The sequence below is a fragment of the Euleptes europaea genome, chromosome 7, assembly GCF_029931775.1.
Source record: "Euleptes europaea isolate rEulEur1 chromosome 7, rEulEur1.hap1, whole genome shotgun sequence".
Lineage (NCBI taxonomy): Eukaryota > Metazoa > Chordata > Lepidosauria > Squamata > Sphaerodactylidae > Euleptes > Euleptes europaea.
In genome coordinates this window covers 31,765,394-31,824,915 of record NC_079318.1, presented here as the reverse complement: position 1 = coordinate 31,824,915, position 59,522 = coordinate 31,765,394, and the positions used below count along the sequence as shown (strand labels likewise).

Sequence of the window (59,522 nt, the reverse complement as noted above, 5' to 3'; positions counted from 1 at the left end):
CATACCTTAGCAAGGAACTTGGGGGGAGAGGAAGTCAGTTGACAATATGAGGAAATAAAGGCTTAGAAAGATTAAAAACTTAGATATCAAGGCTGCAACTGAAACAGCCAAATGGAAGCAGCAGATATGCAGTTGGAGATGCAGCATGAGACTAGGACAAAGTCTGAAAGAGTTAGGTGTTAGCTAATTTTGATGAAGTCACTCATGAACAGCATTTTTTCTTAATGTTGATCTAGCAAATATTGATTTAGAGTTATATATTGTACAACACAATAGGTAGCCGCGTTAGTCTGTTTATAGCAGAAAAGAGCAAGAGTCCAGTAGCACCTTAAAGACTAACAACATTTCTGGCAGGGTATGAGCTTTCGGGAGTCACAGCTCACTTCTTCAGAACCTATCCCACAACATTTAGACTTAATTCTGTTCTCTTAACCAAGAGGAGAAAGTTTTCTAAGAAATCATGTGGCTATGTTTATTTAGAGGTCTGCATTCTATGGATTTCACATCTGGTAGAAGTATAAAAGTTTGAATTTAAAACAGATACATATCTTGTTAGATCTTGTTGTTTCCAGAACTAAGGTGTTAGTATTAAAGTAGCCACTCCAAGTATTGTTGTCATTGTTTTATTTATAATCTAACAAAACCAATAAAAAATTCAGCACATTTTATTTAATCAGAACTTACAGTAGAGTTAAGATTTTTCGTCTTGTCTGAGAAACCAAATGGAAATATTCTACACACTTTCTCCATATCACATTAGAAATATTAACAGCAAAGTTTAATAGGCAACAGGTTCAAAAGGCATGTTTGGACCAAGTAATGAAATAAAACTGACATGAAAACAAGTTGCAATATTTTATCAAGAAAAATCGATCTGAATGTTAATCATGCTTTTCATGTTTTATTTTGCCAATAAAATTTTATGTCGTGATACAAATAGCAATGTCTAACTTTAACAAGTTTATGAAATAACAGCTGACAGCTCTGAGTAAACAATTCAAAATGGCCTCTCCATAGCTAAGAATCTGGTCAGTATGAAGAAATTCTAATTTTGACAGCACCTTTGGTTTTAAATTCAGAAATCACTATTAGTACCTCAAGGACCTTCCTAATGATGCTTTCTATAAGAAATCTCCAAAGACAAAAAGATGAGACAGCTGCAAAGCAGTATTTTCAGGGAGTAGGCAGGAACATTATATAGGAATAAATATTTTCCTCAGCTGTAGATAAATAACACAATGAGTTTCTTAAAAGAAATGTTTTATTGAGCTCTTTTAATTACTTAAGACCCTAGCACTGTAATGAACAAAACTCCCAAATGGTCATGTACAGACAGCGCAATATGTATAGTTACTAAGCAATGACAAACAAATTCAGTCTCTACCTTGAACAGAAGTTATTGCCACATTCCCATTAATGGCTAAATGCCTACCGAGCCAGTAATAACATACTATACATTTTCAAGGAAGATGTCAGTAGAACCAAAATGCTATTTTACAACAGCCAGAACCAATCTGTACATATGCAGGACCTACTTTTACTAGAGACTTGAAACAAGAAATAGAAGTATAATCATATTACTGAATTATGGCTTGAAAGGGAACCTACATTAACAGTGCAATTCTAAGAGAGTTACTCCAGTCTAAGCCCATTCATTTCAATGAATTAGACTGGAGTAATTCTGCATAGGATTGCACTGTGACAGCCACAGTAACAGAACTATAAAAGCGTTATTTTTAGCCACTAAGTGATCCACACAGTTATGTTCCCCTCCTACTTTTTTACATTGGGAAGTGTTAAGCACTGCAGTAACTGAACCATGAATCACAAAAACTTGCAAAAGAAACTGAAGACATGAGGGTTAGCTCCTACAAGTCTTAGCTGAGAAAGACAGTGAATGTATGTGAACTAAATTCACTTGAACTTTGAGACAAATTGAAATACATAAAATAGTCAAAGTTGGTACTACTGATCATAAAGCATAAGAGTACAAAAGGGACACAGCATTTGTTCAAGTAATTATGATGAAGCCTTTCCAAAGAATATTGCAATGCCATTTCCATCCAGTTGGTCTAACCTTATCAAGTATTTCTACCTAAATTTTAGTACGGCTTGAACAGTAAAAAAATAGTTCCCCACATTTCCTGGATATTGCTGTGAGAGGACAATTTATTCAACCACAAGTAGTAAATTTTCATTCCTTTGTTTCTCCTATAGGAGACTTTTGTAAAGTTAGCCAGGCAGTTATCCTGACTGCAATCCTGCGCCCAGTCAGGATTGCTTATTTCCACTGAAATTAGAGCACATATAAAGCAAAGGACTACAGCCTTTGTTTACAGCTAATCTCAGTGACAGGGATTTCCATAGAGTTCAAAACTTGAACTCAGTTTGAGCTTCCGAAATAAGATTTCTACTAATTCGCTTACTTTTGTCTTTCCCTCAAGTTTCAGCTACGTCAAGAAGATGAGAATATAGATGTTCTCTTCAGTTGCTCATACCCTAAGCAAATTTTGTGATTCAGAGGGGATGATTTGGCAGATATGGTGAAGGTCTATCCAAACATGAAATCATGGTATTTACTAGCTTTTTATCCAATTTAATTTTAAATAAGATACATATTTATTGCCATTTCAAATGCAATCATGTCTGCCATGGCAACATGGGTGTTCTCCCATAGGAAGAGAGCAAACATATATCCCTAAACTCTTCCATCTCTAGACTAACCAATGACTCATAGTATTTATCTAAATTGATAATTCTTCTACTCAGGCAGGCAGTTCTCCCTTGACTGGGCATAAGTAACTTGAGGGGATAGTAGAGAGAAGGGACTCAACACAATATTTCAGCTTTCAGACACTGAAACAAGCCTTGATTTAATAGAAAAAGGGGTCATCTTAGTCTACTTATGCATCAAAAGACACATAACTAATATGCACAATTTTGACTCATAGGGAACTAATGCCAAATACATTACACTTTTGGTGCAAAGTAGGTAAAAAAATTATTTAGAGAGGGGCACTGAAGATATCCGGCATGAATCCATCTTCTTTTTCAAGCTCTCGGAAGAAATGATCTTCAGGCATTGATATGGAGCACCTGCCATGTATAATCAACCTCTTGAAGAGCCATTGTTTTAGATTTTAATTCCATTGTAGAGCCTTGGCAAATCTTGTTAGCTTTTAGCAAATTGCTATAGATTTTAGAACAATTTAGATTGTGCCTGTAGCATGATGTTGCACTTAGGGTGTCATTCTGGCCATCATTGCTAATATCTAGCTAAAAAGCTCACTAGTTTATAATCAGCAATTTTATATTGAAACTGCGGAGCATAAGAAAGGAATTTTGACTGTCCCATTTCATTCGATAAAGTAAAAATAAATCTTCCTTCTCACTGGAAGGCACAACTTAAAAAGTATTCAGAAGAGAAACACTAACGGAATTCCCAATTCTCTTATTTTTTACTGACCTCCCTGATACCCCACCCCCATCAAGTTAAGAAGCAATGAAAAATGGAACAGTCTTCTTGTTTTTACTGAGGTGGTATTTTAATCATAGCAATTGAATAAGAGAACAGACCAGCAGTTTTGTAAACACCAAACCATTATATCACAAAGGAGCAAATATGCCTCCCCTTTAATCTTAAAAAGCCATGGATTTACATGTCATTCATACCATAAAAATTAATGTATTTACAAGAAACAGTTTAGTTACTGCACTTTTTAAAAGTCAGTTGAGTCTTTTGCAGAATACAGTCTACAAACTGAAGTACAGGAAAGGTATAAAAGGCTTAACATAATTAAGCAAGTGATCCATAGCCATGATCACTTGCATAGATTAAAATTCCAGAGTGGCAACTTCTCTGGCTTTCAGTCACTGTAAGTCTGAAACTAATACCAAGAAGAAACACTGCAGTTGCTTTGACGGTGAATGCCATGACTAATATTCCTTGGGCTGCAAGTCTACTATCCTAGAGAAATATTGCAGGAATAGAATGACTTAAGAGTGGAAACTCTAAGCCACTTGGTCATTACTGTTCAGCGATCTCTTTCTAAGTTCTATAGGCTGTAAAGTTCCATTAGAACAAAAAGCAACAGACCAGCTCCATTACACTGCAGAATTTTTAAAAATGATGCTATGCCCAATACTGTTCTCCTAGATGTATCAAGTGTATTTTAATTTGGCACATTACAGATGTATTGATCAAGAAAACGGATAGACTTTACAATTGGCAGCTAACAAAAAGAAAATTAAAAATGTCATGATCAAATAAAAAGCATTTTCCCATAATGCCATTAGAATATTTCAGTCAGCGACAAAATACACCACTTACATTTCCTACCATCACTTAATTGCTAGAGTTTTTCCTCCAACATCTTTATTGTGCTCTCTTACGGTGCCCGCATATAAATCCAAATGTTAAAGGCTAAGAGATCTTGATCGACAATTTGTTTTCCCCTTAAAATCAGCCTCATTTCAGCACAGATACTTAGAAATCTGTAAGGTCCTGTAAACTCTGGCTGCATTCCAGCAGGAGTCTGAATCAACTGTCCTTTGCTGGCATCATTCTCCTTTCATTTTATAAAGCTGTGTATCAGACGGTAGTATCTCCAAAATCCTTGTTCCAGCGAATATAAGCGTCCAGGGTCTGAGGACTTAGACTACGTTTTATTTTCTTCAAGGACTCACTGAAATCTGACAATCTGATGTTCCTCATCTAAAAGCAAAGAAAGCCTTTTACATAAATGTATATATATCGGGCTTGCTCTTCAAGCTGTATTTCAAAGCAAGATGAAACTGAACTTTAAAATATGCTTATTAGGCTATGAAATTTTAAAACAAGAGGTAGAATAAAAGAAGAGAACAAAAGTCAAGCAGAGGGAACAATGACAAAATAGTTTATATTAGCTCGGTTTTCGTATTTCACTAGGTGGTGCTATATATATGAATTTCAAGGTTGTTCACCGTTACTTCTTCTAACTGCCAACATTTGTTGGCTTGAATTTTGAACATGTTTAAATTTCTTATGGTGACACCTGTGTTTGAAACTACATGTTCTGTAAAGACTACAGCTATCCAGTGATATCTAAGAAATCAATTTCTTACACATAGTAAGGCTGCATTCAGATGTCACAAAAAACATAGTTTCTGCAACTATCTCTGGTTAGTTTAGAATTTGTTTTCATACGCCGACTTTCTCTACCACTTAAGGAAGACTCAAACAGGCTTACAATCACCTTTCCTCCCCACAAAAGACACTCTGTAAGGTAGGTGAGGCTGAGAGAGTGTGACTAGCCCAAGGTCACCCAGCTGGCTTCACGTGTAGGAGTTGGGAAACAAATCCAGTTCACCAGATTAGCCTCCGCCACTCATGTGAAGGAGTGGGGAATCAAACCCGGTTCTCCTAGATCAGACTCCACCGCTCCAAACCACTGCTCTTAACCACTAACCACGCTGGCTCTCAGGTATAAGTAAAATATCCCAGTGGGTGCATAAAGCTGGTTTGTCTATTTCTTGCTCCTTCTGAATCCTGGCAGGGGTACATTCTCCCTACACGGTTATGTCTGTGAGAAGAGGCAGTGCTACTTAGTTTGTGAATTCAGATACCATAATAAATTGCAATTAGTACAAAAATTAGTAAATTGCTAAAAGTAGCTACAAACCCTTGTTTGGAACTAACAAATAAACTTGGACAATATGCAAAACACACCTTGATTAATTGCTAAGTCACCCTGGAAAGCCCTGCTGCCAGCTAAGCCTGGATTTCTGAGACAGTCTTTTTCCAATGAGCTATGATGGATCAAGGTGCAAGTACATGGTTAGTTTAGGTACTGAGCAGCTGATCTTTTCCACTGACATGGGGCCCTGCCTCCTCTCTGCTGGTTCTTTGTACTGGAAATTGCCTGGGTTTCTGGGCCCCATGTTCGCGGCAGATATGAGTTGGTCACTACCTAAATTAAGTGGGCTTTGAGCAAACACTCTAATGCTTTTTATTTTGGCAGAAGACTTCAGAGTCCTAAATCCCCTCCTGAATTTTAGGCCCCCATGAACATGTAGACTATGTGGTGACAAATCCTAAATGGTTTTCAGTATAAAGTTTTACACAACACATGAAGACTGACAACTTTAGAATGTGTTTGCTTTCTCATAATCTTGTACTGCATTATAAAAATATGATGTGGATCGCCTTCCCATTTCCACGGAATATTTTTAATAATGTGCTCCACATTAAAATACACAAACGAGACCGTTCACGTTGTGAAACACACTGTTAGAACAGCAGGTATTAAAAGCTGTAGGCAAGATTATTTTTTTATCTCGGGAGTATTTGAACTACAGGTGTGTCTGGGGACAACTCAAAGCGCTGGTTCCTACACTTACACATGGTTTAAGGACAGGGTACCTGAAAGACTGCCTCCTCCCGTACTGTCCAGGCCACCAGTTAAGATCCTCTTCACAAGCTCTGCTGTCTGTGCCCCCACCTGCAGAGGTGAGGTGGGTGACCTTCAGGAACAGGGCTTCTTTAGTGGTGCCACCTTTGGAATGCCCTCATACTTGAGGCTTGCCTGATGCATAACCTACTCTTTTAACCATCTGACCCGCACATATTTCTACCCAAGCTTTCAGCTAAGGGGTTTGATCTTAAAAATTTAAAATTATTTTGACTGTCTCCTTCTAGCCTGAGGACTGCTTTAAAAGGATAATTTTACAGTGCTGGTTTTGTACGGTGCTAATTTTACAGGTTTATATTCTGGCTGGGTTTTTAGTTGCTGTTTTACAGGTTGCTGATTTTTGTAATTGTATGCTTATCTTTATGATTTTAGTATGTTTGTGAGCTGCCATGAACAGTTCTCTGGAGAGTCAGCATATAAGTTTTCTAAACAAATAAGTATAAATACACAACCTATGCAACAGCTACAAAAACAAAACAAAACACTTTCTCCCTTGCCCATAATTAAACAAATAAGACAAAACAAGGGGGATTGGGTGGGAGGGGTATTGCAAAACAAATGTAAAAAATGCATACCTCACTGGCAGACATATTCTTCACTTGCTCAGGCTTAAGTTCTACAAATTAGAATAAATACAATCAGTGAGTTTCAAAACGGAAAAAAATCACATCACAAGCCTCAGTATTAGCATCCTCAGTTACTTAGGGAAGGCAACACCAATAGTGGTAAAGATCCACCAATTTTCAATTATCAAGGAAAGCATGTAAAATTAATGTTGCAGACTAATGAACAATGTCGGGAGAACTGGAGATATAAAAGCTGTTGAAGTATTTTATTAGTATTTCAGTACTAGATATTAATCTCAGCTTCGGGAAGTCCCATGCCAGACATTTATGAACTGATTTTTTACTGGGGGTGTGTACACATTAATTTATACTACTGACCAGGATCCGAAGAGGCATGTACGCACACCAAGTGTTTCTGTATGATTCTTCTTTCTATCTGCAGCCCTTCTAGCCACACTGCTTCAGTGGGCTAGAAGGCATTAAGTCAGATGCCCACAAACATCAACAGTCCCACCACTTCTGGATTCCAGCAACTTTATATAGCTATTTTAAGCCAAGTTTCCAAAATCCCTCATTTCTTTACTTCGAATCCCCAAACTTGTCAGGTAAACAGCAGCTAAACCATCGTTTACTTTTTCTGCTTGAAAATCTGACCTTAGAGTGTTTTTTGAATGCTCATTTACAGTATTTTAAGTGACAAATGTTCCTGAATCTTTCTTTGTGCCTGAGTGCCTTAGTGGTGTCCACAGAAATGCATGTGCTCTGCTGATTCAACACTGCATCCACTAGGAGAATGGCAAGCTGATTTCTGACACAGATGGTACAGTAAGGTTATGCTTCAATGATCACAATTCATTCTACATTTGGAAGTCTCCAACCAGCTTACTACCAGGGGTAAACTGCAAGGATCACATGATACCAGCTCTGAAATACTGCTTTAATACAGTTGTATTTTTTCCTCAATAGCTAATTATGCTTACCTCTAATAGGGCCAAGAGCTGCATCCTTTGCTAATGCTGTTAAGTCACTCCCTGAGTAACCTTCTGTCATTCTTTATAAAGAGGAAAAATGAACACTTAGTTTCAGAATGAAGAAGTGTTCTACTGAATGTTTTACAGTTCATCTTACCAATTAAGCTTCAGGCATAGCTTTGAAACATTAGTGACATTACAATTGTAAGACAGATAAAGATATAGCTATAGATATCTCCACTATTTATATAAAAAGCCAGGAAATAGCTAAAAATACTGCCAAATATACACCAGTAAGAGTTAGAGATAAAGGAAGTTACTTACCTAGCTAGCTGTGCCAGCTCTTTTTGGGTTAATGGATTTCCTTGCTTGCTCAAGAGATTTTTTAATAAAAGCAATCGTGTCTGTTAAGAAATATTCAATAGTTTTAAGTGTGTGTCAAGTCACAAAATATTGAAATGATAAATGATCCAGTGTTTTTGGTCTGGCCCTTCGTGGGTCCTGGCAGAAGGATCTAAGACTGGCGATCTGCCCCTTCCCACAAGCATGAATAGCCTCTACTCAAGGCGGATGTGAGTTTGTTTTGCTGAGAAAAGGAACCTTTTCCCTCCCTTGCAGAAGAGTCGTTAGCTATGGAGCTGCTAGGACTGCCCAAGAAATTGTATTAACCCTTTCCCACCCAGGCCATGGAGAAACGTATTCCCTCTGTACTACAAGAGGGCTGGGAGCAGAAGTGGCGACAATGGAGGGGTTAAAGGGGGCAAGGCTAGAATGCACGCAGGGAGGGGAGTTCTTAGATAGTGTGTCCTCATTTCAGCCCTGCAGGCGGAGGTAGCAGGAGCCGGCTGGCGTGTGGCTGGACGGCTACGCCCGGCTGGTGCAACAGACCATCCTGTGCCACCAGGTGGGTGAGTGTGCCACCAACTGAATGCCTGCCTGCTTGCTTGCGCCAAGGGGGTCATCTGGGGCAGCTGCCTGCTTGGGGCTTGGTTGGCTAATTTTAAAGTTGATAATTTTGTATGGCCCGCAAATGATGTTATAAATAACCAAATGGCCCTTGGCGGAAAAAAGGTTCCCCACCCCTGGTGTAAACATTAGTCTACATCTAAGTACAGGCAATAACATCTAACTAGGGACCTCTGGTTTCTCAAACATTCAGATGTCAGCATATGATCAAGCTCTTCCTTTTTCAAAGAAACATGAAATCTTTCTAAATGAAAACTGAAAGTCTTTAAATAGAAGGAAGCAAATTGTGGAACAGAAACATGCCTCCATGTGCATTATTTAAAGGCTGCACAGCAATACATGTTTGTGGAAACTATGTGAATTGTAAATTGCAGATTTAAACCAAGAAAATAATCTGGATCCCCATAAGAACTAACACAAAGGTGCCCTAGCAGGTGAAGATGCATTAATAAGCCCCGTACCTCTTCATTTGGTAAAGATACATACACCCGCTTGGTGAATCGCCTGAAAAACAGATATGATAGAAGCTGCAGTAAGAAGATCAAAACACCTTGGAAAAACCACATCTCAAATGTCAATATCTAAGAGAAGACATCACACTTTCCTAGGTAAGAACTGAAAGAATGGCTGTATTCAGAGATGGCACTAAGATAGCTAGATTTTCCTTCTGAAAGAAAGTTGCCCATAAATACAGTGTATCTCTTTGCTAAAATATAGGCGCTACAAAACCAGAGAACTAATGCCTGTAAAAATTCAAATTTCTATTCAATGAAGCCAGTCTGAGTTATGCTTTTCTCAATAAAATAATTTCCATAAGCAGGACATGTTTGCATGTATACCCACAAAGTGGCTTATTCAATACAACATATTATATACACAGAGCTGGTAACCAAGACACTCGCATGCACAAGAATTATGCTTAAATTAAACTGATGCAAGCATGAACTGAGTTATTATATAGCCAGAGAGACAAAAAATTCTGGAAAATCTGAAGCTGAGGAAAGCATTTTTGAAATGTTAGTATAACTTTTTACTAACTGGAACTTATTTTACTACTTTAACGTAAAATGAATGTGTGTGTGTGTGTGTGTGTGTGTATATATATATATATATAGAGAGAGAGAGAGAGAGAGAGAGGGGGGGGGAAATAAAATTGTACTATTTGGCATATTTATGAAATCTGAAAGAATATCTTAGTTTTCTACAAGCAAAACTGCAAATATACCCAGTTATTGAGAGTTACACAAACTGCTGCACCTTATACTACCTTAGCACTTGTCTTAAGTTTTTGCTACCCAAGAGATAGGTAACAGATGACAAAATTTAGTGTGGGGGGAAAGACAGTCCACCGTTTGGCCAGAAAGAGTTGCAGGCAGTCTCGAGTGGTCACATTTAAACAATAAACATTGAAAATGTTGTATGTGTGGCAGCTTACTGCATCTTTCACAGTACCTGAGAACAGCATCATCAAGCTCCTGTGGCCTATTAGTTGCTCCCATCACAAGTATTCGGTCTTCTCCAGAAGACTGTACCTATTTTTTTTCGTAAAACAGATGTATTACTTTCTTTAGGAGCCGAGTTGCAGAAGATTAGGAAATAACGCTGTGTCAAATACACTGAACATTTATAACTAATAAATTACAGTATAAATTGGGAGAGGGTACCCAACACTAAAGGTAAAGGTCCCCTGTGCAAACACCGGGTCATTCCTGACCCATGGGGTGACGTCACATCCCGACGTTTACTAGGCAGACTTTGTTTACGGGGTGGTTTGCCAGTGCCTTCCCCAGTCATCTTCCCTTTACCCCCAGCAAGCTGGGTACTCATTTTACCAACCTCAGAAGGATGGAAGGCTAAGTCAACCTTGAGCTAGCTACCTGAAACCGACTTCCGTCGGGATTGAACTCAGGTTGTGAGCAGAGTAAAACAGAGTTGCACTTACCTGTAACTGCTGTTCATCATCTTCTGTGCAGGCAAGCATGGGACTGCGCAGGCTGGCCACGGAGACGTTCTGAAAAGCTTCTAGAAGCTTCAAAATACTTGGAGCGCTCTCCCCCTCTTGTCCAGCCCCGAGCGCGGGCTTTTTCCCAGCTCACTGATCACATGACGAGGGGGGAGGGGCGCTCCTCCCTCAGTTCTCCCTTCGCCGCCGTGAAGGTGTACATTAAGATGCAGAAAAACCATAAAAACAGCCCACAGAGGGGAAAGGAGGGAGGGATGCGTGCCTGCACAGAAGACACTGGATGAACAGCAGTTACAGTTAAGTGCAACTGTTTTCATCTGCTTGTCTTCTGTGAGGTCCCACATAGGAGAGTAGCAAGCTCAATTACCTTGGAGGAGGGCGTGGGCTCCTCACCGGAACAATGACTGTAACACCGTTCTCCCCACAGCTGCATCGCTCCTGGAGTCGACATCGATCGAGTAGTGTCGCAAGGAACGTAGACGGGGTGGACCACGTTGCAGCTTCGCAGACATCCAGAAGATCCACCCTGCCGAGAAAAGCAGCCGAGGAAGCCTGTGCCCTGGTGGAATGAGCTTGGACAAGCAGAGGGCAGTCCACACATGCAGAGGCATAGGCCAACCTAATGGCAGTGACTACCCACCTAGAAATGGATTGGGATGAGGCCGCCCTCCCCTTACGAGGGCCCTTAAAGCAGAGGAACAGTGACCTGTCCTTATGGAAGGACTTAATCCGATCCATATAAAACAAAAGTGCTCTACGAACATCCAGTGTATGCAAGGTTTGTTCGGTGGGGGAAGCCAGTTCTGGGTAAAAAACGGGCAAAACTATGTCCTGTGACATGTGAAAAGGTGTGACAACCTTTGGTTGAAATTGCAGACTAGGCCGCAGAACGACCTTGTCGGGATGGAATCGTGTAAATGGGGCATCGCACTGAAGCACTGCCAGTTCCCCCACCCTCCTAGCAGAGGTGATGGCTACTAAAAATGCAGCCTTATAGGTAACAAAAGAAATATCACACTTGGCCATTGGTTCAAATGGTTTATGAGATAAAAAAAGATAAAACAAGGGACAAACTCCAGCAATCCAAAGGCTTCTTAATAGTAGGGTACAAATTGAACAGCCCTTTCAAGAATCGTTTAGAGCCAGGGGCAGAAAACAGGGTAAAAATACCAACAGGGTCATGATAGTAAGACAGGGCCGCCAAGTGGACCTTGATAGATGTAGTAGCTAGACCTGTATCTTTCAAAAGCAGGAGATAACTGAACACGTCCCATGGGGGACAAGAAAAGGGGCAAATATGCTGCTGTGTGGCCCAAACAACAAAGCGTTTCCATTTGAGGTGGTAGGAATGCCTGGTTGAGGGCTTCCTGGAGGCCAGAAGGACCTGAGAGACCCTATCAGGATCCTGTGCTATGGCTGGATCAGCCAAGACGCTAGGTGGAGAGAGGGAAGGTCGTGAAACAAGACCAGACTCATAGACAGAAGGTCTTCCACTTCCAGCAGGAGGCAATGGACTCCCCTGGGACATCTCCCAAAGGGAGGGGAACCAAACCCTCTTTGGCCAAAAGGGAGCAATTAAAATTAGATGTGAACCCTCTGCCCTTGCTTTTGCTAACATCCTCCCGAGGAGAGGGAAGGGAGGGAATGTGTAATAAAGGCTTGCGTTCCAATGGATCTGGAACGCATCCCCAAGGGATGACCTGTCCAACCCTGCCCGGGAACAGAATAGGGGGCATTTGGTATTGCATTGGGTAGCAAAAAGGTCCACCATGGGAAAACCCCATTGCTGGAAAATAGGGGTAAGGCAAGAGACCTTTATGGACCATTCGTGATTGCCGGACACCTGCCTGCTTAATAGGTCTGCAGTGATGTTGTCCTGGCCCGCTACATGGATCGCAGAAAGGGTGATATGGTGGTTGATGGCCCAAGACCAGAGCTGTAGGGCTTCCGCACAGAGGGTAGTGGAGCCTGTGCCACCCTGCTTGTTGATATAAAACATGGCCACCGTGTTGTCGGTGGCTAAAAGCACTTGTTTCCCTTCCAGGGTCGCTGCAAAAGAGACGAAAGCATACCTGATTGCCCGAATCTCAAGATGATTAATGTGTAACAAACATTCAGAGGGCGACTAATGCCCCCAAGCCTCGTGAGGACCACAGAAGGCACCCCAGCCTGACAGGGAGGCATCAGTGTAGATCACTAAATCGTGAGGGGAAACGCCAAAAGGGCAACCTTTAAAAAGATTAGTCTCTAGAGACCACCACCCAAGGGACCGGAGTACAGATAGAGGGATGGACAATCTACAGTTCTGGGAGTCAACGTTAATAACAAAATGGCATAAAAACCAATTCTGCAAACTCCTCATATGCATCCTAGCATAGGGCACGACATAGGTCGTGGAGGCCATATACAAGTAGCCTTTGTATCTGGACAGCTCTCTGAAAGCGGTTACAGTTAAAGGAAAAACCATTGACTGAATCATTCGGGCTCTATCCAGTGGGAGAAGCCAGCAGAGTGGGGGCATCCAAGACAGCCCCAATGAAAGAAATGTGACGGGCAGGGGATAGGTGTGATTTATCCCTATTAACGATAAGGCCCAGGCGTTTAAGTGTATCACAAGCCAGGGCAATGTCCCGCTCCAGCCCCTGAGGGGAGGAAGAGACAAAAAGCCAGTTGTCGAGATAGGGATAGACGGCACAGCCTCTAGAGGCAAGGAACCCCGTGACAGCTGAGAGGCACTTAGTGAAAACACGGGGTGCCGTAGCCAGGCCAAAAGCGAGGACATTATACTGAAAACAACGATCCCTGTATTGGAAGCGCAAGTAATGCCTATGTGCAGGGTGTATAGCCAAATGGAAATATGCATCACGTAAGTCCACAGTGGCAAACCATAAGTTCCCTGACAGGAGAGGTAGCACGTCCTTCAGGGATAACATCCTAAATTTAGGGACAATAAGAAATTTGTTTAATACCCTAAGGTCAAGAATTGGCCGCTGGCCTCCACCCTTCTTACGTACAAGAAAGTACCTGGAGTAAAACCCCAAGTCCTTCATGGGACAGGTGACCTCTGATATTGCACCCTTCGCTAATAGTTTAGCAATCTCTTCCTCCAGAAGGGGAGATGTAGATACAGGACCCGATGGAGGAGAGGAACAGGGAGGCAAAGAATGGAAATGCAACCGGTAACCAAACTTTATTATAGACCTTGTCCATCATCAGTGATATCAGCCCACTGATCATAGAAATAGGACAACCTGTCCAAAAAGGTAGGATTAGGCTCTAGTCAGGTCATATTTTTAGACCGTGCCTGAGAATCCCTAGGAGACTGGCACCCATGATGCCCTCTGAGTCTGAAACCCCCTCTTCTCCCCTGATTGTAGGGGGCATAAGGGGCCTTATAAGCCTGAGCAGCTAGGTAAGGCTGATACCTTTATGGCTTATTATAGTTAGAGGAATGACGGGGAAAATACCTCTGGCGGAAAGCTCCTGTAGGTTGGGCTGTCACGCCCAATGATTTGGCATTCTGCTTATTTGTCCTAATCCTATTGAGGATCGAATCAGTCTCCTCACTAAAAAGGAATTTGCCCTCAAAGGGCAAGGTCTTCTATTCTCACTTTCGTATCTGCCGGAAGCGTAGAACTACGGAGCCAGGCATGCCTCCTAAGCACCACTGCCGAGGCCATTGAGCGACAGCCACTGTCAGCGGCGTGTAGTGCCGCATCTAGTTGCTGGCGACCCAGCCGGGAACCTTCAGTGAAAGTGCTCCGAACGAGAGGCTTTTTATCCTCTGGAAAGTACTCTAGGTACTGAGAAACCCGATCCCAGAGAAAAATCTGGTAACGCCCCATTATAGCCATGAAATTACATATGCGCAGGGACAAAGCAGTGGATGAATACATTTTTCGTCCCAAAACATCAAGTTTCCTCCCCTCTTTATCTACAGGGGAGGAGTGTGCGCCGCCTTTAAAAGCAGAAGGCAGAGCATCCGTAACAATGGAATTAGGAATGGGATGCTGCAACAAAAATTCTGACCCCTATGGTATAACTTTATACAGAGCCTCCACCCTTTTGGTTGAAGCCCTCATAGTGGAGGGGCAAGACCAAGCTGATAAGGCAATGTCCCTGAGCCCTTGAATAAAAGGGAGTGCAACAGGTCCCGAGTCAGAGGCGTACAGAACTCCCAGGATCGGATCCGTCGATGGGGAATCAGGCTGGGAGTACGAGATATCAAGGGCCTTTGCCATTCTCACGAGCTGATCTGAGTACATTCTCCAGTCCGGAGGAGGGGAGAGAGGCTCAGAATCTCAGACAATGTCGTCAGGGGAAGAAATTGAAGACTCTGACGTCAATCACTGAATCAAAGAAGTGGATCCGTGAACGCAGATGCATCGGCGCCGAGGCAGCTTGCATCCTAGGCAGTGGGGCGGCTCTATCCGGGTCCTCTATCGATGCCGAAGAGCGACTGGAATGATGATGCCGACGGTAGGTTGTTGGATAGGAAGCTTCCCAATATGCAGGAGGAGGCATGTAGGGGTTTGGAAAATATGGCCATTGGGGCAACATTGGAGCTGGCACTAACCCTCGATGAGGAGCGTTTAGCTGAGCTTCCCTCTTTACCGACTCCGAAGGGTACAGCTGGAAAGGATCCGGCTCCGAAGATAAAGATCTCGCACGCCGAAATGGGGAGGGCGTTCTGGATGGGATGAGCGGCTCATACTGCAACCGGGAGACCAAAGCCGAGCCCTCCCCCAGGGAAGCAGACGTAAGGCGTCGAGCCAGTCCAGGACTCCGCCCTCGGCTCCGATGCTTAGAAAGCCTCAGGGGTGACGGCGACTGTCGCCGCCGAGAGGTTGAAGGCTTCGGAGAAGCAGCACACTTCAGGGACCTCTGCCAGTGCTTAGAAGCATTCGCAGACAGGGAGATATCTGCCGCCCCCTCCTCAATGGGCAAAGGCTGCTTGTCAGATTTTTGAGCCTTATTACCCTTCTGGTCCTTTTTATCGGTCTTATCCTTTTTCTTTTTGGTTTTAACAGAATCAGAAGCAGGCTTCTTGACCAAAACTGGAGGCTCGATAACTTTACCGGCCAGGAGAGAAGAGACAGAAGGGGCTTGTTGCCGCTCCTGCAACTTCGAGGACCTTTTAGGGTGGTCTGCCGCCAGGAGAGCTTCCTCCCACAGGGTAGCTTTAAGGAGGGACGCGCGGTATTGCCTGGCCTTCGGAGAGAGAGAGTCTGACAGGCCAAACAAGTCTCCAGTACATGCGTCTCGCCGAGGCAAAGCAGACAAAGATCGTGCTGATCATTTGTGGCCATTTTAAAACCACACTGTGAACATTTCTTGAATAAGGCCATTATAGACGAGTAGGCTCTTCTACAACGGCCCAGTAGCTCTGAGGTAATCTCGTCAGAGCTCATGAAGCTGTGTCCTAACTCCGCGGCGGCGAAGAAAGAACTGAGGAGGAGCGCCCCCTCGTCATGTGATCAGTGAGCGGGGGGAAAGCCCGTGCTCGGGGCTGGACGGGGGGGAGCGCTCCAAGTATTTTGAAGCTTCTAGAAGCTTTTCAGAACGTCTCCGCGGCCAGCCTGCGCAGGGACTGCACAGAAGACAAGCAGATGAAGTTATACACAATACACACAGAATATTGCATTTAATTAGATACTGTAAAATGTTGCAGTAAGTTATACACAATACACACAGAACATTGCATTTGATTAGATATTGTAAAATGTCAAATATTTCAAGGGCTAAACCTTTACTTATTTAACTTATAGGTTGCCATTTTTTAAAGAAGATTACAAAAGTTAAAGACAACAAGCTATAAAATAAAAACCATTTACTAACTCTAACACTGACAGCCCATTCCTGAGCTAAAAGGACAAAAGTCCTTAGGACGTGTTTTTCACGGGTTTTTCAGGTAAGGGCAAGGTTTCAGCTTCAGTGGGGGGGGGCAAAACCTCCTTTGGAGGCAGTGTGGCTGCGTTGCCCTCCCTGTCAGGAATGGGCTGTAAAAAAATTACTGCAGCTTTCTTTCCACAGAAATGTCCTCCTAAAAAGTTCTGTTCTGTAGATTCTATGGAACGATAATAGTACGGGGAGGCTTTCTGAACTGGTCGGGCAGCCTTCTGCACCAGGTAGTGACCACCACAGAAAATGCTTTGGTATGAGCAGGTGCTCATCTCACGCATGCGCAGGCCCTGCTCATATGAGCAAAGCTATTGCAGCAGAGCTTACTGGAAGAGGCAGTCCTTCAGCTACGTGGGTTCCAGGCCATGAAGGACTTTACAAATAATAACCAGGACCTTGAATTAAACCCAAAAACTAAACTGTAACCAATGATTTCACTGCACAACACGTGTAATATGCCCACTCTACTCCTGATACTAATGAGCTGTGGAGTTCAAGGGCGGTCCCACATACAGCAGGTTACAATCATCTTGCCTTGGAAGTTACTGTGACATAGATAGGCTGGATCAATGTAGGGAGCCATCCTTTGCGCTAAACGGAGCTGGAACAGAGCATTTTCTTCACTGCTAAACTAACTTCAGCAATAATGCTGGATTTAATACCCAGACTCTTAACCAAGTTAGCTAAGGTCAGCTGAGCCCTATCACATGTGGGAAGCACCACACCCTCCAAAACATCTGCCTTACCAACCAATGCCACCTCAGTCTTGTAAGGATTCAATTTCACCCTTAGTCACTTCACTATAGCAGCCAGTCACAGGTTGAAGACTAATACAACAGCAACAGATGGTCCAGACAAAAATAAATAAAGAGCTGGGTATCATCAGCATACTGATGACACAGGGAGTGTTTCCTCCTCCATTAAAAGATGTGTTCTTTCACCTATTATTTAGGAAAAAATAACTGGGGAAGAATGGTACAGCCAACTATCATCCAGTCCCATCCTGGCCTTTGCAAGGTAATTGAGAGAGTGGTGGTGGAGCAACTCCAAGTCTTCCTGGATGGTGCATCTGCCCTTGACCAAACACCTCTACTGCCTGAAATACACTACAACCAGTGTTGGAACACTGTGGTGCAATTGTTACAGTGTCAGACTAGGATATGAGAGACCCTGGTTTGAATTCCTGCTCTGCTATGAGAGATTACAGGGTGACCCTGGGCTAGTCACAAACTCTCGGCCTTATGGGCCTCACAGGGATAAAATGGAAGAGAGAATAATGTAAGTTACCGCTTTGGGTCCCCACTGGGGAGAAATAAATTAAGAGATTTTATCACCAAGAAACTTCAGAAATGTCACAGCTAATCACTACCTGAAAATTTAGTGAGAGATGTAGGAGTCAGCAAGTGCTAAAATACCTTAAACTAATGATCCAAACATTAACTAGCTACAACTGGTATCCACGGAGAGCTTCCAACTAAGATAAATGTGAGTCTAATACTTACACCATCAAACTCTATTAAAAATTCTGTTTTTAGACGTCTGCTGGCATCATGTTCACCTTCTCTTCTTTCACATAAGAGGCTATCAACTTCATCTGGCAATTAAGTGGAAACATTATAAAATGCTCAGGCTTCCAAATAAAACAAAACATTTGGCATGCAGAACATGCATTTTTTCTTCAACAGTTATCAGTTCAATTTTGTACATGCTACTTCCTTAACTTGCAAGATATAATAAGATGGATGCTAACTTCAATCACAACATCTTAATTTAAAAGTCAATTTTAAAATGGCCAGCGTAGCTTGCTATAGGAGTACTGAAGTCTTACCTATAAAAATTATGGAAGGCTGAAGTTCTCTGGCCACTGCAAAAAGGGCACGCACCAATTTCTCCCCTTCACCAACCTAAGGGCATTAAAGTACTTAATTTAGCATATACAGAGTTATAAACTTGTTTTGAACAAAAGTTGGCTGTATGTGAATGAAGAGAATTCTAAATCCCGTTTCATAAGCCTATGACCAACTCAGTGCCAAGACACATGATATGCTCTCAGCATTCTTTTACAAAGCTCCATTTTAATGTGTGTCTATTTATTTTTAAACGTCCCAGTGAAATAAAGTGCTGGCTTCCTTATGTTTTTCCAAAAATACAATTGTTTATTTTCATATATGTTTAATTAGGAACTTTAATTTAAGCCATGTGCTATCCTAATAACTAAAAGAGCTAGAATTCAAAACAGCACATACGGGCTACTTTTATGTATTCATGTAGCACAGAGATGATTATTACTTTCAGAATAAAAATAATGAAGCGGGCACTCTGGTAATTAAGAGATGATCCACATGTTTTAGCCTTGTTTGCACTGTGTGTTTTTAAGGTGTTTTTCCTGAACTGCTACGGTCTCCAAATAAGCTTATGTTGAAGAAAGACTTGTATCATGCTTTGTATTTTCTTGCATATCTCAACATCTTTCCATTTGGCTCCAGATGGCCTTTATTCAATAACCCAGAATAATTTGTTGTTATTTCTGTTCATAAACCCCAGACCCCTGTGGCTGCAGCTCTGGAGACCAAACTAGTAGAAAAGTTAGAAGCTCTATGATTAAAGGAAGGCAATAATTTCTACTGCAGCAAAGCCTCATGCAAATATTTCTCCACCACAACCCACTAAATCAAGATCCCAGGATGTTTTCGTAAGTGCACAACCAGAATACCCAATTAACTTACATATTTTGATGTCAGACTTGCTGCACTTATGTTAAAAAAGGTTGCATTAGATTCTGCAGCCACTGCTTTGGCCTAGAAAGAGAAAAAACGGCCAGACTGGAGCAACAACATACTATAGTTTACAGTATGATTACTTGAGATATTCAAAACAGAGTAGTACAATTAAAGAAAAAATCAGAATATTGCTACATTTTTGATACAATATATATGTCATTGCAGGAAATATGGAGCAGAATTTAAAGGCTTTCCATTTCGCAAAACTGTAAACAATACCCATACAGAATTAAACACAGCATTTTTTTCAACAACTATCCAAGTTTGTTTTTAAAGTATGAACCACAACATCTTCTACCTTATTACAGTTGTGAACATGAATTTATGAAGGGCATGGTTCCATTTCACTTCTTAGGCCATTTCCGCACAAATTATTTGTAACGTTTAATGAAACGTCTTATCTTTGTGTCCACACTTGTTTTCCCTTCATTTACTCAAATGTTTTCCAAGCCTTTAATCTCTGTGGTTTCGACAAACACGTAAATGAAGATGCATTTCTTTACTACGTTTCAAAGACAACTATCCCTGGGGTGTGGAGAAGTTGGAGACGCTATGCATATCTCCACCCAACTCCCTCCCCTTCCCCCTCCCGTCTCCTCCCGCCAGTCATTTACCGTGCTTTTAATTTTTGTAATTAAATGAACTAGGACTACAAAAGGAATGTTGGTGTGCTGGACGAGCTTGTTGGGGGGGGGGGAGTGCTTGCCAGGCGGCAGCCTATCACAACTAATTTAAACTTCTTTCTTCTCAAGGGTGGGAGGTTGCAGCAGGGGGCACAAGCACCATGTAACCACCTTGCAGGGCAAAGTGGAAAGAGTGTGGGGGGCGCCTGCAGAGCAGGGCTGAGTGGCACAACGAGGCCAAGATGGGCAGCGGGGAGAGCGAATGAGCCAGCCGGCAGGAGCTGACCCCTCAGCCATTGCCATTGTCGTGGCTGGGTTGAACCGTTCTCTGGCGCAGCAACAATACTGGCTGAAGCTGCTAAGCACTGGTGTCTGGCCTGTTTCCTCAGCGCCTCGCCCACCTCTTCTTCCCCTCCCCTCAAGTTAGACACCTATCCTCTTCCCCTCCCACAGGTGAATCAGTTACAACAAACTGGCACAGGTGTGGGGCACCTTTGAGACATGCTCTAGTGAGGGGAGACCCAGGTGTCTGGGGAAGTAAAAAGCAGTGACAGCCTCCGCCGCTGAGCATTTTTGGGCTTCACTGGACAAAGAACTACTGTGGCGGCTGTTATCGTCTGAAGTGCCTTCAGGATCATAACTGCTGCCCACATGCTCGCTCCCCTTCACAGGCTCCCTGAGCGTGATGCACGAGTCCCCCTCGCAAGCCTTCCCCACCTCCCTTTGGTCATTTTCCGTGCTTTTTAAGTTGTTTATTAAACACACCATCAGACCATCTCTGGTGCACATGCACCAAAACAAAACAGGGGGGAAGACGAGGGAGCATCCAGCACATCTGCAACATTATGAATGACGCGGCACTCTCCCATGGGAACATATCGTGTTTTTTGGGAAGGTGTGGACAGGATGGAAAGGAAGAAATAAAATGGCAAAAGAAGCTTACGTGTGGACAAAAACTTTGCATTTGATGCCAAAACTGTAAGATTGAACACGAGGAGGATACTCTGTAGTAAGTTAATGGTGCAGTAACAGCCTTAGTTTTATTTTTATTATTTCAGGGAAACAACTTAAGCAGGAAACTTTGCATTGCCAAGTACTATCAAAAGCGCCTTTGTACAATATTTTATGCAAGTAAGTTTTAATCATGGCCAAACACTGAAAGTACGCCTATGGAAAGCATTTTTGTGAAGTTATGCAGCTCATTTCAAATACAGGAAATAAAAAAACTGCACAGTAACAATGTAAATGAAGTTCAAGACCCAAATACCAGAAATTTAAGAACTCTGTGCTCCAGAAGCATGTGGTTACTTTTTTCTCCTCTGCATACTATGTGCAGCTTTAGATAAGCAAAAGTAAACCTCACCGTTCTTTTGAATTTCAGACATTTTTTGGCTAAAAATATGATTAATTTACAGCAAACACATGAAGAGCTCTCATAGCAAGACATTAGTGAAGTTCTCACATAACATGTTTCCAGCAAGTGTTAACTGTCCAACATTAAAATATGCCCTTATTGTAAATAGACTATGTAAGGTTAACCTTTCACTATTATGTAAAACAACTGTACAGATTTCTGGAAAAAATGTCTTAGTTAAAAAATTGTGACAGAAAAATGGTTCTCTTACCAGCATCGTCTTTCCATTTCCCGGTGGGCCAAACAACAACAATCCACGGGCAGGAGCCCTGAGCCCTGTGAACAGCTGAAAGTATGGTAGAGTTACATTCTGTTGTGCCACGTCATACAAACTGGCAATTTATCACCATACATTTAATACCCTGATGTTTAAGATACAAAGATTTAGAATGAACACCATCCAGTTAAACTATCCCAGGACCTTCCTATTCCCTCTTCAGTTATGAAACAGAAGGGAAAGGGGGGGGACAGCATGTGAGAGATAGCCAATGCAGTCCACATCAGAGAAAAGGAGGAGGAAGGGAAGGACCAAGTAGAAGAAGAAGAGTTGGTTTTTATATGCCAATTTTCTCTACCTTTTAAGATGTAATAATGCCTCAATTCCCTTTTCCTGCTTTATTTTAAATATGGATGCATTGAATTTTGTATGTTGGCTGACGGCTGTAAATAAAAGTATCTATCTAATCTACCTACCTACCTACCTTTTAAGGAGACTCAAACCAGCTTGCAATCGCCTTACATTCCTCTCCCCACTACAGACACCTTGTGAGGTAGGTGGAGCTGAGAGAGTTCAGAGAGAACTGTGACTAGCCCAAGGTCACCCAGCAGGCTGCATGTGGAGGAGTGGGGAAACCAATCCGGTTCACCTGGTTAGAGTCCATCACTCATGTCGAGGAGTGGAAAATCAATTCCGGTTCTCCAGATTAGAGTCCACTGCTCCTAACCACTACACCATGCTAGCTCTCCAAGTATTAACATGCTTGGTTCATCTAGCTGGCTCATCTGAGAACCAGGATGGTGCAACAGTTAAAATGTTGGACTAGGATATAGGCTCTCAAGGAGAACTGGGGAGGGGTAATTTCAACTTTAATTAGCAACATGTGGTCAGCTACTGTTTGGAATGTACACATCATTGAGTACACAAGGTGAATATACTATCCCAACTGAATGGTCATAATTACTATCAGCCCAAATGGGCTGCAATGGAGAAGAACTGTGATTCTTATTACTAATTTTTAGGAAAATGATATATGAAAAAACCCAGCCAGTTTCTCTGAAGTAGTTTTGAAAGCAGATGTGACATGAATATGTCCCAGGCTATAAATTAATGGTGCTGAGATAAACTATATTCTAATTACCACTGAACACCAGATTCTCAGGGCTAATATGAAAACTCAGGGCTAATATGAAAACTGACAGAAAACAGATTGCTTACCTCAGGTCTAAGAGATGGAAGAATAACAATTTCTTGCAGCGCCTGCTTTGCTAGCTCCTGCCCAGCAATATCATCAAATTTGACAGATGGCCCACTAACAGATACAGAATACCAATTAGTGTAACAATAGACATCTCATTCTTCTAGAGTGCAGCTGGATAGTTTCATGCCTCTCAACTCTGCCATTTTTAAGGAATCAAAATCATGGAAGTCACGCAATTGATATTAAAGTACTCCAATTCCTAGAACATAGCTTGATGTTTTTAGTCTGAACACAATTCTACTTTAAGCTAATACAGGAAACAGCTCTACTTCCCCTATAAGAGATCTGGTTAGCTCTTCCTACATAATAATCCAAATAGTTACTCCTTTCGTGAATGTCCATCTTTTGACTATAGCTTCAAGAAAGGCCAACATGGTGAGAATCTTAGCGGACCAAAACTTTGTTTCATGTGAGGCAGGTCATGTAAATGATACCTAGATGACTGGCAAAGAGCCTGACAAATACCTAAGGGGTATTTCATAATAATGAAAACCCCATCTGTACCTGATGACTCATTTCAGAGACAGGTATCTTCCCCATCTGATTCTTCTGCTACATCTTTCCAGCCTGCACATTACTTCTAGCTCTGTACACAACTCCAAAAGTGCCGAGTGCAAAACCCCTATGATCATGGGAAATAGTTCATTGGCCTGAACCTTTTTGGAGAGAACATTTCAACAAGACCCCCACTTTCTGACAGATGACCGCTCCCCTTCCCATGAAAGCTCTTGAAACAAGAGCTAGCAAGAAGGGGCTTTAGTCTGCTTCACCTATGAACCCTTGAACACTTCACCTCGCAAGGTAGGAATGAAGACCACAGAATCCTCGTAAATTTTGAATTAGCTAGAAATTGTATTTTTATTTTCTATGTTCTGTACTACCCTTTCCCAATAACCTCCTCTGTTTGTGCTTACAATAAACACTTTAAAAAAACTGATCTTTCTTTGCCAAGTTTCCTGTTACGGATGACAGCAGAAGGGTGGGTGACATTTATGGAGACAGATGAGTATTTGTGGTGGAACCAAGGCTGGGAAAAATCTCACCCTGCCAGATAGGCATAGTTTCACAGCCAGGAGTGAAAACACAGCATCTGTCAGTGCTGTTCTATTGGCTGAGAAGGTTCTGGTGGGCTTTTGCTGCCAGACCCAATCAGTTAAGACCTTTCTACACATGTGGGAGGGAGAACTGAAAAGGACCTGTTCCTTCTGTGCATGAGTGTGTGTGTGTGAGAGAGAGACAGACAGTTGGGGAAGTGTGATAATGTGAAGGACAGCATCCTCTTCACACATACTCCCTTTTCAGTCTCCCACTGGGGAAGGAAGATGCTCAGGGTTTATAAGTTCCAGTAGATTAGCAGTATGTTTCATCTCAGTCCTGTAAGCTGTATTTACTCTAGAGTTCTGCCAGTAGAATAAAGCTTGATTTGTTTTAGTTGAAAAAAAGCAATTGCCTTAATTCCCTACCTACACACCTCTCTGTGGCTCATGTTATGAAAGCAGCTCCTGTTGAAATGTACCAAACTGGGTGGGGAGGTATCCACAGGTGGTGGCAGCCTAACGTGAGCCCCACTTAAGAGGAGGTTGGGGAGCACAGAGGGATTTCCTCTGAGGAAAGTGGGTTCCCTAACCAAAACAACTTCATCCCCCGCTTCTGAGCAGGGCTGTGCCTCTCTCACTTGCTCAAGGGCTGTTTGGCCGAGCAGGGTGGCCTGCTGGGTGCTTGGGGGGGGGGGAGGGGAAGCGTCACATTCCCCCACTGGTCAGCTGCTCAGCACATACTATAAGGAAGGATGAGAACAGAGAGGCAGTTGCCTTGCAAGGGACAGGACTTTCTTTGCCATACATGTACACACATTGACAGCAAAGATCTGGGACTGATTTAACCATCCCCAGCTGGTGAAAGTTCTACCCAGAAGTAAAGGGTATTGTGGACTCTTTAAACAAACTCTTTAAACAAACGCACCCCACAGTGGGTCCAGCAATTTTCAACCCCATCCTTTGATAATAAGCCTCACTATTACTTACCTGTCTACAATTTCATTGAGAATAAGATTAGCAAGATTACTATCCACATTTCTAAAATTCTTCACATCTTTCTTTTTTCGTACAGCAGTTGTAGGAGTAGAAGGCTTGTTGGATCTATTGTTTTTGGGGGTGGCCTGAAGAAACAATGATTCCAAATATGTGAAGTATTGATTTTATTTTTTAGAAAAAGTATGCTACCTTTCCACCCAATCACAGTCCCAAAGTGGCAAACATAAAGAAACATGAAAACGTCTGAACAATTAAAATGCACTTTAAATTATAAAATAATTCAATAAAAACACTGTGATACCCCTTCTCCACTCACATGGAGTCTCCCACCTTCTACAACCTCTCTCACTCAGGTTCAGGATACACGTAGATCAGGGCATCACACTTGGCACCCTTTTCATCTCTTTTAAAATCTCTAGATCATTTCACACCTCAGGTCCTCTCTCTCACACAGAGACATCAGCAGACAGGGTAGCCCAGTCCCCCCTTTACTCACAAACCCTCACTCACACAGAGTAATTGCGGTTGGGGACTCAAACACTGTCCATTCACATGCTGCATAGATACAAGAGGCAGACAAACAGCGAAAGATTAACTTGTGCGTGTGTTTCTTTCCCTGAGACACAAAGCCCCATAGGGTTAAACGAAACAAGAACTTAACTTTTATTTATGGTGCAAACATAACACTGAAGAAAGCAAGTTAGAAGTTACAATGTTTCCCTTCCATTGAACTTCTGAACTGGGGTCCTGTTCCCATAATGGGGATCCTTTGGTTACAAATTAAACATTTTCAGTGAGCTCTAAGCAGCTTTTCTCCACATTTTCACTCATCCTCTTTTCCCTTCCAGCTCCCCACTGCTTTTTTGAATGGTTTCTCCCCATCATTCCATCAGCTCTCATTGGTCGCTCTTAGAGGGAGGCGGAACCTACCCTGTCCTTCACAAACACAGGAGTAACACTTGAAGCAGGGAGGAGGGCCAATAACCGTTATCGGGAGACTGACGGAAGACACCGAGAGAGGGAAACAGAAAAATCTCCCTGGGGAGACAGTTTCAAAGTTTTGGTGCCAAAACCAAAAAAGCCCTTTCTTGGGTTGTCACCCATCTAGCCTCAGATGGCAGGAGCAACCAAAGCAGGGTGTCCGAAGATGACCAGATTGAGCACGTGGGTTCATATGGGAGGTCCTTAAGGTACGATTAGAAATAAAGCAATTCACGGAATTAATTGGAAAGCTCTGAGCATGCTGTATGAAAAGCTGTGGTTGCACATCTCACTCACCCACCATCACAGGCCACTTTTGAAGAGGTCTCTTGTGTTTTATGTGTGGCTTTTCAGGCAGTGGCTGATGTACTTTAGAAGTCGTGCTGCTCATGCAGAGTACACTATTTAGAGCTTAATATTATGGTTGCAGTTTAAAATGGTCTTGCACAGTGGTCGGCAAACAGCGGCTCCCGAGCCGGATGCGGCTCTTTGGCCCCTTGAGCGTGGCTCTGGAAATGTTTCTGAGGAGGAGGAAGAGGCGCCCCCCGTCCACCAAAAGTCAAGTACGAAACCTCTCCTCACTGCCCCATTTCGGGTTTATTCCCCCCCCCACAAGAGGGGCGGTGTGTGAGGTAAAGAGCCGCCCCCCTCCTCCCCCTCCCCTCACAGCGCGGCCGGGTTTTGAATGTGGCGCTCGAGGGCCAGCGGTGCCAAGGCAGGCGGCGGCAGCCAATCAGGGGGTGGGATTTTTTGCTCTTGTTTTGGCTGGCGGAGGAGGCCGAGGCGCTGAGGAGAGGCAGACGGGTGGACGGCAGGCCAGCCGGGGAGGGAAGGAAGAAGCACAGGCGGCGGCAAGGAGGAGGAGGTTGGGGCCCGGGGGGGGGGGAAGCAATGCTTGATTCAAAACTCTGCATGGGGGGTTATTGGCCATTTATGAATGGGAGGTTTTGCCTTGGATTTGCCACTCAGATGCACATTTTCCCCATCCAGATTCTCAAAACTCTGATGGGGGGTGTCGCACGCTCTCAGGTACGGCTGCACCTTCCAGAGGAGCTTCTCCTGTCGGGGCCCCGCCTGTCCTGGCCAACGCCCCTCTCCTCGCCTGCTTTCTCCCTCGTCTGCCAACTGTTTCCCGATGGTTGCTGGGGCTGGAGCCGCGCTGAACCGCCTGCCGCTCTGGGGCCTCCCTCTCCCAGCGCGCGGCCTCTCCCCGGGGACCCGGCTGGCTGGCCAGCCTGGGGGCCGGGGAACGTCAGAGCCGCTGCAGCGCCCCGTTGGACGAGCAGGCCTGTCGGTGGTTGTGGGGGCTTCTGCCCCCCCCCGGACGCTGGGAGGAGGCTCTAGCCGGCTGCCGTTCGCCGCCTCTCCCGACTGCTCTCCTGGTGAACTGAGGCTCGAGGGCTCTTCCCTCTTCCCCTGGGGGTTGGCGCTGGGGTCGGGGTTGGTCCTGACGGCCCGGGGAGCCCAGGCGGGAGGGCGACCCGAGACAGGGGGTTATTGGCCATTTATGAATGGGAGGTTTTGCCTTGGATTTTCCACTCAGATGCACATTTTCCCCATCCAGATTCTCAAAACTCAACAATAAGCCCCCCTGCAGAGTTTTGAGAATGCAGATGGGGAAAATGTACACCTAGAGAGCGGCAAATCCAAGGCAAAACCTCCCATGCATGAATGGTTGTTAAAAGGCATTGAGGAAAGAGGGGGATGAATTATCCAAGTCAGCGTGTGTATTATTAAGTTTATTAAGTTAATAAACAGTGTACCTACCTATATAGTTTAAGTTTAAGAAATTTGGCTCTCAAAAGAAATCTCAGTCTTTGTACTGTTGATATTTGGCTCTGTTGACTAATGAGTTTGCCGACCACTGGTCTAGCATAGCCACAATCAGTACTCTGAAAGCTCAGCCTCTGAAGGTTTATAGGGTGTCTTTTTGTAGTCTTGATGTCAGGACAATATATAAACCACTGTATATTTTTATTCTTCTCCTTAATTGTCTGCCACGTTTTAATTTCTCCACATGCTTTAATCATGTCCTGGTATGCTATACTATCATTTTGACTTCTCTCTGCCTTATCTATGCTTCCATTGGCGACATTAGTGGTGAAGGCGTGGGACTGAATCTCTTTTCATTCGTCATTCAAATCTTCAGCAAACGAACTTTAATCGCATGTTCAGTTCTCAACTTCATCCATTCTCTTGATGCTTTTTCCGTCCAAAGATAGCGTAGACCAGGCTTGTCCAAACTGTGGCCCGGCCCAGGACGGCTATGAACGTGGCCCAACATAAAATTGTAAACTTACTTTAAACATTATGAATCAGCTAGTGTTAGTGTACTTTATGTGTGGCCCAAGTTAGTGTATTGTATGTGTGGCCCAAGACAATTCTTCTTCTTCCAATGTGGCCCGGAGAAGCCAAAAGATTGGACACCCCTGGTGTAGACCATCTCATTTCCGCTCTTTCCAACTTTATTACAGCCGACCCAGGATTTTAATCCAGTCTGCTATCCAGACCAATCCAGCCACCTGATAATACAGTTTCAGGTTTGCTAACACAAGACCACTCCTTCTTTTCTCATCTTGCAGTATTTTAAATCTGATTCTAGGTTTCTTGCCACCCCAGATGAACTTGATTGCTGTTGCCAGCTTTTCAAAGTCTTATCATCTATGTGAATCGGAAGCATTTGGAATAGAAAATTAAGTTTGGGCAAAATATTCATTTTTATAGCTGAGATCCTTCCCAGTCAAGAAATTTTTAATGTTGACCATCTTACCAAGTCTTTCTCTATATTAGTCAATATTGCACACTGCAAAATATTTTAGCAGGTCCCAAATTCCTGGGACCTCTTACCAAGATTCTTTGTTTTTTGTAGTTAATCAAAAATTTGCAAGTTCAGCATGAAGAAAAATGAAATAAAGTTGTAGAGAAGAACAGTGCTATTAACAATATCAGGCTAGAATACATGCCTACAACACAAGCTATATATCTAATGCCTTGCTGCATGAGCACCTGTTAGCAAGTATATGTAATATCACTGAAACGAGCCCTCACGACCATATTCCTCAAGCCCAATTTAAAACTGAGAAGATCAGATTGGTTCAGTTTTGCCAGTTACCAAGCTAGAATAATAGACTCAGCAGTGCCCTCAACAGAACTGGCCTCTCTAGAAAACATTTTGGAATGAAAGCCTTTAACAGAAAGATATCAAACAATTCCTCAACTTTGAATTGCAACTTTTCAACTCAAAACTAACAGTAAATATTCACTGGTGTGGCTGGAGGCTACTTCCTTACCTTCTGAGTTGAAGTTGCTGGAGCTGTTCCCTGTCTAGGCACGGGGAAATTTGATATTCCGCTATAACTAGGTGTCCTTTGGTGACCTGAAAGGCCCACAGATCCAGGCTTTGCCACAGACTTTGAACGAGGGAGCGAGTTACTAGTTTGAGTGAGTGGATCCTTCTTTTTTGGAACAGCTCCACTTTCTGCAAAAAAAAAAAAAAAAGATGTGTCAGTACAGAGTATATCAAGCAGCTAGCAGCATCTCAGTCTGAAAACAAGTGGTATCTTTAGCCGGCATAATGCCTCAGACAATGTTCTTTTGAATGTACCCATTTACACAAATATTACCGATGCAATTTTACTTGCTATTTTACTTGCTAGTCAAATTCTTTGTTTTCTACCTGTGATACTGGTAAAAAAAACTAATTAGACCTTTGCAATTAACACCATTCCTGATCAGCATCAACTGAGATTAAGCATTATAGTTGTGTAAATTTTTTATTACAAACTGATGGTCAATACTATTAATACTATTGCTAGTAACTTTTTCACTTGATTAATCTCTTTGAGAAAGTCATCCTTATGATACACACCACTGTAATTCACTTTTTGGCATTATTGTGTGATGATAACACTTAGAATTAATTAATCTTCAGAGTGTTCATACATACACTACTATGGTGTTATCCTGTCAAGAGCCCCATAAGCCAATTCAGTTCAGCAATATCCCCACACCAGACCGTAAGACCACCTAGTGAGTTCCAAGCAGGTGCAAAATTTCAACTGGAAATGTTTTCATTCATAGCTCAGATTCTTAGCCACTACTGTCATTTGAGTTAAGGCAATGGGTTGACAAATAACCTCCATAGCATCCAATCAGCACCATGTTTTTAGAACTCAAAGAGGAAGCCAAAATGTCAACTGGACTTGAATACAACTTACACCTAACTATACACTTCTAGCAAGCCGTGCAATGTTAACGGCAATGTAACCTTTCCTACTGAAGAAATACTGAAGGAATATTCTGATTAGAAGAAGAAGAGAAGAGTTGGTTTTTATATGCCGACTTTCTCTACCACTTAAGGCAGAATCAAACCGGCTTACAATCGCTTTCCCTTCCCCTCCCCACAACAGACACCCAGTGAGGTAGGTGGGGCTGAAAGAGTGTGACTAGCCCAAGGCCACCCAGCTAGCTTTGTGTGTAGGAGTGGGGAAACAAATCCAGTTCACCAGATTAGCCTCCGCTGCTCATGTGGAGGAGTGGGGAATTAAACCCGGTTCTCCAGATCAGACTGGATTGATTTTTTTTATGTTGCTTAAATGGTATTACATTGTTCAAGAAAATTCAGTTAACCTGTAACTGAACTCTGAAAAACCATATACAAATATTGCATTTGAAATATATTTATACCCAAGCCAAATTCTTTAAAAAAAACAACACAACAACAACCAGAAACTGTCTTTCTAAAACACGAAAAGCTTGAAAAAAAACATTTTGGCATGAGGCAAATTGTTTCTTTTAGGTAGATTCACGCTTAGCCTTGTGCATACTGAATAATTCACACCAGCATGGTTCCTTCCCAATGCTACAGTTTTTAAAACATTTGAAACAAAAACTGTTTGGAACCCAATAAATTAAGACAACTAACAAACGTCCGTGATTTTTAAAAGCAAAACATCAAAAGCGAATTTCCAACATTTGTGTATCTTGGGAATAGCTTTATACCCCTTTTACTGTAATATGGGGTAAAAAAACTACCCCGATGGAAAAATGAACTGAGTTGTTTTCTACCCTGGGATGCTTTTTTGTTCACAGGCAGCAAACTAAGCAGTAACTGGCTATACTTTGGGGACAAAGTTATACAGCCACTTTTCTATGCACTCTGCCACAGGGGGAGGCTAGTTCAGCCCAGGTACAATTAGAGTGTTTAAATATGAAACATGTTTTAAGAGTGATTCAGTCCTATGCCTTCTTACTTAACCCAGTTCAGCAATTTTACCATTCTGGAGCTATATCAACAATTATACCTTGTTATTATCTAGTCACATTTTTTCTAGTTTAACTTATCAAGCAAAGCCTTAAAAATCCAACTATTTCTCAAATCATCAGGATCACTCTTCTCACTTATACACACAGACCCTCCCACATGACCTAAGCCAGTATATTCCTGGCAGCTTCTTCAGCCATGATATATGGAAAAGGATACTGCCGATTCCCATCAGCAGCATTGAAAATATTTAGCATAATTTGAATTATGTTGCAGCCCCATTAAACTATAATCAGATGTTTCACAATATTATATAAAGAGGAAATTCTTAACTGAGTTAATGATACATGCTAAATACACAAAAGAGAATTTGACAAAAATTGGTATTACATTAGCAAAGAAACTGTTGCATATGAAGTATGAACAACACACAAATCAATCACGTAAAAAGGAAGAGCTTTTTCTTGCTTGTTTATTGCATGCTATGAAAATGGGTACATGCTGTAATTTAAAGGAAGAAATGTGCTTGGCAGACAAAGCCTCTCTTATTTTCCTCCAGATTTAAGAAGAAATATAGGAGTGTGCAGAATGGGGGCGGGGCCCCCAAGATCCTAGTTCACTCTAGCCCTAATACCACGATAGCTTAAGCCATTCCCAGATCAGCAGTGAACCTGCCAGAAAGGAAGAAGGTATGCAGACATTCCAGAAGATCTCCAAATGAACCACCTGTATTTTTTCTTAGGTGTACTTGCAGTTGGATTTCAAATCCTGTTAGCATCAGTGGCAGTATCCCAATGTACAAATAATGTCCTATCACAGGCTATTTTTAAAGGGATAGCCAAATCTCAACTAATCTAGCAATTCAATATTTAAAGACGTTTAGTTATATGTACACAAAATCCTATCAAAATCTTAACTTTTACTCACACACACAGTGGAGTTGGTCAGTCTTAATGCACTTTCATGTCAAGTTAGTTCCGATGCCGCTGAAATTGTTCAGGGCTGCTATTTTTATTTCATCAGCTGCTCATACATTACTGTTCGCCTCCTCCCAATGGCTCCTTTGTTTTCAATCTCTCAGCTTCCCTGTTGCTTTGCACTGCTGGACTGTTACGCAGCTCACAGAGCTGCAGCTTTGGCAGCACAGACCTGTGTCTGGGTGTGGAGTTGCGTCTCTTCAACGCCTTCATAGGTGAATCAAGGGGTGCCCTCTCCTCTGCAGTATCTTTTTCTCCACCCATTTAACTGTCATTCTTCATCACCTGTCACTTACTCTCTAGTATCTTCCTAGCAGCCAAAACTTCTCAGCAAGCTACTTCATCCTCCTCTGGCCATTCCCTATATAGAGTTTATTACATAAAACTGAGAAGCAGCAGCAAAAACGAAGCCTTTCAGTGTACACCACCAAGGTGACACTATGCTTTCTACTTTCTTCACCAATTTACCTTACATTTTGCAAAAAAGTAAACTAGGCAAGTTTCCCCCCATTATTCAGCTCTCCTTTGCTCTTTTCTCAATACAAGTAATTCTAATACCTGTAGACTTTTCCCACTTGGGGCAAGGAAGGAATGTGAGACCTTTCCTCAAATAAGAATACAATTTCAGTTAAAAAAATGTTCCTAAAGTATTATCAGAATATGTGGGGAATATATACCAGTGCTCAGATTTATCACACAGTGAAAACTTGCACTATCCCCAGTATTCTTCTGAAGTAACTTTGTGTATGAAATGTATTTTCAAACACGTGAAACGTATATTGTGCATATCACACATACACACCCCATTCACTGGCTGAATGGAAGGTGAATGTGGGGTATTTACGGAAGCACACCAAAGGCTGTCCTTTCTATAAAACTAGCTACCAACTTCTAACTGCTGAAGAAAATGAACGGAGGAAAGATGACCAGTAGCATGCAGATGCCAGAAAGATTCTGCAAAGATTCTCTTTGGAGGGAGAATGTTTTACTGTTCAAGTGCAGGCACTTTGTGGCCTTTTAGGGATTATTGAATACCTGTGTTCAGTAAGCATATTTCACATGGTAAGATTTAAGCACTGAGTGTACCATGAAGCTGAGTTCCATAGGCTGGTGAAGCAATAGCTTATAATATTATTTTCAAATAGTAGAATGTGAATGCTTTTAATCACCAGGGACGGTTTCTGGTTTTATCTGGCTAAGGGCCATAAATAAACAATCTAATCTAAAAATCACCAGGGACACATTTCTTTCACATGGAGTCTTGAATGCCAGGGAAAAAAACAAATGTACAAGCGAGCCACACTCCAACAACTAGGTAAGCTATGAGTACAGTTGCTGTTTCAGCTTGTATGGCTGTGAAGGACACCTATTAAATAGTTCCTGTATCATGAGCAACAAAAATTTGAGACGTTAGTAACTTTTATTTTTGCATACCATCTTGCACATGATTGGTGGAAAGGTGGTAACAATGCTTTAATGCAAACAATCTATACATTGCATTGCTATCCCAACCTTCCCTCAAAAGGAGCTCAGGGTGGCATACGCAGGGTTCCTTCCACCTGTGTCATCCTGACAAGATAAAGGTTAAGTTGACAGAGTGACTGGTTACCCAGTGGCCTTCACTGCAAGGACAGGATTAGAACATGTGTCTCCCCAGAACTAGTCTGACATTCTAACCATTACACCACACTGGCTCTAAACTAAAAGTTTAGGGAGCATTCTCAATATCTTTTGAGTACCTGAAGGTTAAGCATATACACACACACACAGTACTGCATACGTATCCACGCAGCCCTTTAAAAAGAGAGCACTTTGCAAGACTATGCTATCAACTCTACTGGGTCTTTCTATCACTCAAAAGTCATTTTCTTTCACATTTTCCCTTAGGTTTGAAGCTTGACTAGACTAGAAGCTGCTGGCCTAACACCTAGTGGATTCTGTAGCTCCATTAAGTTATACAGGCCTAAAGAAAAAAGCTGCAATTAACAGAACAGACTTTTCTCCTGTAGCAAGCCTCACCTGTTCTTTACATTTGTGCCATTGAGCTACTACTACGAGATCAGAGCTAATAACAATGTTGCACTAAGGGAGAAGTCATTCTGGGTTGTCTGTATGCATCCTCAGACACTGATCAACAACAGTTACCAAAATGCAAGTTAGCTAATTGTTAATCTTCTACAGCCCAAGCAAACTGAGATCTGTTGCTACCAAGCAATTACTGTCCCATATTAAGCTAAACTAGATGGTCATTGTCAGGTGAGGCCTTGAGATAAGAAAACAGTAACTCTGGTCCAAGTCTAACACGAAGTCCTTTAAGATCTTAGAATCCAGAGTCTTTATGAAAGGCCAGGATAAAAACATAAATACCAGATTTTCAATTAGTACCAAATAATTAATTAGTAAAAATAATTAGTGCCAAACACTAACTGAATAAACATGTCTTCAGATGAAATAGTTTAATATTAATAGTATATTCAATAGTACCTCAGTCACAAGTAGTGAAGAACACTTGATAGTCACCAAAACCCTAAATTTCTAAGTTGTAGGTACCTATGCCAGAAAACCCATCTAGAACTATTATAACTAAATGAAAACACCAAACAGGTGACATGCATTGACAATGTGCTTTAATAAGGTTTCAACCAAGTATTAGCATGTACAGTTTTCCCAAGTAGTAAGTCTTGATGCAGATTCTCTCAAATAACATAGTACTGCTACTTAAATCAGTAATAACAATTCTCCAGTTTTTATATATGCATAGTCGGTGAACTTTTGTAATAAAGTCAGAAGCAAACTTCCTCTAATGAGAAATAAGGTAAAAAATGAACCACAATGTTGCTCATCTGCTGTTAACAGACAACAAAAGTGAACAATCCAACAGAGATTCCTCTTATACTTTTATAACAGCCGGTGAAACCTATCACTTTATTTCCTGGTGTAGCATTCTATAGGGGCTATAATAAATGCTGACTTAAATTGCCTTGAATTAATAGAAGTTAATGCATTTCCTTTGCAAATATTTCATTTTAAAACACAGCTAACTTTTTTAAAAATACAGTGAGGATAACAGTTTAGCAAGAACCATGTTAAGACATTCTAAAAATGGAATGCACATACAAAAACCTTCAAACAGAAAATCATTTTAAATAGATCAGGGGCAGGCAATTTAGCACTGCAAGCATTCTCTATAATAGATCAGATATTGATAGACATCCCCTTAATTAATTAGGTGCTGGTAAAACCAAACCCACCTGACTGGAGATGTCCATTGCGGCAAACCAGGTTAGTACTGTCACTATAGACTTCCATTTGCGGCTTGGGAATTTGCTTAACTGCCTGCATCTTCTCTATGCAACAAAACAGAAGGGGGAAAAGGACAAACAAAAACAAAAAATGAACCAATGAAAGTTAAGTATACTCATCACACCACAATGATTTTGCCTTCAGTTGACTTGATATGAATTAAAGGTACAAAGCATGCATCTAATGTTCACTATGTTATGAATTTATAAGAACATTTAATAAATGAAGTGCTATTTTGAAAAGGTGTGAGCTACAGTCAGTAACTGAGTCAGAAGTAACCATGACAAAGACTGGTGGGGAACTTTTTGATGCAGTGTGTAAAGATTCAATCTATGGAAAAGAGAGGAATGAAAGAATTTAGAACAAATTGGTACAAGTTGCAACCAGACTTCATTGTTGCATTAAGTTTTACTGGTCAATATCTGTGGATAATATTAATAAACTAGTTCATATCTGGCTGTTAATACTATGATGCAAAACATTTATGTCATTTTGATTGCTATAAACTGCAAGACAGCTTTCTATCAAACAAACTATGCAACACTCCTCTTTCCTGGTAACGAAAATCTCAAACTATATTGTAAGTCGGTTCTTGTAGGTTATCTGGGCTGTGTGACTGTGGTCTTGGTATTTTCTTTCCTGATGTTTCACCAGCAGCTGTGGCAGGCATCTTCAGAGGAGTACTCTGAAGTGTTACTCCTCTGAAGATGCCTGCCACAGCTGCTGGCGAAACATCAGGAAAGAAAATACCAAGACCACGGTCACACAGCCCGGATAACCTACAAGAACCGATGAACTCTGACCGTGAAAGCCTTCAACAATATTATATTGTAAGTATCACTACAGAATTAATGGGTTAGATCCTGTCCTCTGGTCCACTAACAGAAAAGCCTTCCTCTAGCATCAGGGGCTGTTAGCAGAGCACAGAATCCAACCTACTGTGTTTTAACATCTGAAGACACTCTCAAAAGAGAGTACAACATTACTATACAATTAGCAGATGAGGGAAGTCAATCCATCCTGCCACTTTATGAGCATGAAGTAATCATGAGAAATATCCTAAGAAATTCTGCCGCTTCTATTATCTGCCATACACTAGTCAATACTTGTCACGTTTCTGAAGGATTTTAAATCCTGGCATGCTTTGTATACTAAATATACTCCTGAAAGTGACTAGCCAGCAACCACATTTGTTAGCTTCTCATTCAGTAATCTTATATTCATTAGTCTGGGAGAATAAAGCCACTCATCACTTTTATATTACAAACATCTGTTGTCAAAAGGTAACTTCATTTTCAAGTGAAGTTGGCTGACATAAATGTATGACTTAACATCAATGGTTTCTTAACTTATTCAGCACACACACAAGTCCTGTTTCTTTTCTGGTCCCATTATTATGTCCACTTCTAGAAAGAACCCTATTACCACAACCAAATATTGTCACAGAACTGTCTTTGAAGAGGAATAAATGCAGCTTGCAATACAGATATAACTTTCTGCCTAAGCTCTCAAAGATCAAGTTTATAAAGAAACTGAGAACTATTACCAAAAAAAGATTTGGTCTATCATCTAGGCACTTGCCTTGCGGTGCACTGTTACCTACTTAAGTTAGGCAAGAAAAAATGTTAAACAAATTCTTCTATGACATCTTAAAAACACACCTGCATGGAGTAATAGTAGTAGCCTTTATTTGCAGTCATAGACCATCAAGTCTCCAAACAAAGTTAAAATACATACATACATAATTAGGGAATAATAATATAATATAAATAATAAAAATGCAGCAGAAATTAAAACTGGGGTAAAAAGATAAAATCCTCCAAAATACACATAAAAGAGTACAGATTCTAATCAAAGATTGATTATTCCAGAGCCTTAAGCACATTTTGTCTTATTTTAGTTGCCAGCCAGGCAAATCTGTCCATACTAACAGATAAATTTGGTATTGTATCTAACAAAAGGAGCGCTAGACGATGTTTTCTGAGATGTCTGGGGCAGTCCACTAACAGAGGAATCAAAGGGCCTGTGCATATATGTTCATATAACGTGCACTCAAAAAGAACGTGTTCAGCAGTTTCTAATGCATCTTGGTTGCATACACATTTCCGTGCATCCATTGGCCATTTATTATATATCCCTTCGAGAAACTTAGAGGGAAGAGCATTATATTGAAGGAGCATAAAAGCCCTACAGTATTCATGGTTTGTAATATCTGACAAAACATCTAGCTAGTTATTTCTTATCCATGTATAAAAATAATTCCTCAGTCCCTCATCCTCTCACCACCACCCTCTACCATGAGCAGGAAACCTCCCCACTTCCTTAGGCCCTCCATGTGAGGTTTACCTCCAAGCTATAAGCCACCTTGAGACTCAAGGCAGGACTATGTGTTCCAAGTAACTCCAAATTTAACAGATTTTTAAAAATTATATAGTCCAGTTACTGAGGCTGTGACTTAAAGGGGAAAGACTGCATAAGGCCCTCTCACCTGTTTTCCTGCCAAAATTCCTCACCGATTGGAGAAAAACTTTGCTGGGTAAAGTCAAAGACCATCTACATAACGAATCACAGAACCACATGTAACATGCAGCTCTGCTCTCAATAGCTTTGAATCATCTGGTGCTTTGAACATCAATGCATGGTTGATTCTAATAAGCTCTCTCTTCCTAGAACCAGCTAATCATACACTTCAAATTCTCCAAGTTTAAAAAGTATCACTAAAAGTTAGTGATAAAGAGCTCCAAATAGCTAAAGATCACATTTCACTCAAGTAAAAAAGTCACGTGACCTAAGGTAGGTGTTTGATATTAGAGCTTTACCATATATAAGGTATATGTGCCTAGTTTATCTTAACAGCACCAGAAATAGGCACTAAACCATATTTTTAAATTGTTGTTTTATTTTATGTTGCTTTTATTGTAATTTCTATAATTGCTTCATTTATGCTGTAAGCCACCTTGAGTTCCACTAGAGAGAAAAGCTGCTAATTTAATGTTTTAAATAATAAAATTGAAGGGCATAACAAAGGAAGGATATTCATCATCAGTCCTGGCCAGTTACTCAGTAAACATGGCTTTGTTGGGGGAGGGGGGAGTGAGAATTTCTTTCTGCCACACCAAATTGTAAGCAGATGAGATCACCTGTTTATAAGATGATATATTTAAAGGTTAAGCTCGATGAGAGACTGCAATATCCATGATCAGGTCGCCAATCAGTTTGTTTGGTTTAAAAACAGCTCAAACTCTAAACATTTCCCCCATAGATCAAAGAGCTAGGAGGGAGGGAAAGAGAAAAACTTGCATTAGGGAAGAGATGCTGGGGAAAGGGTAACACACATACCAAAAAATAAACCCAACACAGCCTTGAGGCAATTTGAGGAGTCCTATACTTGCTTTTGCCCTCACCTGGATAACCCAGCTAGCCCAATTTCTTCAGATCTCAGAAGCTAAGCAGGGTCGGTCTTGGTTAGTATTTGGATGGGAGGCCACTAAGGAAGTCCAGGGTTGCAACATAGAGACATGCAATGGCAAACCACCTCTGAACGTCTCTTGCCTTGAAAATCCCATAGGGTCACCATAAGTCAGCTGTGACTTGATGGGAAAAACAACAACCCCTGCTTTTAACTTCAAAAAATGTACAGAGAGGTCCAATCCCCAATCCAATTACATTTTACATTGTTTGACTGTATATATAAAGTTTCACATAAAAAGCTATGAAGTGCCCATACAACATGCAAAGTGGACAGTTAGGGATGACACTGCGTGAATGCTCTAAAAACCCCACTCCAGTTTGGACATCAAACCAAAGCAAAATTTCCATCTGGAATCGGCCTGTAATTCTAAAAACCAAAACCAAGCTCAAGCTTCCCCAGCCAGGGCACAATTAAAACAGCCATCAGATCACCAAGATGCTAAGACTATAATTCTACGCACACTTTCCATCTAAATACCACTAAAATTCTGAGGAAGTTCTGAGAAAATCTCCAGAAGATGAGGCTTTAAACATCTATTTTCTGGCCAAGGAAGCTTACAACTACTGCAGCCTTTGCTAAGTACCACCAGGATTCTGTGACCCTAGCCCCCTACCTCAAGAGGGAGCTGAGTAAATGGGAGCCTTCTAGAGAAAATAGTAATGCTCATCTATGCCCTGAAAAAGAAGAGGTGCCTCCCTCAAATTTGGAGCTTGGGGAGTAGGGCTGTCAAAAAAAAAAAAATTCGGTACAGTTCGGATTCGGCCGAATTTGACCCTTGTGGGGTCGGTACGTGCCGAAGTCCGAACTCCCCCACTTCGGATCCCCGGTAATTCAGGGGGATCCGGAGTTCGGGGGGAAATTCGGCCGAAGCGCGCCTTCAGGGATTCCCTGAAGGCGCGCGGGGGCCCTTTAAACTGATCTGAGCCTCCCAGCTGGGAGGCGCAGATCAGTTTAAAGGGCAGCCCGCCCCCCTTCAGCGGGCTCCGCTGAAGGGGGGCGGGCTGCCCTTTAAACTGATCTGAGCCTCCCGGCCGGGAGGCGCAGATGAGTTTCAATGACAGCCCGCCTCCCTTCAGCGGGCTACCCTGAAGGGGGGCGGGCTGCCCTTTAAACTCATCTGCGCCTCCCGGCCGGGAGGCGCAGATGAGTTTCAATGACAGCCCGCCTCGCTTCAGCGGGCTACCCTGAAGGGGGGGCCGAATTGGCCAAATTTATTCGCGAACTCCCGAACTCGCTGAATTCGGCCCCCCGGTTGCCCACCAGATTTGAGTTCGGATCCGTCCGAACTGAAAATCACCGAATCAGGGTAAATTCGGTTGATTTTCAGTTCGGACCGAACCGAATTGACAGCCCTATTGGGGAGCACTAAGAAGATTTGGAACCAGGGTGGCGGAGACAGATGAAAATGAACAAGTATAGTTCCAAGTTAATCGAATGGACACATCATATGTAAAAAAGCAAGTGACATTAATACAGCATATAGCAGTATTACGCACATTAAAGCTTTTGGTTCTTATTGAGTTCTTGCATTCAGAAGACTACATATTTTAAGAAGTCATAGAACAGGGTTAGTTGCAGAAATCCTGACACCATCAACCATAACCCTAATTTGAATTTAAGTGCAAGCACCTACCCTTAGCATTGATTGCCCTGACTTACACTGCGTAATCCGCCTTGAGTTTCAGTGAGAAAGGCAGTCTATAAATCTCACAAGGAATAGTTTAACAATTAGAAAGCTCAGTTCTAAATTGGATGACATGGTCACTTGCATTCCCCCCCCCCCCGAGTGTTTTTAAAACTCAAGAACCCTTTGGAAAGCTGTAAGGAACAAACTGGGGAGGGACTGCTTATTTCTTACCAACTCTTATTCTGCCCTTACCAACTCTTATTCTGTTTGAAATCGCTTGCACCATAGAGGCAAGGCAGTTTTCAGTAAAAAACAGAAAAAATGAAAGGGTTCAGAAAAATGCCATTTCTCCACTCTCAGCCTCCAAAAACTACTTGGTTTAAGAAAATAACCTCAAGGGAAGGCCCACAGAACTGTCAAGATGACCTTCCATTTAATAATTTCTCCTTATGTGAAAGGAGCCAACTAGGAAACTCAGGGAATACACAGGTGATACTTTTCAAAATTTGACTAGAAACACTAACTTATTAGAAATCAAATAATTAACTCCCAACCTTTACTAAAATTAATCCCAAACTGGTACTCTAAAACAGAAGTGCAACATCTTAAGTATTTTCCAATGTATGCAGAATCTGAGCCTTACAGGCCCAGTATTCTGCGTGCTTACTTGGAAGTGAGCCCCACTGAATTCAACGTAAGCTACTCCTTGATAAGAGCGATTAGGAGTGCATCCCTAAAAACAATTTCCTGGGAGTAAGCCCCATTGAATACACCTGAACAGGATTCAGAGTAGACTTGCTTATATTTGCCCAGTCTGATTCTGTTTCACAGACATGTTGGGCCAAACTGAATAGACAGCTGTGTACTCAAGTGCTCAGAAGCTAAAAGGGAAATAGATGAACTCAAATGTATATTTGGCTTACAAGCCATTGTTCGTAGTTACATTTCTAAAATGTTGTTTTCCATTTCCAGACCTTTGAATTAGCAGTGCTTGTTCTCTCCACCTTCCCAGAAAGAACACTGAGAGGCAGACACGGGATACTTCATGAATACACAGATAAGTAGGAAACATTACAGCTTTTGCTAGGGATAAAGACTAGGATGTTATGCCAAAGGCTTTACGCAAGGATGGGTTTTGGGGGGCAAAGAGCCCATACCACACAAGGGGTCTGGGAGGCAGCTTCACTAGTGCAATCACCAGAAAGCTCCTGACTAGGAACACAGATAGGCAAGCCAGATTTTGAACTGATGGAATTCAACCAAACTGTGAACAGACTAAAATAATAAAACGTGCACTAAACTAGAAATCTATAGAATATTTTAACTAAATCTCAAATTACATAATGACCACAAAGGAATTGTAAATGTGCAATGGGGTTGACAACTGCTGCATCTTAATTACACCCTCCTGAAAATGTGTTCTTTCCTGAATACCACTAGAGCAATCACATGATATGGTTTCTCACACACACATCTTCTATTATGTCCTTTCCCACTTTCAAGAAAATAATGATGAACACCTGAGCCCAACACAGTGCCAGCACAACCATAGCCATCCCCATGTTGTAACCATCACATCATACAGCCAAAGAATGGTAGAGCTATGGTCTTTTAACTGAACCATGGATTGTAGGAAGTTGGCCTAGTCAGGACAGTAGCTGTTTAACAAAGCTGTGCTGTGTCATCTACGTAATTTCATCTTGCTTCTCCTAAGGACTGCCATTTACATCCATCATTGCTATGATGCCTCTAGAGTTGCCACCAACTCTTGGGCTCATTATGTGTTTTATGAAAATATAATAGTTTTGAACTTGTAAAAGGATGCCAAACAAATAGGAAAGTCCACAGTCTGTTCCAGAAATGTACTGCTTTCATGAGAGTCTAATTATGATTCGGAAACTGTTTAACTACTAGCGAGAAGCTCTTACTGTGTATTTCAGAGCTAAGCTGGACCCTTATGTTGCTCTTCATTAAATGAACTTGCATCCAATAAATAAATGCTTTACCTGTCAAAGAGTAGACTGAGTTCTAACAATACTGCCGCCAGGCTACTTTTCAAATACTTGATTTTTCAGGCAAATAAAGTTGTTCCCACCCCCCCATGCCCTGTTCAAATTACAAAAGAACCGAACTGACAATATCCCTGTATTTTTGTCACTAAGCGTTAAAATCTCACACCTTGAGATGCCCTTTAAAAAAATTCTTACATATCTCAAATGGTTATTCCCCCTGCAATGTTCACAAAAAACTCTTAAGCATATGCATTCTGTAACTAATTTCAGCAGTTTTCCAAAAAAAACAGTATAAAGAAGTACCTAACAGCTGCAACCGGTCCTTGGCCATTGCCAAATTTGTCAACATTTTAGACTGGAGACGTCGAGCACGTTCATAATGATCACCTTTAAAAGAAAGTTAAATACTGTAGTGAAGACAGTTACAACAGTGCTGTCTCTGACTATTCAAAATGAAATACAATAAATGCTAAAAATTACAGCCAACTTTTAAAATAAAATGGAGCCAGAAGTGTCTAATACAGCAAGAAGCAGCCACGATGCTCTGCATGGTTACCTAATATTACAACAAGCCTGGACATGCTCTTCCTCGTTTTGGGACATCTGCACACACAAGAAAGGGATGCAAATGAGACCAGTACAAAGAGCATGTTCATGCCTGTTATATTTCTTCACTTAGAATTCTCCCCATTCAGATTTTCAAAATGCAACAACGGTGTCTTTCTGGAAAGATGTATATACTTCAAATTGTGTGTGTGCGCACCGTCAAGTCACAGCTGACTTTCGGGTATCCCATAGGGTTTTCAAGCCAAGAGACGTTCAGAGGTGGTGTGCCAGTGCCTGCCTCTGGCTAAGCATACGTAGGATTGGACTGTAAAGCTGCACTCCTATATACAAGTTCCATTACTTTTGTGTGGCTTACTTTCAAGTATGCACATGTAGGATTGGGCTGAAACCCACCACAAAGGCAACTTAAATCCCAATAATTTTTAGTTGGATTTAAGCAAATCCAAGCATATTTAGAATTTGTGCTGGACAAGTCAGACCCATACAACTTACTCCATTTTACTATAGAGTGTGGGAGAAAAGCTGAGTATCTAAATAAATGCATGCAAATGAGTATCACTACACAGGAACAAGTACTGTAATACCCAGATATAAGGGCTGGTATAAAATACTATGTACTCATATGCACACATATGGAAGCTTTGGGGAAGTTGGCATCCGGGAGCCATGAACCAACAAATCATGCTCTCTGTGCCTGGTATGGCCTTTCACCAGTAGAGAGCTCTAAATTACCTTCATCCTTAGGAATGTTTTTTCTACTTCCAAGATCACAAGACCTAGAGACGCCTTCGGGCAATATCTATAGGCTGTGCTAATTAGAGTGGAGTAGACACCTAATATGCATTGGTGCTTTTGTGTATCAATCTGCTTGTCAGCAGCCATGGGCCTGCCCCATGTGAATGCATAAATGATAGTAAGCTTCCTTTGTTTCTTGGGTGAGTAACTCTGCATCTTATTTGTGGGTTATTTCACCCCAGGGTCTCTGTTTAGCTAAATAAAGAACTGTTTTGCTTTTAACCTCCTCCTAGTTGTCTTTATTGGACTCTATGAGACAACCAGACACTTCAGTACTGTATTACATCAGGACCACATGTGCCAACGAGGTCAACCTTTACTGACCTGGATCTGCATTAATCCAGTTCAAACTGAATAACAGCTGAACCTCAACCAACAGATTTACTGTCTGAAAAGTTGGCAAGCCAACCGTTCCGTGAGTGGTTACTCACACAAGGATCTGGGGGACCTGGGTTCAAAGTTCCACCCTGCCCTGAAGCATGTTGGGTCGCCATGGGCCAGTCATAGTTGCAACGATGAAATGGGAGAGAGCCATGTATGCTAATCCTTGGTGAAGCATAAAAATGCATCAGAGATAGAGAGCTGCATCTTTAAAAAGCTGCTTGATGGGCAGTCATTAACATTTATTTACTTTTTATTTTACACAATTTATATCCCACCTCTCTGCCCTCTCAAGGCTAGGAAAAGCTTCCTCTCTCAACAAGCTGCTCTTGACATTAGGAAGAATTTTCTAACAGTTAGAGCGGTTCCTCAGTGGAACAGGCTTCCTCAGGAGGTGATAAGCTCTCCTTCCATGGAGGTTTTTAAGAAGAGGTTAGATGGCCATTTGTCAGCAATGCTGATTCTATGACCTTAGGCAGATGATGAGAGAGAGGGCACCTTGGCCATCCTCTGGTCACTGGGGGTGTGGGGTGGGGAGGTAGTTGTGAATTTCCTGCATTGTGCAGAGGATTGGACTAGATGACCCTGGTGGTCCCTTCCAACTCTATGATTCTTTCAAGAAAAAAAGCTGGCCTTAAATAATTTGGTAACCCTTTTTATTAGTTTGCCAACAAACGAAGCAACATATAACCTTAAGGAACCTTTGCCTACTTTGAGAGACTTGTCACAAGTCAAAGCGACAACAGAAAAAGAGAGAACTAGGGCTTTTTTATTTCAACAAAAATTATTCTAGATATTTTTGCTGAATTATTACCATTTCCCCTTTCTACCATATGGTTTCCCCTTTCAAATTTATTCTCCAGCCTAATTTATTGGAAGAAGAAAAAATATTAAGGCTTCCACACACACAATTTCACACACTCAAGGTTGGCTTACCTTGACCTGTAACTAGTACAGCTATTCCTTTCTCTAGTTCTTCAATTCCTTTTCTGTACCATTCAACAGCTTGTTCCTTTTGTCCTGCTGCAAAAAAATTGTAAATTTTTCATCATTAACAATCATCAGAACTACAGACAATGTACAAAGACTAATGTCACTTTCTATGTGTGACTTATTATGCAAAATTTAACAGTTATACAGCACAACCTTATCCATATAAATTCAGAAGAATGTCCCATTAAACTCCACAAGACTGACTCTCAAGCATGCACATGACAGCAAACCTAATAATTCTTAAGCGTACTCTTACAGTACCTTTCCAGTAATTAAAAATAAAAAGTCAACTTGTTATTCAAGATACTGGAGGGCTGTTACCAGAGTAAACAATATTGGACTACTATGGACCTACGTTGAGCAACTGAACACTTTATCCAATTACAGTATGAAGCTTGTTGTTGGCTGGTGCAATGCATCCCAAATGCATTTTTAAAAGATTTTATCTATGGCTTATCTTTTGCCTAAAGCGACACAGTTGACAAGCTTGGAGTTACTTTTGCAAGCAACAAGTCACAGCCCATCCTGTGACCTTATTCTCATGCTCTCACAAGACTAGCAAGTCCCACAAGTTACAGCACCAATGGTAAAGCCATTCAGGACAGCACATCCCCAGAGAACACTATTATATAGGCACCACTGGCAACCAATGAAATAACATTTACACCTTTGGGAACACAAATCTGATACGCAGTGCTGGCAAAATAAGAGGAGGGAATAAAGAGGAGAGATGCCTGATACCCCAGATGTACAAGCCAAACAAAGAGACCAATAAGGATGGGGCAACACAAAGTCTCTTTCTTCGAGGGAGGCTCTGCTGTGAATCCGAGACTCCACCCACAAGCCGTCAATGTCAACACTTCTCCCAGAGATATCGACGCTTGCTTTCTCTTTCTAAGCGCATCCACCACCACAGCCTTGCCCTCGGGATCCAGGCAAACCCAGATGCCTCTTCCCGATTAAGGGTGACAGCAATTAACATTTACTCCTCGTTCTTATCGGAAAAACCGCTGTTTGCTCCTCGGCCACTTCAATGTACGCATACAAACTGAACTCAAAGCATTTGGAAAATTTTAATCAGTGGTCATTAATGCATGGGAGATTCTGCCTTGGATTTGCCCCTCTCCAGTTGTACATTTTCCTCATCCGAATTTCCAAAACTGTGCATGAGGGCTTATTTTTGAGTTCTGAGAACTCAGGTGGGGAAAATGTGCATGCAGAGAGGGGCAAATCAAGGCAAATCTTCCCATGCATAAATGGCCACTAGCTCTTCAGGCCTCTCAGGCCCATAACAGGATTTCTCTTTCATTTTAGGGCAAACTGTCCGGTTGTGAGTCAAATGTGAGTGCACATTTATACGGCCATTTATGCATGGGAGGTTTTGCCTTGGATTTGCAGTTCTCTAGGTGCACATTTTCCCCATCCAAATGCTCAAAACTCAACAATAAGCTCCCATACAGAGTTCTGAGAATTTGAATGGGGGAAATCTACGAACACATAGGCCATTTATGGATGGAAGGTTTTGCATTGGATTTGCCACTCTATAGATGCACATTTTCCCTATTCGAATTCTCAAAACTCTTCATGGGGGGCTTATTGTTTGCCATGTATGCGTGGGAGGTTTTGCCTTGGATTTGCCACTTTTTAGATGCACTTCCCTCCATCCATATTCTCAAAACTCAACAATAAGCACCCCCATGCAGAGTTTTGAGAATTCAGATGGGGAAAATGAGCATCCACAGAGCGGCAAATCCAATGCAAAACCTTCCATGCATAATTGGCCATTATTGAGTTGTGAGAATTTGGATGGGGAAAATGAGCACCTACAGAGTGGCAAACCCAATGCAAAACCTTCCATGCATAAATGGCCGTTGTTGAGCTGTGAGAATTTGGATGGGGGAAACGTGCATCTAAAGAGCTGCCAAGGCAAAACCTTCCATGCATAAATGGCCGTTGTTGAGTTGTGAGAATTTGGATGGGGAAAACGTGCATCTAAAGAGCGGCCAACCCAAGGCAAACCCTTCCATGCATAAATGGCCGTTGTTGAGCTGTGAGAATTTGGATGGGGAAAATGTGCATCTAAAGAGCGGCCAACCCAAGGCAAAACCTTCCATGCATAAATGGCCGTTGTTGAGTTGTGAGAATTTGGATGGGGGAAACGTGCATCTAAAGAGCGGCCAACCCAAGGCAAAACCTTCCATGCATCAATGGCCGTTGTTGAGCTGTGAGAATTTGAATGGGGGAAACGTGCATCTAAAGAGCGGCCAACCCAAGGCAAAACCTTCCATGCATCAATGGCCGTTGTTGAGCTGTGAGAATTTGGATGGGGGAAACGTGCATCTAAAGAGCGGCCAACCCAAGGCAAAACCTCCCGTGCATCAATGGCCGTTGTTGAGTTGTGAGAATTTGGATGGGGAAAACGTGCATCTAAAGAGCGGCCAACCCAAGGCAAAACCTTCCATGCATCAATGGCCGTTGTTGAGCTGTGAGAATTTGGATGGGGAAAACGTGCATCTAAAGAGCGGCCAACCCAAGGCAAAACCTCCCGTGCATCAATGGCCGTTGTTGAGTTGTGAGAATTTGGATGGGGAAAACGTGCCTCTAAAGAGCGGCCAACCCAAGGCAAAACCTCCCGTGCATCCCCGGACCCAGCGAAAAGCCCCAGCGGCCTCGCTTCCGACTGAGCATGTCACCTAGGGCAGGCCCGCCGAAAGGCAAGACTTGGCCAGCGTGAGCGTGCGAGGAGGGGCCCCCCGCCTTCCTTCCACCTCTCCCCCACGGAGCCCCCCGCCCCCCCCTCCGCTCACCGGCCTCGTCCTCGTCGATGCGCAGCGCCGTGGAGATGCACTCGAAGGCGCGCTTGTGGCAGGCCCTCACCGTCTCGGGCGCGTCGCCGGCGCCGGTCCTGCCGGCGGCGCCTTTGGCGGCGGCCATGAGGGCCCCGCCGCGGGACAGGCGCTCGCACACCCAGGCGAAGAGCAGCCCGAGCTGGAAGGCCAGGAAGCGGAGCAGCGCGAAGGCGGCGAAGAGCGGGTAGGAGAAGTAGTAGAGGTTGCGCTTGTGAGGAGAGGCCGCCGCTGCTGCCGCCGCCGCCGCCGGCTGGGGCTGGGCTGAGGGAGGCGGCCCGGCCGGAGAGGAGGGCGAAGGGGAGGCCCCGGCGGCCCGGGTCGGGGAGCTGGAGCCGGCTGAGCCCTTCTTTTTCCCTCTCCCGCCCGGAGAATTCATTCACCGCCGTCGCCATAACCCGCGGCCAGGGACTGACGACAAGCCGCCGCGCGACCCGGCCATCGCGGAGGCGGCGCCCCTTTCGCTCAACCGCCCCGCTGCCCCACCCCCGCCGGGTCTGCGCAGCGACCGTTCCTGAATAAGGAGCGCCGTAACAGTTGCCCGTTTCTCGCAGGCTTCGGTGGGGGGGGGGGACTATTGTTAACAAGGCGCCTGCGCGGGGTAATGAAGCGACAATAGGGGGCGTGGCCCACAGGATGGAACAGTGGGAAGCCGCGGCCGGGCTGCCTGAAGCGGGCCCTTAAGGACGAGCAACGCTTCATGCAACGGGGCCTTTCGTGAGGCACCGCTTATTCCGTTAGATGCGAACGGCAATCGAACTGGCCGTCCTTCTTATGGGGCAGGAGAGCTGTTGAGGCAGCGGGGTGCTTCCTTCGCGAGCCTTTCAAATGTCTTCACCCAAAGACTACAAATCCCATCATGCAATGCTTTTTATGCAACGAGCTAAGATGCAAGTGGCACACCAGGTGAGGCAATGCTAGGCTGTTACCGCACTATGTATTCCCAGCGATGTATTAAGATGTGTTATGTATTCCATATTAACATACCACACCCTCATTAGCACATTATCTTGATACTTACAGGACAATGATTAGCACATTACCTTTGATACTTTTTGCAGGGCAATGATTCAGCTCAAACCCAACCCCCTTTCTGACTATATATTACTCTTCCTACACACTTGACACTGAGAGACACTGTCCTTCAGTGTTACTCCTCTGAAGATGCCGGCCACAGCTGCTGGCGAAACATCAGGAAAGAAAATACCAAGATCACGGTTACACAGCCCGGATAACCCACAAGAACCAATGAACTCTGACCGTGAAAGCCTTCAACAATATTTTGATGTATTAAGAGTTTGGAAATGTTATAAAAAATACTGTTCGCATTTTGTTTGGCCCCTTTAGCTGTGAAGACGTCTTCCAACTATTTTTTAGCCGTTGCATCCAAAACCCTTTTAAAGTGGTGTTTTTTATAACATTTCCAAACTCTTGATACATCACTGGGAATACCTAGTGCGGTAACAGCCACAGCCTCACACACCCCTTCTAGGATGCTTTGTATGGAAGCGATGCACGAAGCGGCCTTATACAGAATCAGACCCCTGGTCCATCAAAGTCAGTATTGTCTACTCAGTGGCTCTCCAGGGTCTCAGGCAGAGGTCTTTCACATCACCTACTTGCTTAGTCCCTTTAACTGGAGATGCCAGGGATTGAACCTAGGACCTTCTGCATGCAAAGCAGATGCTCTACCACTGAGCCACAGCCCCTCCCATTGCTTCATGGGAGTTAGGGTTTATTTTTCCCTCTCTCGGCTGATATTGTTTCGAGATGCCTGGGCTAGTAGGGGAGGTGGCCTGGTTACTAGTGGTGCCAACTGTGGGTTGTGAAATGCCTGTAGATACTGAGGGTGGAACCTGGAGGAGAGGGAACTTAAGCAGGGTATAATGCCATTTAGTGCACCTCCAAAGCAGCCATTTTCTCCAGAACATCTCTGTAGCCTGGAGATCAGTCATCATTCTGGGAGATCTCTAGGCACCACCTGATGGTTGGCAACTTTACACTTTCTAGACCAGGGCATCTACAGAGTAGCAAATCCAAGGCAAATGCCATTTATGCATGGGAGGTTTTGCCTTGAATTTGCCACTCTTTAGATGAACTTTCCCCCATCCAAATTCTCACAACTCAACAATAAGCCCCCCCGTGCAGAGTTCTGAGCATACGGATGGGGAAAATGCACATCTACAGAGTGGCAAATCCAAGGCAAATGCCATTTATGCATGGGAGGTTTTGCCCTGGATTTGCCACTCTCTAGATGCACTTTCCCCCCATCCAAATTCTCACAACTCAACAATAAGCCCCCCATGCAGAGTTCTGAGCATACGGATGGGGAAAATGCACATCTACAATCCAAGGCAAATGCCATTTATGCATGGGAGGTTTTGCCTTGGATTTGCCACTCTCTAGATGCACTTTCCCCCCATCCAAATTCTCACAACTCAACAATAAGCCCCCCATGCAGAGTTCTGAGCATTCGGATGAAGAAAATGCGCATCTACAGAGTGGCAAATCGAAGGCAAAACTTCCCACGCGTCAATGGCCCCCCCCTCGCCGCCGCCTACTCAGGAGACCTCGCTCCGCTCGCCCTCCCGAGTTCTCTCATCGACGCAGGCGCACTACAGCCGCCGAAGCGCGACGTTCTCCTTTACGGCGGCCGTGCGCGACAGCCCGTTCTGTGCGGCTAGCTCCGTCGGTTGTTTGGCTCGTTGCTCCGCGACCGGCCCTGGGTTGCCGTTGGCGTCCGCGGCCCGAGATTGCCCGGATAAGAGGAGGTGAGGGAAAGCCGCCGCCGCCCCGCCCCCCCCCCGCGAACTGAACCGAGCGGGGCGCCCCGTTTCACGCCCCGAAGCCGCAGGCCGGGGGCGGCCAGGCCGGTGCCTCGGTTGATGGGGTCCCAACCGCTCCCGCTCTTTCTGCCCCTGCGTTCGGGTTATTCCGCGCGTGCGGAAAAGCGCCCGCTGCCGTTTTTTGTTTGAGGCCGCGAGGGTTCGCGGGGCCTCCTCCGAAAGCGGGGGGGGGAGGGAGGCAGTCAAGCGCCTCTCTTCGCACGAGGCGGCGGGGCTGCTGCTTGGGCAAAACGGGCAGGGCGCGGCGCGTGGCCAGTCGGTCCTAGACTGCAGTGCTCTGCCCGCTTAACCGGGAGGGCGATCCGTTGAAGTCAGTGAGATCCAGGTAAAGTTGCGTAGGATTGGGCTGCGGGCGATCATACCCTCGAAAGCAGGGGTGGGGAACCTCCCCCCCCCACCCCCCGCCAAGGGCCATTTGGATATTTATAACCTCAACAACTTAAAAATTAGCCGACCAAGCCCCAAGAAGGCAGCTGCCCCAGATGACACACACACACACACACACCCCGCGCGGGCAAACAGGCATCCAGCCAGCGGCGCACTCGCCCACCTGGTGGCAAAAGATGGTCTGTTGCACCAGCCAGGCGTAGCCGTCCAGCTGCGCGCCGGAGTTGCTCCTGCTCTGCATGGTCGGGGCCGGATTCTACAGCCGGCTCCTGCTACCTCCGCCTGCAGGGGTGAAATGAGGACACACTGGCTAAGAACTACCCCCCTGCCCTGCCCCCTTTAACCCCTCCATTGTCGCCACTTCTGCCCCCAGCCCTCTTGTAGTGCAGAGGGACTACGTTTCTCCGTGGCCTGGGTGGGAAAGGGTTAATACAATTTCTTGGGCGGTCCTAGCAGCTCCATAGCTAACGACTCTTCTGCAAGGGGGAGAAATGGTTCCTTTTCTCAGCAAAACAAACTCACATCCGCCTTGAATAGAGGCTATTCCTGTCCGCGGGAGGGGGTGGGCCGCCAGTCTTAGATCCTTTTGAGCTAGAGATCTGCTGGGACCCGCGAAGGGCCAGACCAAATGATTTCATGGGCCTTAAATGGCCCCCGGGCCTGATGTTCCCCACTCCTGATCAAAAGCTTCTTTCACCCTACTTCTGACTTGGATTTACTCTTTGAGCGCAGCCCTCGAAGACTTAACAGTGCTATCCTAAGTAGAGTTACTACCTTCAGAGTCCACTGAAGTCAATGGGTTTAGATAGATGTTGTTCTCTTTAGGATAGCAGTGTTAAAACTACTCCTGTGGACTGCTGAGCAAAACCGCTGCGCAAGAAGATTTATGCTGCTTCTGCAAAACATCCGAAAGGTTGCACATTTGCAACAACTTAGGGCTTGCACCCATGCAACAGTGGTGTAACTAGTGTGATAATAGTAACACATATGCTGTGTGCAACCTGGGCAGGAGTACAGAACATGCATCAAATAAGTGTCTTGAGATGGTAATAGAGGGATGAAGATGAATAAATTGAAAAATAATTCAGAGAACACAGACCATGAAGGAGTTGGCTGACAGGGAAAATGCCTGATCTGGATTCCTCCCTTGAGGACTAGGTTTATAGGTTCAGAATGCTGTTGCGTTTGGCCCTGCTTCTGGTATCAGAGATAGCAGCAGCTTAGTTTTGTTTGCTTCCACAACCAGCTACATTTGCAGGGGGAAAGTGCACAACACCTGATTCCCACACACAATTTTTCTGGCTTCAAGCAAAAAAGGGATGATTTCTAACAGTTAAACCACTTGATGTTGGTATGCAATCTTATATTGTAAGTCAAATTCAAGATTTAATATGCAAAAGTACAGCTGAAAAATGCCTCCCAAAGACAAAAATTGAACCCATATGAAAAGATACTTGTGGCAGAGTGTTTATAATATTTGGACCCAAGTATAACAATAATTTTTTTGACAACCGCTTAAAATTACCAAGTTGTATTTTTCATATCAGCTTTTTAAATGTATCATAGTGTAATCGGTATTTTTTTTCTTCCAAGCCTACTTTATATTTGATAACTTCTGCACATCATATCATGGACACAGAACAGATTATGGAGAGCCAGCCACAGGTAATATTAGAAACTTTAATTCTATTGTTTTGTGTGTTTTTAAAAAGAAATTTCATTATTTTTATTTTGTAATTGTGTGGTGTTTTTTATAGGTTCCAGAAAATCCTCATGCAGAATATGGTCTTGCAGAAAACGTAGAGGTAATTAAGATTTTCTTGGGATAATAATGATTCTCAGTTGAAATTAACCTTGAGTTAAGCTTTATGAATTCTAGCTCTGAGGGAATGAGGGCACGAAACACACCATGAGTCACGATAGCACATCTAGTTTAGCCACACAATCATTGGTATTTTTTGTAAAAAGAGGTTGAAATAGTGGCACTGAATAGGTGAGGGGAGCCTGCTTTATTGGGACTCAGCTTTACAAAGCTCGCAGCTCAGTGGATCCTGGCAATATGAAATCAGTTTGAGCTGATATTACACATAGAATGCTTTGGTACCTTTGCATGACCTCTTCAGTGCAAAGTAGCTTAAGTAAATCCCATCAGCAATATTTGCTGTGAGTCAAGCCATGAAGTGTCAGTGTGTGGGAACATTTTTATTTTATTTTGGAGCCATTGTCAGTCATAAAAGAACCTTTGAAAATGTGTACTTCCCCTCTTTATGATCTTTTTGGGAGAGCACCCTGACTTCACTCAAGAAGTAAAGACAGTATAACATGGTGATCTTTGGTTATTTTTTAATGTTGCAATTCAGAAATTCATGGCTTCGTATTTTCAACTAAAACATTGGATTGCTGTCTTTATGTGGTATGCGTTTAAATTCTTCAGCGGATAGCAGAAAATGAAAAGGCTGCTGCAGAGAAGACATCAAAACAGAAGGTGGATCTTCAGTCGTTACCTACACGTGCCTATCTGGATCAGACAGTTGTGCCTATCTTGCTACAAGGTCTTGCAGTGCTTGCAAAAGAGAGGTATGGTACATATCCATTTTTCACAAGATCATTTGTCTTTACTGACATAGTTTTTGCTTGTACAGCAGCTGGCGTGGCAAATCTGTATTTGGAATGTATAATTTCTGTAGGTGTCACTCGTACAACTGAATGCTCCTCTGTTAAAAAAAATCTCTGTGTAGAAACTGTTACGTTGGGGATAAGGCAAGGCTACAGCTCTTCTTCTGACATGTTAGTTTTCTATGTGCAGGTAATTTTTTTTTAATGGTGGTTTTGTTCTTGTGACCTCCTGTGTGCAGGCTTGCCACTTTTATATTTTGTTTCTAAAAACGAAATCAGTGCAGAGGCCTCATTTTACACATTTTTTTATTCCCTGTGAAGCTCTTTGTCTTGCTCTTGGGTGTTCTTTAATTTGATGAGCTCTGATTATCCAGTTTCGGACTGATGTTGAGGACAAAAAGCTTAAAAGGAGCTATAATAAGGGGGATGAAAATCAGACTGACTTGTAATAAAAAGAATGCAATCAATTTGACATTGATGACATGAAAGGTATGTCCACAGCAGTTATTCTCCTTGCTCTTGTGTGTGACAAAGTGAGCTGCTAGTAGACCTGTGTCTCCCCTACTATTTGCAGGAAAAAAATCTGTAGGAAGGTAAGGGGCAGCCCAAGATAATGGCTGCATTCAGAAGTCACAGATAGGTTTCTTCCTTTCTTTTTCCGAGTGCTTCTGGGTTTGGGAAGGCTTCAGTCAAGCTACATTTCTCCGTGATGCTTTAATGTAGACAGCAGGGCATATTGGCGTTTGCATCCTCCCCATAATTCTAGATTCTAAATTGGGATTTAACCATGGTTAGAAATCCAATCTGTGGGGAAATTCCAGTTCACCTAGGGTTTGCAGGGGATCGTTTGAAGTGTTTTTAATTGCTTTAATTGCTAGGAAGCTTTTAATTGCACTCTACAGGAAGGGCAACGGGATGGGAGATATCTGTATGCAGTCACTACATTCTCATTCCCCCTGCTCATTTTTTTTGCTTCTTGTCCACAGACATGGATAAGTAGAAAGCAATTTTTATCTTTTCTCTACGAAATTAGGAGAGGACTAGAGTGGACATAGCATGTCAGTAAATCACAGTGCTTTCCTTGTATTTTCCAGGTTTAATGCTAAATGCTAATGCTTTGGTTATAAAATGAATTTATTCTATGGATTTGAATAGAATGAATGACTTTTCTCATGAATTTAACATTATATTAAAATAGAAGAGCAGATCAAATGAACACCTAAACATCTGTCATTTGTATTTTTTCAATGTAGCCTGGAAAAAATTAACTTAGAAAAAGAAAACAATATTACTACTGCTGATTATATATCACTAGACAATCTACTGAAGAATGGGCAGACAAACACGTGTGATATTAAATCAAAATTCTGGCTCAGATTTATAAAGCTAATGTTTCCCTGCTTAGCCACTGGCTGTTTTCCTCCTATGTTAGGTGCCAGCTTTCAAAGTATTAAAATAAGATGGTTGGTGATCTCAGGTAATATAAAACATGTTTTACAAATCTTTAAAATCTACTAGATGCTTAATGTTCTTGACAATGTTAAAAAATGCCTCTGAATAGAGAGTCGGGCATATGTTGTAACCAGCTACATTAAGTGAATTTGTGTAGCTAAGAGATGGAAGACAGAACTTAGAAAAACTTGTTTTCCTTTTATTGACTATTAGGAACAAATAAAAGTATTTAAGTTAAAAGAATTATTCAAGTAATGCCTGTGCTAAAAAATAATCACTGTTCCTTTAACTCTCCCCTCAGGCCACCAAATCCTATTGAATTCCTAGCAACGTATCTGTTAAAAAATAAGGCACAGTTTGAGGACCGAAATTAATTCCTTTGGAAGACGACCACTTGACTGCTCAGCGTATATGCTTAAATAATCATGAATCATTGTCTGATGTATAAATCCTACCAAAACCAAAAATGTCATTCTCATACCACTTCTTTAGCCTTTTTTTCCAATTATTTAATAAAGTACTTTACATTTTATTTGTACAGTTATTTTAAAGTAGCTTTCAAACCTTCAGAATAAAGTCTGGAAACTTCAGTTGGGTGAAGACTTTAAATCTTTCCAGTAAGATGTTTCACTGTGGTGTTAAAAAAAAATCCTGCATGACAAGAGAGATAGTCAAGTCTCAAATGACTTAGTCAAGATTCTTGTCCTCCCAGTACAATATCTGCAGAAAGAAAACATACTTTGCCCAGTAATATAGTGAATGGCTGTAGCTGTAACGTTTCAGATTATTTTCAGGTACTTTAATTGCCACTTAAATTTCCTATGTGTGTATGCTAGGAAAAACACATTCAGTGAGTACTTGGGAACATTTATGTGATTATGGCAGTGACTCAAACTCCATTCAACTGAAATAGTTATCAAATACATATAAAATTAAAATATGTTCAGCCTATGTTGCTACTCACAAGCAAATGGCCAACCACTAAAGCTGTTTTAAGATGGGAGTAATATACTCCCAAAGGAGCCTTGTGGCGCAGAGTGGTAAGCTGCAGTACTGCAGTCCAAGCTCTGCTCACGACCCGAGTTCGATCCCGACGGAAGTCGGTTTCAGGTAGCTGACTCAAGGTTGACTCAGCCTTCCATCCTTCCGAGGTCAGTAAAACGAGTACCCAGCTTGCTGGGGGTAAAGGGAAGATGACTGGGGAAGGCACTGGCAAACCACCTCATAAAACAAAGTCTGCCTAGTAAACGTCGGGATTTGACGCCACCTCATGGGTCAGGAATGACCCGGTGTTTGCACAGGGGACCTTTACCTTTTTAAAAAATATACTCCCACAGCAATCCACAGACCATGTAAAATGACATCACTGCATAAGTTGCAATGGGTCATCCTCTGGACCCATCTTGGCAATCCATGTGTCTGCCAGGCCACAAGCTGTTCTGCCAGCCAAGGTCCCTACAGTGTGGTTGCCCATACCTCCACCTGGGGAAGGGGCCACCCAGTACTGACCTGGGCCCTTGCCTGCCCATCAGTTTTCACTTGTGAGACACACAGCTGTTCCATCCACTGTTTTTGTTGGTTTGCCATTAGTTGCAGGAACTGTAGTTGCTTTTGCGCCTGGGCCTGCTTTTCCATTGCCATCAGGACATCTGCTGTGGGGTAGATGGCTGCCATCTGCACTAGGGCAACTCCCCCCACTCTTGACTTTTCCTTTCAGTGTCCCAATCCTTCCACCTCCTCCGGCCAGGTGTATCTTGCCTCTCAAGAGTAAGTGCTCTGGATTTAATGGCCCCTCAGTTCCCTCCCCTGACTCGCCTACCAAGGATGTTTATGTTTGGCCCCTCAAGGGTGGGGAGGTGACTAACATCCACTGAGGCATTTACAAGGCACACTAGTGACATGGGCAGAATAGCCAACATACAGGGGTTCTCCTTTTGGGGTTTCAGAGTCACCAGCTGGAATGGGGCAACCAGCCTGACCACATTATTGGATCAGGAACTGAGTTGGGTCCTCCAGGCAAGGTCTGCGTCAGTAAAAGGTATATGTTTGACTAATAAAATTTAAGGTATTTTATTAGAATGGATTAGTAAATAAAAGGCTTTGTTTTTTAAGGTTAAAATATTTCAGTTGATAATTCTTAATTATATTTAAAAATTTATGTTACAGCTTTCCTTTAAGTGCATATTGAATGTACTTTTGGATGTACTGAAGGAAATATGGGAGAGCTGTAATGAATGCAAACCATTTTTAGAAGCAACAGTCATATTTAATCATTACAATAATACACTAGAACCAAAATGGCTTTATCTAGAAGACTATCACAATAATGGCATGTCAAACTATCTGTCCCAGTGATTCTAAAACCGTAAACTGGTACCAGAAGTACATTGTCACTCTCTTGTAGTTGGGTTGCAAGGCTAGGAAATACGCTGAATGGTAAATCTGAGTTTTTCTGCGTAGTGTACATAATGGCCATGAAATATAGCCTCTTGTTCAGTAACACTGTACATTTATTAAATACTAAACCTAACAAAACAAACTTAGTCAATGATAACTGATACAAGATTCCTGTGTTTTATATTGAGCAAGAGAAAATGTGTATAGTGACTTTGCAAGCTGGCCCTGGAAAGTAGAGCCGCGCTTCAAAAAGTCTGAGAACCACTAACACACTTCAGAAAAGAGGAACACACGCTGATGTATCTAGTTCTGCTTTTCACGCGATTTCCCCATTACTATCCAGCTTTGCAGACTTTTCTAGCATGCTGAAAAGCCTATTTCTTTTCACATTTTCTTCCAGCAGGTAATTTTTTTAATGGCAGTTATTAATTTGTTACACTTTACAGATGGTGATGTAACTCTAATAATCTAGTTAAATCTCTGGGCACTGCAAGCAAATGAATGGCCAGGAGAGGGAATGCTTGAGAAAAAACAGTGTCATAAAAACAACATTGAAGGGGGTTCTATATATGTCCCTTGTTTATAATGTGACTATAAAGTCCACTTACCTACCACCAATATTTATCTATTCCATTACCTATACTTGCTTACTCACATGTAAATCCCATGCTATTCAATAGGGCTTACTCTTTTTCAGATTGCTGTTGTTAATGGTCCAATTATCTAGTTTGCTTCCTGATTGTGGATATATACACCGTAGAGCCACAATTCTCTCCGACCTTGCTTATAGAGATATTTGGAGCAACACTGAAGATGTGAAAACATGTAAATCAATTCTCCAGTGCCTATGTGATTTATGTTCTTCCTTCAGCAAGTGCTATGCATCTGGGATTAAGGGGGTTGGATTCTAAATCTACCTCCTTCCCCCGCCCCAGCCCCGCTCTCTCACCAGGCCTGCTGTTCTGCCACCGCAGAGTTGGGGTTGGGGGAGTGAAAGAGAGAGTTGGGATAGGTGGGCAGAAAGAGAGAGCTGGGGTGGATGGGCAGAGAGTTGAGATGGCGGGGCAGAAAGAGACAGTTGGGTGGTGGGACAGAAAGAGAGAGCCGGGGCAGGGTGGCAGAAAGAGCTGGAGTAGGAGAGCAGAGAGAGAAGGGGTGGCAGGATGGAGAAAAAGTGAGAGGCAAAGAAGTCGGCGAGGGAACAGGTGAGGGTAATGCCCCCTCCCCGTAAGTTTTTGCAGACCCCACTTGTTCTATTTACCTTTGAAACAAAGATAGATTTTATACTGACAACAGAATTCAGAATTTTTTTGTTACAGGTTCAAGTGAAGGGGGCACTGCAGGACACAACAAACACAACATTGTAATATTTGTGTTCACTAAACTAGTACTGAAATCCTTACATCTTCCAGCTTCTTGAAAGAGTTTTAACAATCCTTGCTAGGGATGCGTTCTTGGAAAAA

General features: G+C 42.8%; 2 protein-coding genes and 1 non-coding gene across 6 annotated transcripts; 1 reads left to right on the top strand and 2 right to left on the bottom strand.

The window, feature by feature from the left end:
* Window positions 1-4,449: 4,449 nt before the first annotated feature.
* On the bottom strand, window positions 4,450-48,826 carry SPAST (spastin). Of its 4 annotated transcripts, none has more exons than XM_056852941.1 (17): window positions 48,323-48,826; window positions 45,459-45,545; window positions 43,083-43,166; window positions 35,617-35,712; window positions 29,416-29,603; window positions 25,136-25,269; window positions 23,069-23,162; window positions 21,845-21,919; window positions 19,543-19,614; window positions 18,645-18,720; window positions 18,319-18,410; window positions 10,405-10,484; window positions 9,414-9,456; window positions 8,311-8,390; window positions 7,996-8,066; window positions 7,025-7,065; window positions 4,450-4,714 (listed from the first exon to the last, which is right to left on the bottom strand). In XM_056852941.1, the coding sequence occupies exons 1-17, from the start codon at window positions 48,738-48,740 to the stop codon at window positions 4,592-4,594; spliced, it is 1,854 nt and encodes a 617-aa protein (XP_056708919.1). In that variant the 5' UTR covers window positions 48,741-48,826; the 3' UTR covers window positions 4,450-4,591. The 4 variants fall into 4 exon arrangements, with proteins under 4 accessions (XP_056708919.1, XP_056708920.1, XP_056708921.1 ...); XM_056852942.1 differs by having other exon boundaries at window positions 45,459-45,542; XM_056852943.1 differs by lacking the exon at window positions 35,617-35,712.
* Window positions 48,525-56,194, top strand: DPY30 (dpy-30 histone methyltransferase complex regulatory subunit). Its single transcript, XM_056852945.1, has 5 exons — window positions 48,525-48,548; window positions 53,188-53,259; window positions 53,352-53,399; window positions 54,029-54,171; window positions 55,964-56,194. Exons 2-5 carry the CDS (start codon window positions 53,224-53,226, stop codon window positions 56,034-56,036), a joined length of 300 nt encoding a protein of 99 aa, XP_056708923.1. The 5' UTR covers window positions 48,525-48,548; window positions 53,188-53,223; the 3' UTR covers window positions 56,037-56,194.
* Window positions 49,999-50,070, bottom strand: TRNAA-UGC (transfer RNA alanine (anticodon UGC)). The gene has a single exon. It is a non-coding gene; the product is annotated as a tRNA-Ala (tRNA).
* Window positions 56,195-59,522: the final 3,328 nt, after the last annotated feature.

What these genes read in the sequence shown, in the direction of transcription:
- DPY30 (XM_056852945.1), top strand. Translation starts at nt 53,224, where the DNA reads ATGGACACAGAACAGATTATGGAGAGCCAGCCACAG. An exon ending in GTCTTGCAGAAAACGTAGAG is followed by an intron (nt 53,400 to 54,028) that starts GTAATTAAGATT and finishes TAAATTCTTCAG; the next exon opens with CGGATAGCAGAAAATGAAAA. An exon ending in GCAGTGCTTGCAAAAGAGAG is followed by an intron (nt 54,172 to 55,963) that starts GTATGGTACATA and finishes CTCTCCCCTCAG; the next exon opens with GCCACCAAATCCTATTGAAT.
- SPAST (XM_056852941.1), bottom strand. Translation starts at nt 48,740, where the DNA reads ATGAATTCTCCGGGCGGGAGAGGGAAAAAGAAGGGCTCAGCCGGCTCC. An exon ending in CTCAATGAAATTGTAGACAG is followed by an intron (nt 23,163 to 25,135) that starts GTAAGTAATAGT and finishes TGTATCTGTTAG; the next exon opens with TGGGCCATCTGTCAAATTTG. An exon ending in GAGCTGGCACAGCTAGCTAG is followed by an intron (nt 8,067 to 8,310) that starts GTAAGTAACTTC and finishes CTCTTTATAAAG; the next exon opens with AATGACAGAAGGTTACTCAG.